Source organism: Cotesia glomerata, linkage group LG8 (genome assembly GCF_020080835.1).
Source record: "Cotesia glomerata isolate CgM1 linkage group LG8, MPM_Cglom_v2.3, whole genome shotgun sequence".
In the NCBI taxonomy this organism is placed as follows: domain Eukaryota; kingdom Metazoa; phylum Arthropoda; class Insecta; order Hymenoptera; family Braconidae; genus Cotesia; species Cotesia glomerata.
This window is the reverse complement of record NC_058165.1, coordinates 3,317,128-3,378,075: the sequence shown is the minus strand read 5'-3', so window position 1 is coordinate 3,378,075 and position 60,948 is coordinate 3,317,128. Positions and strand designations below refer to the sequence as shown.

Genomic DNA, 60,948 nt, shown 5'->3' with positions numbered 1-60,948 from the left:
CAAAAAAAAAAAAAATAAGTTACACAGAAAAAATTAATTTTTAAGAAGATAAAAAAATTTTTTTGATTTAAAAAAAAATTATAAAGACAATAATTACCTTGAAAGAAATAAAATTTAAATGAAAGAAAATTTTTTTGTTAAAAATAAATTATTTTGGTAAAAATAAATTTTTTTTTCTGTGTAGTTAATTGAAAAAAAAAAAACTTAAAATAAACATCAATCGAATCAATAAACATTTCTTACCCGTTCAATCATTTATTTTTAGACATAACATGCCCTACTTTTATTTGGACACTTAAAAAGATAAATATCTCGTTACATCTTGAATTTCTTCTTATGAAATAACTCCTTACTTAAATAGATAGTTATTTCAATAAATATTTACATATTATTTCTATCAACCATAATAAATTATATTAACTCATTTGTGGATCTATATTATTATTCAAAACATATATGTGCGGTTGTCGATGCAAATTACTGCTCCATAATTTATTATTATCCAACACATAAATAATTGATTTTCATATCCGCTATTCATGAACATTCATTCATAATTATTCTTCAATAGCCATTAAAGATATATTTAATGCATCTATTAATTGATAATTAAATTATATTCTTCATTTACTGTTTAGAATTTTTGTAAATTAAGATTTAATATTTAGATGTCTTGAATTTAAGTTTATCTAGCTCAAAATTGCAATAGTGAATTTTTATCCAGAATTGTTTTTCTTCTCAAATCTAGAAATTATTTTTGAACAAGAGAGTTACAAGGAGAAAATAAAATAATAATGTTTGATTAATTATAAATGAAATAATTATAAGGACCTTGCAGTCACTACGTGACTGCCGTGACTTGTGATCTATAAATAAATAAAATTTTACTGCATTAAATAATGTTTTTTTGTTAAATTGCACTGTAATTTCTTAATTATTGATTTTTTTAAAGATATAAGCTCATCCTGATGTTACACTCATCAAGAGCTTTCATTTGAGTACCCACATGCATTTTCAAATATTTTTCATATATACATATATATAGTATATAACAATATATAAAATATATGAAAAATTGATGTGGGTACTCAAATGAAAGATCTTGATGAGTATAACATCAGAATGAGCTTATATTTTTAAAAATATCAATAGTTCTCAAGATGAAAGGTCATTTCTTAATTATTGACATTTTCAAAGATATAAGCTCATCTTTATGTTACACTCATCAAGAGCTTTTATTTGAGTACCCACATGCATTTTGATATATTTTTCATATATACATATATATAGTATATAACAATATATAAAATATATGAAAAATTGATGTGGGTACTCAAATGAAAGATCTTGATGAGTATAACATCAGAATGAGCTTATATTTTTAAAAATATCAATAGTTCTCAAGATGAAAGGTCATTTCTTAATTATTGACATTTTTAAAGATATAAGCTCATTCCGATGTTACACTCATCAAGAGCTTTCATTTGAGTACCCACATGCATTTTTTATATATTTTTCATATATACATATATAGAATATATATAAATATATGAAAAATTGATGTGGGTACTCAAATGAAAGGTCTCGATGAGAGTAACATCGGAATGAGCTTATATCTTAAAAAATGTCAACAGTTCTCAAGATACAAGGTCATTTTTTAATTATTGACATTTTTCAAGATATAAGCTCATCCCGATGTTACACTCATTAAGAACTTTCATTAGAGTACCCACATGCATTTTTGATATATTCTTTATATATACCTATATATAATATATAAAAATATATGAAATACATAAAAAAATTGATGTGGGTACTCAAACGAAAGGTCTTGATGATTATAATGTCGAGGTGAGGTTACGCCTTCAAAAATATCATTAGTTGACAAGATACAATGTCATTTCTTAATTATTGACATTTATAAAGATATAAGCCCATTTCGATGTTACACTTATCAAGAGCTTTCATTAGAGTAGGGGAGAAGGGGGTCAATTGAACCAAAAAAAGTTTAGTAATTTTTTACCATTCGAATTAAAACTAAATAATAACTTTTTTTTTCTTGGAATGATAGTTTATTAAGTCTACTATCATTATCAATACATAAATTAGTTAATAAACAACATGAATTTTTAAAAATTATTAATTTATCCAAACGCGTCGAATGGTTCAATTGACCCCCGCTCGGGGGGCAATTGAACCACTGCTCGGGGTCAATTGAACCAATGACATTTATAACTCAAACCCGAACTTTTAATAAATAACATATTAATTGTTACTTTCTAATATTACTGTTGCACATTTTTAATACACATATATTATATTTAATAAATTAAAAATCGATTTAAAAATAATTTTAATTACAAATTGAGTTTATCAAATTGTTAGGTTATTTCCCTGAGTATTTTTCACGTCGAGTCTAGATGCGCGCGCATGTCCCATGCTTCTCCGTATGGTTCAATCGTCCCCGGGACTGCTGGTTCAATTGACCCCGTATAATTTTAAAACAATTAATAGTAAATAATAAATAAATAAACCATTCTATCACTATAAACAAAGTTGAGGATTATAAAATATAAGTATATACAACTACTATAATTCAAATTTTATCAATTAATTCAAAAATTTAAATATTATTAAACAATTTGTCACCAGCCGAAAAGAAAGTTTGCATGCCTAAAAATAAGAAAATCTCAATTTTTCAAAATTTATCGATCGCAATGATTTCAAATTTTGATCATATCCAAGTTTAACATATTAGAATCTAATTAGAATCTAATTAGAATCTAATTAGAATCTAACTAAGAGCATGAAGCGTTTTTTCAATTTTTTCGATTTTTTAAGTCGAGTGGTTCAATTGCCCCGTGGTTCATTTGACCCCCTTCTCCCCTACCCACATCAATTTTTCATATATTTTTTTATATATACATATATATAGTATATAAAAATATATAAAAAATTGATGTGGGTACTCAAATGAAAGGTCTCGATGAGTATAACATCAGAATGCACAAGATACAAAGTAATTTCTTAATTATAATTATAATACATAATTATGTATCTAGAGAATTAGCAATGTATTTTTATTATAAAAATTTTTAAAAATTGTTAGATATTTGATAAATTCAGTTTTACAAAAATTTATTTATTAAAAATTTTATTTCTTCGCTGAAGAAATAAAAATTTTTCAAATTTTTTAAAAACAATTTTTATCCAAAATTATTTTTTTTCCCAAGAACTTTTTTTTTTAACAAAAAAATTACTGAGAAAAAATAAATTAATAATGATTAATTAATTAAAAATTAAGAAACGATTGCTGACTGAACCGAAAATCAATAATAAAATTAATAATGTCCAAAAAATAAACAATAAAATGAGAAAACGTGATGTGTATGTGTCAGGAGGGTTGATCGTCGCCGGGTTGTAAAGCTTGAAGGCTACGAGGGTGTTTATTCGAAGCTCGACTGAGTAAGGGTGAGGCTGTTCAGTGAGTTCGAGGGGATGAAGAAGCTTCATAAAGCGCCTGCGTATTTTTCACCACGTCCAAGTCACGTTCAACCACCCTCCCATAAAATCACCCGTCAGGCTTTTACTTACCTACTATCCCGACGATGTGTACACGGATATTGCATTAGTATGAAACTTAACGTTCTTGGTGACGGACATACTGTTGAATAGCAGGTACAGTAAATATTATTACTCTTGTTAATGATATTAATCAAATAAAGTACACTCCCACGCAATAAAGTACACGCATAATAAAAAATCTGAAATTATAAAAAAAAATATTAGTGATAAATTTTATAAATTTATTTAAATATTTTTTTGTGAATTTTAAAAGTAATTACCAAGTGATGACGTCAAGTGAAAATAAGACCGGATTATTTTTGTTGAGCAAATGTTTTTAAATACTTAACTGGATTACGCGGGTACGGGTATTGATGTGTTGTTTTAATAATATGTCCTCGTTATTTTTATTTATATTATTAGAAGCTACTTGTAATGCGTTTTAGTTTCTCGAGATCATTAATCATTATAATTTATTATTACTTTGGTCATTTATTTTGATACAGTTTTATCGCCTGCTGGATAAAATTGTTATTGTTATAGTTATAAAAAAAAGAAGGTAACTTATATTTAGTTTTTTATTATTTTTACTTTATTATAATACCATATGGTACGACTTAATTTTTTTTTTTTTGTGATTAAAAATAGTTATGATGCTTATTTTCACCTTTTTTATTATGTAAAAAATTATAAAGTTAGATTAATAATTTTTTTAGATTAGAAAATATTTTTAATTTAAATTTTTTATCGCAAGAGATTTTATGAATTATTTTATAAAATTGTCTTTTTTAATTTATATACAAAATTTATTTTAAAGTAATAAAATTTACTAATAAAAATTATCTCAAAAATGATTATTTATATTATTGAGAGAGTAAGAAAAATTTTGTGTGAGACATATGATAAAATCGATTTTTTTAGTGAAATTTGGTGTCATTGTAAAGGTCTTGATTTTAAATTGTGCCTTTCAAGGTTTCATATCATTCTTATCGATAGTCAATTTATTATGATGTATTTAGGGTGTATTCGAAAATATTCTCTAGATACATAATTAAGAAATGATCTTGTATCTTGATAACTATTGACATTTTTAAAGATATAAGCTCATTCTGATGCTACACTCATCGAGACCTTTCATTTGAGTACCCACATTAATTTTTCATATATTTTATATATTTATGTATATGAATATATGAAAATATATCAAAATGCATGTGGGTACTCAAATGAAAGCTTTTGATGAGTATAACATCGGGATGAGCTCATATCTTTAAAAATGTCAATAATTAATAAATTACCTTGTATCTTGTAAAATATTGACATTTTTTAAGATATAATCTCATCCCGATGTTACACTCATCGAGACCTTTCATTTGAGTACCCACATCAATTTTTCATATATTTTATATATTTATATATATGAATATATGAAAAATATATCAAAATGCATGTAGGTACTCAAATGAAAGCTCTTGATGAGTGTAACATTAAAATGAGTTTATATCTTTGCAAATGACAATAATAAAGAAGACATTGTATCTTGTGAAATATTGACATTTTTAAAGATATAAGTTCATTCCGATGATACACTCATTAAAACCTTTCAATTGAGTACCCACATGATTTTTTATATATTTATGTATATGAATATATGAAAAATATATCAAAATGCATGTAGGTACTCAAATGAAAGCTCTTGATGAGTAGAACATCGGGATGAGCTTATATCTTTAAAAATGTCAATAATTAACAAATGACCTTTATCTTGTGAATTATTGACATTTTTAAAGATATAAAGATAAGCTCATCCCGATGTTACACTCATCGAGACCTTTCATTTGAATACCCATATCAATTTTTCATATATTTATATATATTATATATTAAAAATATATGAAAATGCATGTGGGTACTCAAATGAAAGCTCTTGATGAGTGTAACATCGGGATGAGCTTACATCTTTAAAAATATCAATAATTAAGAAAAAACATTGTATCTTGTGAAATATAGACATTTTTTAAGATATAAGCTCATTCTGATGTTACACTCATCAAGACCTTTCGTTTGAATACCCACATCAATTTTTCATATATTTATATATATTTTATATTTATAATATTCATGAAAAATTATAAAATATATAAAAAATTCGTGTGGGTATTTAAATGAAAGGTCTCGATGAGTACACCGTCAGGATGAGCTTATATCGTTAGAAATATCATCAGTGGACAAAATACAATATAATTTATTAATTATTGCCATTTTCAACAATATAAGCTCATCCTGACATTACACTCATCGAGACCTTCCATTTGAGTACCCACATCAGTTTTTCATATATTTTATATATTTATATATGTTATATATTTGTATAAATGAAAAATATATCAAAAATCCATGTGGGTACTCAAATAAAAGCTCTTGATGAGTGTAACGTCGGGATTAGCTTATATCTTTAAAAACCTTAATAATTAAGAAAATACAGTGCAATTTAACAAAATTCATAATTTATTAAAACAAAATTTTATTTATTGTGATTGCAGGGTTGCTAGTTAATACTTATCAAAAAAATAACTTTTAATCAAGTTACTTATTACAAAAATTTGATTTAAACATTAAATTTTTAAAAATGATAAATAATTTAAAAATAATTTAACTTAAAGAAAATTAAAAAAATATTACGATAAATTTAAATATTAAAAATTTCTTTCTTAAAAAAAGTCCGCATTATCAGATTAAAATAAAGAAATATTTAAATAACTTGCAAATATTACCTTCAGATCAACATTGATTCAATATTTAAAATTAAATACCTCTAGAAGTGTTTATTCGCTTTTAAACTTTCGTCCTAAATACCTTTGCCACCCTACAGAGAATTCTCAACATTTTCTCAACAGAAGATATTTTCATACCTATAAAACTAAAATCATTGAAATAAAAAAACTCATCACCATCACTCTATTCTTATTTATATTACTTCACCGCTCAAAGTAATAAAATAAAAGCGTATAAACGTCTAAGTGTAATTTTAATCTCAGCAGAGAATTTTCTCAGAGAAAATTTGCTTCTCATTTCAATAAAAATAACAATTTCATTATCTTCGCTCGCGAAAATATAAAAAAAAAAATTAATCAAGTAAAACTATTTAAAAATATAATACTGAATTTAACAGATATTTAAACATTTTTTTAATTTTTATAATTAAATTGTGATGCAAAAAAATTCCACATGTAGAAATTAAAATAAAAAAATTTATCAAAAGTTTGAATAATTTTTAGATAAGTACTAATTTTAGTATCATCTAAAATTTAATGCAATTGTTTCGAAAATTTATGATACCAAAATTAGCAAACATTAAAAAATCCAAAATATTTTTCAAATTGCACAGATATTTTTTTTAATTTTTTACAAGTGAAATTTTTTCAATAAAAAAAATTCTAAAAATTTTCAGATGTCTGGTAATTTAATTTTATAATTCTAAAGTTAGTTTTTTTTTTATTTATTAAATTAGATCTAAAAAAAATTGCACTTAGTATTTTTCTAACTTCTTTACAAATAAAATTAAAAAAAATTTTCTTATAACAATTTTTTCAATAAAAAAAAAATTCTCAACTTAATTTTTATTTTTAATTTCATATAAAATAAATAATATACTAAAGTTAGCCAACGTTTTTAATTTTTTGATTTTTCCATTAATTAAACATTAGAACAAAAAAATATTTTTTAAAAATTGCACTTACAGTTTTTAAAGTTTTTTACAAGTGAAAATTGTTTTTTTAATCATTTTTTCAATAAAAAAAAATTCTAAAAATTTGTAAATGTCGGCTTACTTAATTTTTATTTAATAAATTACTTATTACTTAACAAATATTTATTAACATTCAATAAATCATATTTAATAAATATTTTATTGTTAATAAATATTTATTAATTCGTACGTTTAAAAATCATTTATTAACAGTTAATATAAATCGTATTAAATATAAACAAATCCTTCTATCAGCCTAATTGACGTTTTTTATTTATTTATTTCATTTTTTAAATTAGGACTAAAAAATTGCACTTTATATTCTAACTTTTCTGTAAATTAAACTTTAAAAAATTTTCCTATAACAATTTTTTTAATAAAAAAAAATTTTTTAATTTAATTATAATTTTTAATTCCATAAAAAATAAAATTAAAAATCATAGAATACACGGAAAGAAGTAAACTGTAATATTCACTCGGATTCCGATTAATTTTTATAGTGTCAAACAGTAAAGCGGACATGGAGGTGGCAAAAATATCGCGTGCCTAAAGGTAAAGGGGCTTATAACAATTTATGCGCCCTTTTACCACTGCAAAGGTAAAAGGGCGTATATTTTTTTTTTGTTGATGAATACAGGTAGTAATTATAGATAGTAGTTTATTGAGTAATAAATAAAAAATAAAATAATGTTTAAATGTTTATGATACTGAAGTTAGCTGACAGCTGTCAATTTTAAAAATTCTTTTAGCAAATCAATTATATTAATAAAAATGTTTTAAAAAATTTCTGCTAATAATTTTTTTTTATTTAATTTTTTTCATTGCTATAAAATTATAAAAAAATTTCTAATGTCTTTGACAGACAACTTTAATATCATAAAAGTTTACAAAGAAGGTGAGATAAAAAAATTTTTCATTAATCATTAATCACTATACAACAAATTAGTATTAAAAAAAAAATAGTCAAAAAATTCTACATGTAGAAATTTAAAAAAAAAATTATAAGTGCGAATTTTTAAAAATATTTTTTAAATAATTGATTTGTTCTAAAAATTTTAAAAATTATCAGTCTGCTGATTTCATGTTACTCGTGTCATAAAAAAATTAATTATTTTAATTAAAATATTTTCTTTTAATTTTTCATTGTGAAGAAATGTTTCAATCAGTATTAAAGAGGAAATTTTTTTTTTTTAATATATCGTGTGCCTAAAGGTAAAAGGGCTTATGACAATTTATGCGCCCTTTTACCTCTGCAAAGGTAAAAGGGCGTATATTTTTTTTTTTATTGCAAATCGAGTAGTAGACACATTCTATGCTTAAAATTGAAAAAAAAAATTATAAAGGTAAAAGGGCGTATGTCTTTAATTATACGCCCTTTTACTTTTGAAAATTCAAAATTTTGGTGATCTAAAGGTCGGTGAAAGGGTGTATGATTTTTTTTTCGGCCAGTTTACAAAAGAACATATTCGTAGTTTAAAAATGTGAAAAAAAAAAACTTTCTGTGGTAGTAGCGGCGTAAAATTTCAACTATAAAATTTTTTAAAGTTAAAAAAGGAAATATATTCAAAAAACAATAAAGTACGCGTGATTTAATTATTTACGAAGTTTTTACTTTAAATTAATCACTTAATTTTTACGTAATTTGTTTTTGATTGATTTATTTTCTATTTGTTTATATCTTCACTTTGTATATGAGGCTGTTATTTTAGTATAACTTGTCTTGTTAAACTATTATTCAACATTTGGAATTAAAATTACAATTTTTTTTATGCGCCCTTTTACCTTTAAGTAGTACTTTTCTTAAAGCTGAAAGGGCGTATGTCTTGAGATATACGCCCTTTCAGCTTTAGGATACCAAATTTTTTTTTTCACTGATTTTTACGTTACAGACAATTTCAAACCGAATGGCAAAAAAAAATTTTTTTACACGCCCTTTCAGCACAAATCCCTATTAACCCTTAGCTATAAGCCCTTTTACCTTTAAGCACGCGATATAAATATTACAGAGCTTAATGTAGAAAGTATAAAAGCCACAATTTATAATTTAATATCCAAAATAAGTGATTAGTAGATGTCACTATAGTAAATAACGACTCTTTCATCGAAAAAAATTACAGTTTCAAACAGTAAAAATTGCCATTTCAATATATAGTCCATATTATGCGGAGAAGGGGAACTTAGATTAAAGAGAAGGGGGTTTCACTCTGGGAGAATTTAACATTTGAAACAGTAAAAATTATACTTTTAAAATATACATTTTACCAGTCCAAGCAAGTCAATAATTACAGTTTGATTTTTAGCGTCGCGTTTAAAATTTACCATTTTACTTTGTAAATATTAACGTTGCTTGTATGAGAAATTTTCTAACTTTATTTTATACTTTTTACATATCATAAGATCATTTTTCAGGTACAAAATGATAAATATCAGTCTGAATTCTTAATTATTATACTTTAACATTTTAGACATTTACATAGCGAATATTACTGTTTGAAATAGTATTTTCTTCCATGTAAAGAGTAAATTGTAACGTTTAAATGGTAAATATTATTAAGTGAATAGTAAAATCACGATTTTACTATTTGAAATGGTAATTTTTAGCAGTTGATCATTCTCTCTAAATATGAATTAGTGAAAATTCGCTGGAATAAGTGAATATTCACTTTTTCTAAGTGCCAATCGAACCACTTTGGTTTCAAAGTGGTTCGATTGGCACTTAGAATTAGTGAATATTCACTTATTCCAATGAATTTTCACTAATTCATGTTTAGAGAGTTACTTATTATAAATCGACTGTTATTTGTTACAGTTTACTTTTTTCCGTGTACTCTCTAAACATGAATTAGTGAAAATTCATTGGAATAAGTGAATATTCACTAATTCTAAGTGCCAATCGAACCACTTTGAAACCAAAGTGGTTCGATTGGCACTTAGAAAAAGTGAATATTCACTTATTCCAGCGAATTTTCACTAATTCATATTTAGAGAGTATCCTTCTTCTTTTTTCTTTTAGTAAACGTTTAAATTAAAGTAGTTTTAATTTCCAAGGGCGTGTTCCTTAGAAATTAAGTTCTGGTAAGTATCAGAGACATAAATTACACCCTTAGAAAATGATCTGTAACATTGTTATTATTCTTAATCGTGCATAGCATATCGCATAGTTCAAAGCGAAAACGGAGCAGACTAGTGCGACTTGAGGTTTTGTATTGGATAAAAGTTCAAGGGCGAGTTTGAGGGTGTCTGTATATATATATATATACACATATATACATATATACATACATATATACATATATACACATATATACATATATACACATATATATATATATATATATATATATATAATTATATATATATATATATATATATATATATATATATATATATATATATATATATATATATATATATATATATATATATATATATATATAGTTACATAGAATATAAGAAAAATAAAATAAAATAAAATAAAATACTTTATCTGTGTCTGTAGACATGATACAAATTCACAAGCCTCTACGTGGATTAACTGGTCCATGTACTTATTGTGTACACACTCCCACATAAAAATTTGTTGATAAAAGTCTTAAACATATTGATAGCAGACAGATAAGTAGATTCAGTTGTAGAGATGTTATGTTGATATAAATGTAGGCGATGCCAATTCCATGTATTGGAAGTTAACTTCATCTGTATACTACACAGGTACATCAAACATTTGATTGACGCCTGCGTACAACAGCTTCCAACTCGTAGACTTGACAAGTCGTACATACGTGCTGGAATAATGTAGAGTTTTCTTCCCGGTGAGTTTTACTTTTATTTTATTTTGATTAATTTAATTGTTATTTATTTTGGATTGTATTTTTTGACATAACCTAAAATTTTTAAGAGTAACCTAAAATAATTAATTTTTTGGTTTAATTAATAATTTTAAATGAAAATTAAATTAACTAACGTCTGCAAATTTTTTGTAATTAATTTTAAATATTTTTTTACTTGTAATTTAATTGAAAAAAAATTTTTTTTTTAATTGCACTTGTAATTTATTTTGATACTGAAATCAGCTGACAACTGTCAAAATTTATTTAACTTCTTTTAAGAAATCAATTGCAATAAAAAAATTTTTATAAAAATCTTCACAAATTATTTTTTTTTTTTTCATTTTAAAGACACTGAAGTTAACTGATATTAAAATTATTTTTATAATTTTGTAAAAATGAAATTATTAAAAAAATTATGAAAATTAAATTAGCCGACATTTGAAAATTTTGATAATTTATTTTATTGAAAAGTAATTTTTAAGAAATTAAAATAAAAATTTTCACCTGTAGAAAATTTTTAAAATTATACGTGGAATTTTTAAAAAATAGTTTTTTAATTTTTATTTTTAATTAATAAAAAAAATTAAAAATTTTTGAAAATGAGGTTAGCCGACATTTCAAAATTTTTAGAAATTTTTTATTGAAAAAATTTATAATACTAAAGTTAGCCGACGTTTTTAATTTTTTGTTGTTTTTTCCATTTATTAAATTATAACTGCAATATATTTTTAAGAAATTGCACGTGTAGTTTTTTTAATTTTTTACAAATGAATTTTTTTAAAAATATTTTTGTAATAATTTTTTCAATAAAAAAAAAATTCTAAAAATTTTTAAAAGTCGGCTAAGTTAATTTCCATGAATATTTCAATTAAACAATTAAAAAAAACATTTCACATGTAAAAAACTTGAAAAACTATAAGTGCAATTTTTTAGAAATATCTTTTTAGTTGTAATTTAATTAATAAAAAAAATCAAAAATTTTTAGACGTCTGCTAACTTCAGTGTAATAAATTATTAGCGGATATTTTTTATAGTATTTTTTTTACTGTAATTGATTTGTTATAAAAATTTTGACAGTTGTCAGCTGACTTCAGTTTAATTTTTTTCATTTATTAAATTGGAACAAAAAAATATTTTTAAAAAATTGCAAAGTTTTTTACAGATGAAATTTTTTTTTGAATAATTTTTTCAATAAAAAAAATTATTAAAATTCTTAATTGTCGACTAACTTAATTTTTTGACCTGTTATGTCTAAGCTGATTGATTTTTCGCGGTGATTATAGGTCTAACGATGTACGGCCACAGTTTCGGGTGGTTCGGATACTCGCTGGTCAGCATCGCAGCTGTGGTTGGAGCCTTCTCAGGGGCAATTGTCTTCGCAATGTGCTTGAAACGCCGGAATTTCCCTGGAAATAGGCCGCTCAATTGGTTCGAGAAGGATCTGTTGGACCGCGCTAAAGAGGCCACTACATCCAAACAGAACTTTATTGAGCTGGGCAATGTCGCAAGTGCTGCAGCTGGCAATTCCGCTGGTCTGCCGGACTTTGGGGACAGCCTTTGCGAGGAATTAGAGTGGACTAGACGCGATCCGCCGTATGATACTAGTATTTTGGACTCGCGCGAAGGTAATTTATTGTTTTTATTATAGGGGACGGACGGGCAAGACGGAGAGGGCGGGTAAAATGAATAATCGTTTTAAATCGCTGGTCGGTCGATAGAAACATTTTAGACAGCAATCTATCAATCTATTATGTAACTACACTTACCGTTATCGATAAAGCATTGGTTTTGCATACTTGTGGGAATTTTTTTTTATAAATATTGAAATTTAGGAAAAAAAATAAAATTTTAAATCGTAAGTATACAATACTTAGTTTAATGTTGTTAAGGACGATGCAGATTTGATTTTTTTTCTTCATATTCAGGACGCGGTTGATATTTTTGCGACGATTGTTTTGATTGAAATGTATTTTCCAATCAGTATTCGTTTTACGCGACCTGAGTATTCATTTTGCCCGCCCTGGTAGGACAAAACGGATAATGTTGACTTTTTTTTTTTTTTTTAATTTCGAAGAAGAATTTCTTTGTTATTATTTTTATTTTACTTTAATTATAAACTTCAATTACCCAAAAAATTATTAGCCAAAGTTAAGAATGGATATGATTGTAATATATATTTGTTATTTCATTTTCAAATTAACATATCCGTTTTGCCCGTCCTTCCCCTACTGATTTAAAAAGGTGCGCAGTAAAAAAATTTTCGTAAAATTTAACATTAAATTTTGTGTAGATGATTTTTTTACATAAAATTTATGTTAATTCTACACAAACTGTTTGTATTGATCAATCCATCAATTTTTTAACACACTCAAGTGTTAATTCAAAGTAAAACTACACTTTTTTAATGCTACTGGCCAACCAACACAAAATTTATGTTAAAGAATACTCCCATTCGGTTAGTAGTATAAATAACACTTTTTAAATGTCAATTCAACATAAAGGCTGTGTTGATGTCTTCTATAGTAACATAAATAATATGTTGAATTTACACAAAGATATCGTGTTACTAGAACCATAAGGGCGCATCTCAAAATATACGCCCTTATGGTTCTGCAGAACCATAAGGACGTATAAAAAATTTTTTTGCTCCAATCAATGTAAAAATATTGAAAACATTAACATCTATGGAAAAAAAGAAAAAAAAATTTTTTTGTGATACGCCCTTATGGTTTTAAGAAAACATTTTTCTAAAACCATAAGGGCGTATCCTGTTTTTTCAGTTTATTATCAATTATAGGTCGAAGTAAGAAAAAAAATTGCAAAGGTGATAGAAATTATCACTCCACAACTTAATTTGTATCAAAAAATATTTATTTGAGTGAAAAAACGAATGAAAAATTAAAAAATTAAGAAAAAATAAATTCATAACAACTTGAGAACAATCGGTATGTCTTCAAGTTAATAAAATTAGCCTGAAAATTTTTCAAAATTGATTTTTTTTTATTTCAGATTTATTTAAAATTAACAAAAGAGTTTTGTAAGCCATTTAGTACTGTAATTTTAAAAAAGTCATTCAAAAAGAACTTTGTTCTTGAGAATTGTTATGATTCTTCAATACCAATATCTTGAAGCAAGTTTGATGATCTAAATCATTTTTGTATATCAGGCACTGTCCCACAAAATATCATCGGTATTATCAAAGTTTAATTTTCAGCCATGGTCATAGTTTATAAATTTTTTTGTCAGTATCTAGTTAAAAAAAAAATTAAGAAATCTTTTTTTTTACTTTTATAATCTTAGACACAGATGATCCTGACGATGGAGATGGCATTGGAGTAATACTCTGATGAATTTATTTTTCCTTAATTTTTTATTAGTTTTCTCACTTAGATAAATATTTGTTGACATAAATCAAGTTGTGGAGTGATATTCTATTACCTTTGCAATTTTTTTTCTTACTCTGACCCATAATTGATAATAAACCGAAAAAACAGGATACGCCCTTATGGTTTTAGAAAAATGTTTTCTTAAAACCATAAGGGCGTATCACAAAAAAAAAATTTTTTTTCGTTTTTTCCATAGATGTTAATATTTTCAACATTTTTACATTGATTGGAGCAAAAGAAATTTTTTTCATACGCCCTTATAGTTCTGCAGAACCATAAGGGCGCATATTTTGAGATACGCCCTTATGGTTCTAGTAACGCGATATGTTAAATCCGAACAAAAACAGTTTCACTGTAAAAAAGTCGCGCCAAGTCCACGTTCATAAGACTATTAGGAAAAAAAAAATTTTTTTTTTCTTTACAAAAACATACAAAATAAAAAAATTAAAAAATCCAAGTAACCGATATGATTGTTTATGATTTTCAGAAATTAAAAAAAATTTTATTGTAAATTTAAAAATTAAAAAAAAAAATTTTAGAACGTATTTAGTGTGCGTGGTTGCAAAATATTTTACTTTTGATGAAATTCGTAAAATCTATTTACTAGGACTTTAAAAAAATTGAAATACACAATGACGCACACCAAGTACGTTCTAAAATTTTTTTTTTATTTTTAAATTTACAATAAAATTTTTTTTAATTTCCGAAAATCATAAACAATCATATCGGTTACTTGGATTTTTTAATTTTGTATGTTTTTGTAAAGAAAAAAAAAATTTTTTTTTTCCTAATAGTCTTATGAACGTGGACTTGGCGCGACTTTTTTACAGTGAAACTGTTTTTGTTCGGATTTTAGTATTTTTTGTAATTATAATGAAAATTTACAATTGATAACAACTTAAATCTCGTGTTGACTGCATTTTTTACTGCAAACTATCCCCTTGAAGCTACAGTTTATGTAGATGTAATTCCAGTGCACCCTGGCGGCCGTAAATGTAAGCTGTGAATTACTTTTTTTAACTGTAGTTGCTTATCTATAGGAGGATTACTACACATTTTTATTTTATCTAGTCTGTGGCGCTGACCTTTCTCCATCAAAAAAAAGTCAGGATCGAAATTTGTGAGCGAGCTATAGTATGTGCTGATAAAATTTAATAATTTCAAGTAAATAAATTGTTATAAGTGAATATAATTAATTAATACGGTGAAATAAATTATGAATTACTGTTATGGTAAACAAATTGGGTAAAAAAAGTACCGTAGAATTAAATAAAATTTCGCAGCCTCAAAAAACCGTTCTGCTTACAGTAAACATAGTCGGTAGTCTGGCGCTCCGTTTACAACGGATTTGAACGGAACTTGGCGCCAGACTCTATCGAGTCTGTTGATTATGACGCCGCTCCGCTTTATTTTGCGCGGGATCTCGGGAGTACGAGCGGGTTGCAGTCAACTAGTCAGACTAACAACATTCCGAATTAATAAATTACTAGAACTTAGAAAGTAAATATTAAATGTAATTTAAAATAATTAATTTTACAAATTTTAAAATTCCGAAAAATATAATCTTAAATAAAGAAAAATCTAAAGCTATATTAATAGAATCTTTCAAAGTTACAAAGTCTCAATAAATTAAAAAACATAACAACGAAAATTTATACGCCAAAATGAATGAACAGACGAACACTCATTTAGCCGAAAAATGTAAATAATTTTATAATTAGATTAGAAATTTTTTTAAATTAATTTTAAATTAATTAATTTTTGAAAATTAATTTTATTTTAATTTACAAGCATGTATGGAAAACACTCAAATTTCATGATTGTAAAGGTGGACCATCTAAGAAAAACTTCCAATTTTTTGGATGAGTAATTTTCGGCCGAATCATTATTCAGATAGATGAGTATTCGGATGAATATACGTCGGAACAACCCTTTTTCGAAATCAAATTAATTTTAACTCTTGAGGAATATAAGATTTATATTTACTTTTATTCGATAACCCGGTGTTTTATAATTTACAAAATTGTTTTTCGGCTGTTATTCTATTTAAGCTAATGTATTTTATAAACTTTGAATGTAGCGGAATTTTAAATTTTCTAGAGTTTTAATAATTTGGAATGTTGTCGATCTGACTAGTTGACCGCAACCCGAGCTCAGTCACGTATGCCACACAAGATATTTAGACATTTGAATGTGATTGCCTCAACGTCATTTTAATTTGGTGGATTTTGATTTGTGTCATTACGTGAAATACTTAAATGCAGCGTGAAAAAAAAATTATTTTCCATTAATATATAATTAACGAGTTTATTAATAATTAATAATTAGAAATTAATACATCATTAATCCTAATCATCTATTGCCACTGACTTGTAGTAAAGTAGCAACTATTGATTAAAATTAATTAATCACTATTTAAAAATTTGAATTCTTTATTAAGTTCTTTAACTTTGTATTTATGGAAAACAATTTATTTTTTATTCAGAAATTAAAATCTATTTAAATATATATTTAAATTATTAATATAACTCACATATTTGACAGCTGATCTGAGTAACACAAATAAAATGTTAAAATCAACACTGTATTTGTGTTACGGATAACATTTAAGTGTGTAGAAATCCGAGAATCAGCCGATGAAAGTTTTAACATGTTTTTGTGTTACTTTTAACACAGAATTATGTTGATTTTATCAATACAAACAGTATGTGTAGAATTAACATAAATTTTGTGTAAAAAAATCATCTACACAAAGTTTTATGTTAAATTTTACGAAAATTTTTTTAATGTGTGCAATTTTTATGAAAAAATTAAAAAAATTTTTTTAACAAAAAAATTTGTTCCAAACAATTATTTTTGAAAAATAGAATTTTTACTTTTTTTTTAATTTTTACATGTCAATTTTTTTTCCTAATTTTTTGTTGCAATAATTTATTCGTCGCAAATAAATTTTTTCTCAATTTTCTCTACAATAATTTATTTGTTAAAAGAACTCCAAAAATTGTCTTGATTGTATTAATTGAGTATTTTTTTTAGTAATTCAAAGACTGTCCGAAGGAGATGATGAACCCAGAAGTCCAGTGAGTCCAATAGCACCTCCATTACCAGGTGGTGCACTAGTAGCTAGTGATGAGCGGATGGTAATTGTCAGACCACAGCCAAGATCTTCCCATGGCTCGCGATTAAGTAGTGACAGTGATTCTGTTTTTCACAAAGTTAGTTACTAAAATAATCTACGTAATATATCGCGTTACTAATGCCAAAAGGGCGTATAAAAATAAATTTTTTTCACTCCAACTAAAATAAAAATGTTTGTAACATTTAGACCTGTAAGAAAAGTAAGTAAAAAAATTTTTTTTGTATACGCCCTTTTAACTCTAAGACAAAAAAATTCTAAAGTCCAAAGAGCGTATCATTTTTTTTTTAATCCTAACTAATTATTAGCCTTAAAAAAAAAATCATAACACTAGTAAAAATAATAACTCTTCTACTCATTTTATTTGAAGAGAATATGTATTTGATTAAAGAATCTTTTGCTTCTGAAAGTAAAAAATAATAAAAATATATTGCTTGTAAATTTAAACTTTTAAAAAATACTTTAATCTTAAAACAAATTCATCAGTTGTTACCATCATCAAAGCACAGATTTTCGTAATATCGATGGTATTTTTTTCCAACTGTGCCTGACGTACAAAAATGAATAAAAATGAAAATTTTGTAATTGAGTCAAATACATTTTTCCTCAAATAGAATGTTACTGTTATTTCGTTTTTTTCTTCATTCAAATTAATTTTCTTTTTAAATAAAATGAGTTGTAAAGTCATTATTATTACCGGTGTTGTAACTTTTTTTTTTTTTAAGACTAATAATTAATTATAATTAAAAAAAATGATACGCCCTTTTGGCTTAAAAATTTTTTTATCTTAGAGCCGAAAGTGCGTATACAAAAAAAAAATTTTTTTATTCACTTTTCTTACAGATCTGAATGTTATAAACATATTTTTAGGTTGGTTGGAGGAAAAAAATTTTTTTATACGCCCTTTTGGCTCTGCAGATGTTGAGATGCACCCTTTTGGCATTAGTAACGCGATATAATTAAGAGGATAAAAATATTTATGACAAAAATTTTCTCCAATAAATTTTTTAAAGAACCAAAATCAGGATATAGTAGACCAAATAATTTATGTTTTTCTTTTTATTTATTCCAATTTACAACGTTTCGTCAGGATAATTCTGACTTCATCAGGTAACCTATGTGTAAAATATAATAAAATTAATTAAAACAATTACAACCAACTTATTAATGAATTTCAAACATAATATTTGGTATCATGTGACTAGGTATTTTTGTTAAATATTTCAAGGTATTATTTATTTGAATTTTGATCATGTCTTCATAAGTTGGTTGTAATTGTTTTAATTAATTTTATTATATCGCGTTACAAATGCCATAAGGGCGTACCAAAAAATTTTTTTCGGAAATCGACGTAGTTATGCCTAAAACGGGCAGAAATGCAAAAAAAATTTTGATACGCCCTTATGGCACCCAGGGTACCTACCGGAAGCCATAAGGGCGTACCAAAAAATTTCAAATTTGAAAAAAATTTTTTTTCATCATTTCTACGCGTCTCAAGTAAAAATACGTTGTTTCCCGAAAAAAAATTTTTTGGTACGCCCTTATGGCTCCCGGTAGGTACCCTGGGTGCCATAAGGGCGTACCAAAAAATTTCAAATTTGAAAAAAAATTTTTTTTGTCATTTCTACGCGTTTCAAGTAAGTATACGTTGTTTCCCAAAAAAAAATTTTTTGGTACGCCCTTATGGCTCCCGATAGGTATCCTGGGTGCCATAAGGGCGTACCAAAAAATTTCGAATTTGAAAAAAATTTTTTTTTGTCATTTCTACGCATTTCAGGCATAACTACGTCGATTCCCGGAAAAAAAAATTTTTATACGCCCTTATGCCTTTTCAAGGGTATTTTTTTCGGGATACGCCCTTATGGCATCAGTAACGCGATATTTTACCCATAGGTTACCTGATGAAGTCAGAATTATGCTGACGAAACGTTGTAAATTGGAATAAATAAAAAAAAAAGCATAAATTATTTGGTCTACTATATCCTGATTTTGGTTCTTCTGAAATTTTGTAATACTTAGACCTGAAATAATGAATATAAATTTTTAAAAAATTCCTTTGCAGTTTGCTAGTATTTATTTTTCTTATAAAAAAAAATTATAATTTAAATTTAACTAAAAATATTACAGCAATCTTCCTGGTCATCATCATCTTCACTGGATGAAGTTGGAGGCGACCTACTATTAAGCTTGACGTTTGATTCAACAGCCGGTGTTTTAACAGTGAAACTTATTGAGGTAATAAACTTGGCAAACATAAATATAAACCAATAATATAAATATAAGCTACCTGTTCTGTAAATATAATTAAAATGTTCTATACATTGTAGGCACACGATCTACGAGCCAGGGAATTAAGCGGAAACGCAGATCCGTACGCAAAGATACGTTTGTTGCCAGACCGAAGCAATACGTGGCAGACAAAAGTTCACAGGTGTACCTTGAACCCTGGTAAATTATACTTCATATCACGTTCGTTTTACTCAACTAAAAAAAAAAACATAAAATCAATAAAAGCAATTAGGTAATTGCATTGGGTAGATTGTTAAGCTGTTGAATAAAATTACAGTGTTTGATGAAGAGTTCACCTTTGAAGTTTCTTCTTTAAATGGGACAACTCTTGAAGTACTTTTGTATGACTTTGACCCAGCATCCAAGCATCGCGCACTTGGTTACGTGCGTTTACCATTGCCACTTAATAATGGCGAGTTCCTGGGTTTAAAACCAGTTGAAGTAACTAGACCAATACACAGGTACGGCGCAGAAGGTAGTGTTTATCGATCTGATCCACTTGGCGAGCTTATGGTATCTCTCTGCTATGATGCTAATGCTAACAAATTAACGGTAATCGTCATACGGGCAATTAATCTCTCAATTACTGAGGATTCTGGTAATCAGAATTATGATACTTATGTAAAGGTAAATAGTTGTCATTGTTTATATAACTGTTTTTCTTTTTTTTTTTTAACTCTTTTTTTTATTTAACAAGCTTTTAATCTATATTATTAAGAGAATAAGCAAAATTTTTTCTCCAGAAAACTCATATGATAAAATTGGTTTTTAACTTCCCGCTAAGAAAATCAAAGATTTTCAAAAATCGGAAAGTTATTGTTGTCACCCCGTTTTGCCAAAATCGAGTTTTCATCAGATCTCGACTAAAGAGTTCCCTCAAACTTAGATTTCCTGAGAATTTGAACCGATTCGGACCGATAGATTTTGAGAAATTTTGAAAAATTTCAAAAAAAATAAGAAAAAAATCATTTTTGAAAATGGTTTTTTGGAATATCTTTTAAACGGCTCTATCGATCAACTTCAAAAACTAATCCGCCCTTAAGCTTGAAAAACCACGCCGATCGTCGCCAATCCGGTCAAAATCGGTTGATTCGTTCGAGAGGTATCGTGAACGAAAAAAAACCAAAAAAGGTGTTTTTTTGAAATAACTTCTTCATTTCTTCTCGGATCGTTTTTGATGATATAGAATAATTTCAGAGCTTAAAAAACCGCGTCGAGCGCCGCCAAAAACGTGGAAATCGGTTGATTGGTTCGAGAGATATCTTCGATAAAATATTTGGAAACAAGTGTTTTTTTAACATAACTCCGACATTTTTTGGAATAACTTTTAAACGGCTGCACTGATCGATTTCAAAAACTAATCAGCTATTAGCATGAAAAAATTACGTCGATCGTCGTCAAGCCGGTCAAAATTGGTCAATTCGTTCAAGAAATATCATGAACGAAAGAAAACCAAAAAAAGTGTTTTTTTGGAATTACTCCAAATTTCCTAGTTTTATCAATTCAAACTTGAAGATTCTTCATGAAACTAAAAAAATTGCGTCAAATACTGCCAACCGAGTGAAAATTGGTTGATTCATTTAAAAGTTAGTGCGGTTTGAAAATTAAAAAAATATTGTTCTATGATACTTCTATTAGCTCGAAGAGCTCAAAATAACACATAAATTGTATTTTTGAGCTCGAAGAGCTCAAAAACGTCATTAGTGCAGTTTTATGCACCTAGGTATGGAATTAGCGGGAAGTTGCACGGATGGCCTTCAGGGTCTACCGATTTTCTAATTTTTTTTTAGTAAAATGATCTTGTATCTTACGAACTATTGACATTTTTAAAGATATAAGTTCATTCTGATGTTACACTCATCAAGACCTTTCATTTGAGTACCCACATCAACTTTTCATATATTTTATATATTTATATATACGTAGATATAAAAAATATATTAAAATGCATATGAGTACTCAAATGAAAGCTCTTGATAAGTGTAACATCAGGATGAGCTTATATCTTTAAAAATATCAATAATTAAAAAATGACCTTGTATCTTGTAAACTATTGACATTTTCAAAGATATAAGCTCACTCTAATGTTACACTTGTCGAGACCTTTCATTTGAGTACCCACATCAATTTTTCATATATTTCATATATTTTTATATATTATATATATGTATACATGAAATATATTATTATATCAAAATGCATGTGGGTACTCATATGAAAGCTCTTGATGAGTGTAACATCAAGATGAGCTTATATCTTTAAAAATTTCAATAATTAAGAAATGACCTTGTATCTTGTGAAATATTGACATTTTTTAAGATATAAGCTCATTCTGATGTTACACTCATCGAGACCTTTCATTTGAGTTCTCACATCAATTTTTCATATATTTATATATATTACATATATGTATATATGAAAAATATACGAAAATGCATGTGGGTACTCAAATGAAAGCTCTTGATAAGTGTAACATCGGGATGAGCTTATATTTTTAAAAATATCAATAATTAAGAAATGACCTTATATTTTGTCAACTATTGACATTTTTAAAGATATAAGCTCACCGCGACATTACACTTATCGAGACCTTTCATTTGAGTACCCACATCAATTTTTCATATATTTATATATATTACATATATGTATATATGAAAAATATATGAAAATGCATGTGGGTACTCAAATGAAAGCTATTGATAAGTGTAACATCGGGATGAGCTTATATCTTTAAAAATTTCATTATTTAAGAAAGTACAATGCAATTTAACAAAACTCATTATTTAATAAAGCAAAATTTTATTTATCTATATTTCACAAGTTACGGCAGTCACGTAGTGACTGCCAAGGTTGTTAGTTTATATAATTTTCTCAGAAATTTTTTTCATAATAATTTCATCGTTCATTACAAAAAATTTTTCAACTTCAGTATCTAAAATTTATATTTTTCAATATAGTCAAATAACTAAAACGTCGAAAAATTTCATCCAATTTTTCAATTTTTATTGTCATACAAATTTTAATAAATCTACCGCTTTATAATTCATAAGAAAAATTTTAAGTTTCAACAATATTTTATAAAAAAAAAAAATAATATTTTACTATTTTTAAAAAAGTTAAAATTATCATAAATATTAATTAATTTCCAGGTAACAATATTCAAAGACGGAAAAAGCTTAAAGAAAAAACGTACAGTAATCTGCCGTGATCCAAGCCCAGTATGGAACGATGTCTTAAACTTCGATCTCGGTAGCGATATCCTATCAAGTTGTATTTTAGAATTCACAATTGTAAGAACAAGCGGCGAGCTACTAGCTCGATGTGAAGTATCTAAAAAATGTCAAAGAGAATTTTTCCACCGAGTTTTATCAGGTAAAGGTGCTTCTGTTCAAAAGGTCCCACTTACTGGTCCCGATAAACGTACAGATTCTTCATAAATTTAATTTAAAACTATAAATCCTAAGCAAAGAGATACCAAAACAATATATAATATATAATTAATAAAAAATAAAATAATAAATATATGTATATGGTATAAGTATAAATATGTGGATGGACTAATTATAATTTATATCAAGTAAATTAAGGTGTACAGTTGATGAGCACACTTCAGAGACCTGCTTTATACTTTTCTTCAAATAATTATCATTTTTATTATTATTATTTTATAAAATAGCTCCCGGCGGGCCAATGAGTAGAGTATTTTATTGTTAGCTATATAAATATATCTATATCAATATTTGTCTTTATCTTTAGACGTGTGAGTAAAAATATTTAAAAAAAAAAAAAAAATATAATAATTAGTCTTCACCGATAGAAGGATTTATTAACTATTAATAATTTAATTTATTTGAAGACAATTATTTAATTTATTAAATTTGAATAAATATTTTTTAACATTTATTAAATATTTATTTGGGAGAAAAGTACAATTATTAATAGTTAATAAGTATTTATTAATAGTTAACAAATATTTATTAACAGTTAATAAATATTTTCTTGAGTGAATTTGTTTGGCTCGCAATGTCATATGATATAAAGATTGCTTACAAACAAAAATCATCTTTATAAATTATTTGAATTAATTATATTACAATATAATAACGTTTATTGTAAAATACCAAATTCTATCACAGCTCATAATTATCTTTTATATTTTTAAATATTAAAAACGTTAATTAATTTAGTGAATTTAATTATTATCATGTATTCCAACTATAGAGTTATAAAAAGTGTCAAAGGAAAATTGGTATTTTTACTTTTTATTTTATATCATAAGTTTTATAGCTCTTCAGCTAAAACTGGAACTTTTAGAAATTTCTTGCTTACGTTTATTTCACTTTATATATTTCTTTTGATTGTAAAAAACTGATGATATTTCTTAAATCTTTTGATTCTTTTCACTATTTGTTAGCAAAATCTTAATATTGTTACAATATTTATTTAGAGACGTTTATACTCTTACATGTACTTTATATTCTTATATTTTTGTACTTTTAACATTCGGCCATTGCCTTGGCATTCAAATTAAATAAATAAAATAAATATTTATTAACAGTTAATAAATTGTACTTATTAACTGTTAATAAATATTTGTTAACTGTTAACAAATATTTATTAACATTTAATAAATAATTTATTAATTGTTAATAAATATTTATTAAATCATGATGTTAAAAAATCATTTATTATCAGCTAATAAAGCTTATTAAATATTAATAAATCCTTCTATCAGTGTATTAGCATAATTAATATATTATTTGAATTAAATCTTAAGCTTCATCCATTTTTTAAATTTTAATTGCAATTTTTTTTTTATGTAATTTAATAATTTACAATTTTATTTAAAAATTTTAATTAAAAGTACAAATAAAAAATTTTTAAATAATGTAATTTTTTAATTGAAATATTTTTTATAAATTAAATAAATAAAATTGTAGATTATTCAATTCCATTAATTCTTTAAAAATCATTTTAATTACGCACAATAATAAAGCAGTAAAATTTATTTTGAAAATTCATTACCTGATTTGCAAGTGACTATAAAATTTGAGACACAAATTTTATTACTTATTTTTAAATACTTAATATTAAAACCTCCTGGGACCAGGAATACGTAATTAAAAAAAAAGAAACTTTTAATTTAATTTAAAAAAAAAGATTTTATTTTTTTTTTTTGTTATTTAATTTCAATACACAGTACTGATAATTGTAGTTCTTGGTATTTGAAATTAGTCAAAGAGACCTGTAACAAAAAAAATAATAATTATTAACACAAAAATTCTTATTAATTTATTAGACTACTGAAAGTCCTTTGATATCATTATAAAATTCTCTACATTAATTATTCAGTAGCTAATACATGTTTAGATAATCATTTAGTTGTTTAATTAAATAAAAATTGGAGTAAAATAAATGTATTTATTGTTTAAAAAATTTAATTATTTTCTTACCGAAACCCATGTCATCATCAGACTCTTCTTCGGGTTCCTCCTTCTTTTTCTCGGCTTCCTTGGCCGCGGGGGCAGCGTCTGCAGCAGCAGCGGCAGCTACTGGAGCTAAAATAATAAAATTTATACAATTAAATTATCAGAAAAAATATGATAATAAAATTAGCAGATATATGAAAAATTTTTGGAATTTTTATAAGTTAATTATTTAAAGAGAAAAAAAAATATTTAATAAATTTTTTATGGAGTAAAATTTTAAAATTATTTTTTTAGATGCTATTTTATGAAATTTGGACTTTTTTTTTTCATTTCCACATGTGGAATTTTCTTTTTTAAGTATCTTCAATTATAACTAGCAACCTTGTAGTCACTATGTGAACTATAAATAAATAAAATTTTGTATTATTTAATAATGAATTTTGTTTAATTGCACTATACTTTCTTAAATATTGACGTTTTTAAAGATATAAGCTCATCTTGATGTTACACTCATCAAGAGCTTTCGTTTGAGTATCCACATGCATTTTTGATATATTTTTCATACATACATACATACATACATACATACATATATATATATATATATATATATATATATATATATATATATATATATAAATATATAATATATATATATATATATAAATATATGAAAAATTGATGTGGGTACTCAAATGAAAGATCTCGATGAGTGTACCATCGGGATGAGCTTATATCTTTAAAAATGTCAATAGTTCACGATATACTAGATCATTTCTTAATTATTAATATTTTTTAAGATATAAGCTAATCTTGATGTTACTATCATCATGAGCTTTCATTTGAGTACCCTCATACATTTTTTATATATTTTTCATATATACATATATATAATATATATAATTATACAAGATATATGAAAAATTGATGTGGGTACTCAAATCAAAGGTCTCGATGAGTGTAATGTCAGGATGAGCTTATATCTAAAAAAATATCAGTAGTTCACAAGATACAAGGCTATTTCTTAATTATTGACATTTTTAAAGATATAAGCTCACTCCGATGATATACTCATCAAGACCTTTCATTTGAGTACCCACATGGCATTTGTTATATATTTTATATATATGGTATTTGTGAAGTATATAAATATATAAAATATATGAAAAATTGATGTGGGTACTCAAATGAAAGATCTCAATGAGTGAACCATCGGGATGAGCTTATATCTTTAAAAATGTCAATAGTTTACGAGATACTAGGTCTTTTGTTAATTATTCACATTTTTAAAGATATAAGCCCATCCCGATGTTACACTCATTGAAACCTTTCATTTGAGTACCCACATGCATTTTTGATATATTTTTCATGTATACAAATATATAACATATATAAATATATGAAAAATTAATGTGGGTACTCAAATGAAAGGTCTTAATGAATGTAATCTCGGGGTGAGCTTATATCTTGAAAAATGTCAATAGTTCACGAGATACAAGGTTATTTCTCAATTATTATAAAAAATTCACATTTATAATTTTTAAAAATTTCTACTTGTATAATTTTTTAAATTACAATTTACTTGTGAAAAAATTGTCACAAGTTTGCTCAATTCATAATGATAAAAAAAATCAAATAAAATTTTAAAAAATGTCGCTTGAAAGCAGCTAGGTATAAATTTAAAATAATTTAGACCCTACAACTCCTAACTTTCTTTGCTCTCCTCATTAATGCTGACTGAATTAGCTGATTCACTAATCCAGTGGATGATTTGAGGTAATTGATGTAAAAATTATAAATAAAAAAAACAAAATGTACCTCCGCCAGCTGGTGCGGCTCCAACACCGGATCCAACATTGGTGATGAGGTCCTTGATGTTGACACCTTCCAGAGCCTTGGCGAAAAGTCCTGGCCAGTAAGGTTCAACTTCAACGTTGGCGGCTTTCAGAATAGTCTGAATTTTCTCACCCTGAAAATTTAAGCGCGTTATTAAATAAGCTGATTAATTAATTAATTAATTAATTAAGAAAGAAAGAAAAATGAGATATAAAAATAGTGAAAAAAAAGTACACGTGGTTTTGAAGATATAGGTTACTTACAGTTACAGCAACATCATCATCAGCGAGGATTAATGCGGAGTAAACGCAAGCAAGTTCAGCCTTTGTCGACATCTTGAGATTTTATTTATTTAATTAAAAACTTTGGATGGTTTTATTTAAAAGTGCAAGTTGCCGATATTATTGCGGCCTTAGCTGACTAGCAGAACAAGCACACGGTCGTCTGATCAACGAAAGAAAAAGACAGTATGGAGGATGTTATTTCAGAGCTTACCCGTCAGAGGAACTCACTAGCGCTGTCTTTCGGTGTTTGTGTGAACTTTTTTTTTGGCGCGACAATTTTAAATTTAATTTATAGATATTTTTAATAATAATAATAACTAGCAACTTTGCAGTCACTACGTGACTGCCGTAATGAACTATGAATAAATAGAATTTTGCTTTGTTAAATAATGATTTTTGTTAAATTGCACTGTACTTTCTTAAATATTGATTTTTTTAAAGATATAAGCTCATCCCGACATTACACTCATCGAGACCTTTCATTTGAGTACCCACATGCATTTTTGATATATTTTTCATATATACATATATATAATATATATAAATATATAAAATATATGAAAAATTGAAGTGGGTACTCAAATGAAAAGTCTCGATAAGTGTAACATCGGAATGAGCTTATATCTTTAAAAATGTCAATAGTTCACGAGATACAAGGTCATTTTTTAGTTATTGACATTTTTTAAGATATAAGCTCATCCCGATGTTACACTCATCAAGACCTTTCATTTGAGTACCCACATGCATTTTTGATATATTTTTCATATATACATATATATAATATATATAAATATATAAAATATATGAAAAATTGATGTGGGTACTCAAATGAAAGGTCTCGATGAGTGTAATGTCGGGATGTGCTTACATTTTTAAAAATATTATTAGTTGACAAGATACAAGGTCATTTCTTAATTATTGATATTCTTAAAGATCTAAGCTCATCCTGATAATACACTCATCAAGAGCTTTCATTTGAGTACCCACTTGCATTTTTTATATATTTTATATATATGGTATTTGTGAAATACATAAATATATCAAATATATGAAAAATTGATGTGGGTACTCAAATGAAAGGTTTCAATGAATGTAACATCGGAATGAGCTTATATCTTAAAAAATGTAAATAGGTCACGAGATACAAGGTCATTTCTTAATTATTGATATTTTTAAAAATGTAAGCTCATCCTGATGTTACACTCATCAAGAGCTTTCATTTGAGTACCTACACGGCATTTTTTATATATTTTGTATATATGGTATTTGTGAAATATATAAATATATCAAATATACGAAAAATTGATGTGGGTACTCGAATAAAAGATCTCGATAAGTGTAACATCGTATTGAGCTTATATCTTTAAAAATGTCAACCCTGAATAAAAAAAAGTATTGAGACAAAGAAAAAAGTATTGAAAAGTATTGGATTGACTAGAAAACCAATACTTTTCAATACTTTTTTCTTTGTCTCAATACTTTTTTTAAATCAGGGAATAGTTCACGAGATACAAGGTCATTTCTTAGTTATTGACATTTTTTAAGATATAAGCTCATCCCGATGTTACACTCATCAAGAGCTTTCATTTGAGTACCCACATGCATTTTGATATATTTTTCATATATATATATATATATATATATATATATATATATATATATATATTTCAGCAGCAGCAGTTAGCAGCATATATGTTAAGCAGTATATATATATATATATATACATATATATAATATATAAAATATATGAAAAATTGATGTGGGTACTCAAATGAAAGGTCTCGATGAGTGTAATGTCAGGGTGAGCTTATATCTTTACAAATGTCAATAGTTCACAAGATACAAGGTCATTTCTTAATTATGTATCTTTTCGAATGTAGCCTAAATATTTATCATATAAATTGACTATCGGTGAGAATAAAATGAAATCTTGAAAAGGCACAAATTCAACTCAAGACCTTTGCAATGACACTAAATTTCACTAAAAAAAACTGATTTTATCATACGATTATCCAGGAGACAAAATTTTTTTTATTCTCTTAATAATATAGATAATAATAATAATTTTTATAAAATTCCTGCTTATGTACTATTAAAATTTTCTTAAATTTAATAATTTCTTAGGATACAATGATATTATAAAATAAATCGTCCGTCTAATTATATATCAATCTCCAGTTTGAGTAATTTTAGACAGTGATATGATATTAAAGTTAACAGTCACTTGACTATTTTTTAATTTTATTTAACAAAAAAATTTGTTCTAAAAATTATTTTTGGAAAATTGCATATTTAATTTTTCTCAACTTCTTAATGTAAATTATTATTATCATGATTTATTTGTTACAAAAATTCGTAGAATTATTAAATACCTGCCAAGTTAATTTTCATGCCCATCTTATGATAACTCCGGTCCATCTTTCGTCATCAAATAAATTATTTTTCAGAAAGTATGATTTCTAAAGAACATGAAAATACTTCATAAATAAGTTTACAAGCATGTATGAATAACATTTCAATGTTTAATTTCATTAAATTTTTACTAATTACCTTTATTTAAAATCATTTTTTAAAATCTTTCCAAAAATTACAATAATAATAATTTTTAATTTTTTCTCTTTTCAAACTATAACTCAGCTGTCACTTAAATTTTTATTAAAAAAACTATAAATTACCTAAAAATTCTCGCAAAAAATATTTTTAAAGCCATTACAAAATAATTTTTTTATTATGACAACAAAGTTAGCCGAGATCTAAAAATTTTTAGAATTTTTTTTATTGAAAAAATTATTTAAACAAACTTAATTGAAACAATTTCACATGTAGAAAATTTAAAAAATTATTCGTGCAATTTTGTAAAAATATTTTTTTTGTTTTAATTTAATTGAAAAAAAATAATCTACAATTGTTGAATGTTGGCTAATTTTAATGTCATTTTTTTATTAAATAAATAAATTTAAATTAAATAAATAAATTTAAATTAAATTAGCCGACATCTCAAAAATTTTTATAATTTGTTTCATTGAAAAATTATTTAAAAAAAAATTAAAAGAAAAAATTTCACATACAGAAAGTTTAGAAAATTACACGTGCAATTTTTTAAAAATATTATTTCAGTCTTAATTTAATTAATAAAAAAAAATCAAAAGTTATTTAATGTCGGCTAACTTTAATATCATAATAAATAAATGAAAATATAAATAATAATAAAGTTAGCCGACATTTTTAATTTTTTTTGTTTTGCTTAATTTATTAAATTGTAACTAAAAACTATTTTTAAAAAATTACACTTATAGTTTTTAAAGTTTTTAACAAATGAAAAAATTTTCTTTTAATTTTTTTGTAATAATTTTTTAATAAAAAAAAATTATAAAAATTTTTCGATGTCGGTTAACTTTATTTTCATAAATTAAATTAGCCGACATCTCAAAAATTTTTATAATTTGTTTCATTGAAAAATTATTTTAAAAAAAATTAAAAGAAAAAATTTCACATACAGAAAGTTTAGAAAATTACACGTGCAATTTTTTAAAAATATTATTTTAATCTTAAAAATCAAAAATTATTTAATGTTGGCTAATTTTAATATCATAATAAATAAAACTCCCAATAATAAATGACATTAAAATTAGCCGACGCTCAACAATTTTAGATTTTTTTTTATCAATTAAATAAGAACAAAAAAAAACATTTTTACAAAATTGCACATATAATTTTTCAAATTTTCTACATGTGAAATTTCTTCAATTAATTTTTTTAAAATAATTTTTTCAATAAAAATTAACTTGGCAGATATTTAATAATTTTAAAAATTTTTGTAACAAATAAATTAGGGCAAAAAAAAAAATAAAAAAAAAATTGACATTTAGAAATTAAAAAAAATTACAAAAATGCAATTTTTTAAACATAATTTTTCAGAAAAAATTTTTTTGTTAAATAAAATTAAAATATAGTCAAGTGACTGCTAACTTTAATGTCGTATTTTTTCAATAAAAAAAATTCTAAACATTTTTAGATGTCGGCTAACTTTATTGTCATCAATAATAAACTTTTCAATTTTCGGATGTTGCTACATTCACGTTTATCTTCCCGCGCATGCGCAGTAAACTGCGCAGTAGACTGCGCAGACGCCAAAATAAAGAAAAACCAAAATAACGCAAATGGCGGCAAATATTACGCAATCACCCGCAACAATATCGAACAATCCCCTCTAAAATTCCCAAATCTCCTTAAAAAACCAATCAGCTGTTCCTAAAAACCCAATTAAACAAAACTATTATTTAAAAATAAAAATAATTAGAATAAAAAAAATACCAGTGTTCAAATATTCAAAAGTGAATAATCTCGATCGCGATAAGTCGATTCTCGAGAGTGTTTTTAGTGGCGCGGCATGTATCCACATGATCGATTACCGTTCACAAAACGTTTTCCAGAGTCAGTGTTTGTGTGCCATTGTAAGTGACACGGTGTGGTTAGTGACGATGGAATAACTTTTTTTGTTTAAATTTTCTTTATTTAACTACAGTAGTTTTAATTAATTAATATAGTGAATAATATTAATTAAAAGTGTTCCAATAAAATGTTTATTAAAACAATCATTAATAATATGTAAATTAACAAATAATTGTTGATATTAAACTCGAGTTTGTACTCACGCGTTTATGTTGTTATGTAGTTGTGATATATAAGATTGTGTCGTGTAAATGAAGAGGCGGCGAATCCGCGCGGCGGTCGCGTGCTAGTGCTTATATATATATATATATATTAATATATACACCTATATACTTTTATACACACCTATATATTACTTCACATACATATATACTTACTGTATATTTTATATATAAAAAAATACACCGACCTATCAATAAATATATGTACTTGTTGTTACAAAACAAACATTAAATTTCAGTACATGGAATGGCGCGTAAATGCTGTGTAAAAAATTGTGAAATTAATGGCAATGATGTACATGCTGTCGGTATTCCTATTCATAGATTTCCTAAGGATTTACATTTGAGAAGCAAATGGTTAGTAAATGCTGGATTTGATGAATTTTACAAACCTTTTCCCGGTCAATTTGTTTGCTACAGACATTTCTTGAAAAATGATTATGAAATTAATAAAAACATGCCGGGGCATAAATTTCTGCTGAAGAAAGGATCTGTGCCGACGGTCTTTGACAACTATCATAATCATCCAGGTATTTTTATAATTAATATTTATTTTTTTGGTTTATGAGATTTTAATGACAGTTTTTTTTTTTTTTTTTTTTTTTTTTTTAGGTACTTGTTTTGTTGAAATTTAATGCTTTTTCGCGCAAGTAGATTTGTCGATCGGCATGCTTTTACAACTACGTTATCGTCACGACGTAGTTTGTAGATTACGGTGATCTCATCACGAATCATTTATGAAAATAAAGTTAGCCGACAATTTGGATTTTTTTATTTTGCTTAATTTATTAAATTATAAAAAATATTTTTAAAAAATTGCACATAGTTATTGAAGTTTTTAACACATGAAAAAATTTTTTTTTATTACTTTTTTTGTAATAATTCTTTAAGGAAGTTCGAGCGAATCTAATGTAAAAAATAATTTCCAACTTTGACTTTTGAAATTCAAGTATACGTATAAATAAATGCGTAATTTATCTAATCCCAAAATTTAAAAAAGATTCACCGTTTAGTTACTTAGATATTAAATTTTAAAAATCACATATTTTATCTCCTTATACACGGGCTCTTATGGCGGACAAACGTTTTGTCGAGACTTTAATTATTTATTTCAATATTAACCTCCCAACTTTAACGGATAAAAAACTATACACAAGAAACTTGGATTATTGCAAAATATAAAAACAATTTAATAATAATACATTACCGATATAATTTTTGAAATATTTAAAGTCAAATTTTATGTTTGTAACTGGTTTATCGTCAGCCATTTATTCGAATAAAGATTTGACAACATCGCGTCAACAGCTGAGAAAAAACAAAAGGATAGAAGTATAGTTAAAGAGAGAGAAATGTTTAACTCACACACTCATCCACGTCTCTGTTATGGGTATATAATAATCAAGTGCGCTATTACCAAATCTGTTTATTTATTCCGGCAAGTAATAAATACCAAAGTCAATTTATTACTTTACTTAATTAAATAAGTAAAAATCATCAATTATTAAATTGTTTAAATTATTTTAAATTAAGGAGGTCCTTTCGCCGCCAATGTAAAATAAAAAATATTAGATCATGAGTAAATTTAATTTTTTTCTAATAGTTAAGGTCCTTATAGTGAGGTTTAAATTATACTTTACCGGACAAATTTTTTAAAAAATAAAATTTTTAAATGTTAGTATTTGTTCAGAGTCTTACGAGAAAATCAGACGTTTGCAGTATTTCTCGAATTATACACAGTAAAAAATTTTGCGTCATTGCGTCAAAAAATTTGGTGTTAAAAATTTTTATGTTAAATATTTTACACTTTTTTGTGTTAATTTAACATTTTTCTGTGTTAATTTAACACAATTAATGTTAAATTTACACATAAAAGTGTTAAATATTTAACACAAAATTTTTTGACGCAATGACGCAAAATTTTTTACTGTGTACTATCAATCATGGATTAGATGAAGTAAAAAAAAAAACTAAAAATTAGATTTTCGAAATATTCAGGTTTCTTTTTTGCAATAAAATATATCAGTTGCCGAGATATTTATTGAGAAATTAATATTTAAAAATCACAAAAAATTCTCAAGTTACCTACAATAAAATGGAGTCAAAAGATTTGGCAACGTTGCGTAGCGCGCGAGCTTCAGACCATTCAATAAATTCAAACTAAACTTTAACGCGCTTATGTTTTTCATGCATACTTATTAGTTAATTTATTGTTAACAAATTTTCATAATTGATAATTGAAAAATAAAACAATAATTAAAAAATACTAGCATTTCTGCCATGAGACATTAGAGTGTATGGTTTTGTGACTAAACATGTTTAATTAATTCATTTATTTACACTGACTGCAAAAAGTTAAACATGGTTAATTTATTTATTTATTTATTTCTTTATTAACAAAACCTGACAGCCTGTATGGCCAGTTATGAGGTTACAAAAAGATACATTAATATTAATATATGTTGTAAAGTGATTTACACATGTTGCAATAAGTAAATAAAATAAAAGAAAAATATTAACAAAATATAAGTTATAGATGACAGGTGTTTGACTCTGACGTACATAATACTATTCGTAATTCTATATTTATTATTAAATTACTATAGATTAGATAAACTCAATATAATATGTATGATTATTTAGGAGCTGGAGTATGATGTTAAGGCTATATTGTGCAAATAAAAATGTAAACAACCGAAATAAAGCGTTGCCAAATCACGGACAGGTTACTAACAGCTGATTTACAACAGTCAAATTAATTTTTGTATTTAACTATTTTTTTTTTTAATTTTTAAAATTTCAACGATTAATGCCTCATATACTATTTATTTTTTAATTTTAGGAATTTTTATGGGTTTTGTATTTTAATTTATTGAAAATTTACTACTACAGTTGTTATGACTCAACTGGAGCGAAAGGACTTCCTTTTAAAATAAAGAATTTTGACAAATATTGGGGAGACTAAAATTTAAAAAAATTTTTAACATTATTTTGACTCATTAGTTACGCTCGAACTTCCTTAATAAAAAAAATCATAAAATTTTTTAGATGTCGGCTAACTTATTTTCATAATCATTTACGTGCCTCCGGGTTTTTAATTTTGTTATGAGTTTGCTATCATGCTAACTTGTAGTTTTAGGATCAAAATTAATGACACTGAAGTTAGCAGTCTAAAAATTTTTTATTAATTAAATTACAACTAAAAAGATATTTTTTAAAAATTGCACTTATAGTTTCTCAAGTTTTTTACATGTCATACTTTTTTTTTTTTTAATTGTTTAATTGAAATTTTTTCGATAAAAAATTTCTAAAAATTTTGAAATGTCGGCTAACTTCATTTTCATGAAGATTAAGTTAAAAATTTTTAGAATTTTTTTTTTTTTTCTTAAATTAATGACGTTAAAGTATAATAGTAAAGTTAGCCGACATTGTTAATTTTTGTAGTTATTTTTTAATTATTAAATTAAAATTAAATATTATTTTTAAAAAATTGCACTTATAGTTTTTACAGTATTTTAAAATTGAATTTTTTTTTTTAATTTTTTTGTAATAATTTTGTTAATAAAAAAAATTCTAAAAAATTTTAAATGTCGGCTAACTTAATTTTCATCGTTAAAGTTAGCAATCACTTGATCATTTTTTAATTTTATTTAAAAAAAAAAAATTATTTTAAAAAATTGTGTTTTTTATTTTTCTAAATTTCTATCATGTGAATTTAAAAAAAAAATTTTTTTTGCTATAATTTATTTTTTACAAAAATTATTAATATTTGCTAAATTAATTTTTATAAAAATTATTGCAAAATAATAAAAAATTTTTTAAAAAACTTGAAAAACTTTAATTTAATATTTCTTATTAAAAATTTATAACAAAAAATTTTTAAGAAATTTCACGTGTAGAAAATTTGAAAAAAAAAATTTTTTTTTTTAGGTTTAATTGAATTGAAAAAAATAAAAAAAATAAATGTTAACTGTCTGCTAATTTTACTATCATTTACTTATCCTAATGGGTGATTGTACTTATGTAAATATTTTAGATAATTCATGTTTCATTGATATCAGTCAGAAGTTTTCCCGCTATTTATATTCAGTTAAAAATAAATTTATTCGATTTAAAAATTGAATAATAGATGATTGAAAAAAAATTTTTTTTTTGGTAAGAAAATTAAAAATTGCAGATGAAATTTTTCCCGCAAATTTATTTTTATTTTATTTCAGTTCAGAATGGAAAAAAATTTTTTTTTAATTAACAAATTTTAAAACAGAAATAATTATTTATATTGATTTTATGGTAAATATTTACAAGTAGGGTCAATCATTTTAATTTTAATTTTTTTGAACGATATTTATATTTGATTTTGTTGATAAATATTTTTTTTAAATACACAAAAAATGAACCATTTAAAAAAAAAAGTTGTCACAATTTAAACAAATTTATAAATTTGTTAGAAAATTGTGATATTTAACTTTTTTTTTTTTAAATTGTTCGTTTTTTTATGTACTTTTCAAAAAAAAATTGTATCAAAAACATCAAAGAAAGATCAAATAGAAATTTTATCCAAAAACATGAAAGCCAAAATTTTTTACAACTTTTGGAGGCAAAAAAGCTATCGAAATATTTTTTTTTTTCTTTCACGACATTTTCAATCATAAATCCGTCGTAAAAACAAGCAAAATTGTAAATAAACTTGTAAATAATTACTTTGATTTTCTTTATCTACGTTTAAAATTTAATTTAATCAAAAACAATGAAGCTATTCATTTTATTTTTTTTAGTGTCGATTTTATGTTGAAATTTTATTTCTATAAATATTTATGATACTAAATTTAACAGACAATTAATTATTTTAAAAATTTTTATAATAATTAAATTATAATGAAAAAAATTTAACAAAAAAATTCTACATATAGAAATTAAAAAAAAGTTAAAGTATGAATTTAAAAAAAAATTTTTTTTCCGAACTGATAATAATTTTTACATTCTTATTTTCTTTACACTGTATTTACTTATTTTATTACGGGTTTTCGGTATTTAATTTTGTAAATACTACAATCCATTCCGGCATATTTTAATTTTGTCTGTAGCTAAAAACATATTCAAATTTATTATTTATATATTTACTTTTATACTAAGCGTATATAGGTAATATAAATTAGAAAAAAACAATTTGTTTAATATGTAAAAATTAATATAATTATTTTATTTGCTTTTTAGATCCTGTGGTGCCATTAACAGTAACAAAGTCACCCGCAAAAAGTGATAATAATTTACCGGAAAATTTAATTCCGACAAATTCAGAAATGACACAATTGGAGTCAGAAAATTTACCTGAAGCTCAAGGATCTAATTCAAAACCCGAAGAACTTAAAAAAGAAGTTCCTAAAGATTTACTCGTAAATTCGAGCAACAAATCTGAAAGTATAAAAAAATCAGCTGGTTCTGATAATTTGAGCTTACAAATTCAAAATGTGATTGATACTACGGTTGAAAAAAAGGGATTCACCGAAGACCCTCCTGCGGAACCACCACCTGTTTTAGATGATCCAGTGGACAATGTAAAACTTAATGAAGATTCCTGTAAATCTAATGGAGATATAGAAAATAATATCCAAGAGCCAAATGGTGAAAATGGAAAATTTTCCAAGTCCAGGAATGGTAACTCAGGATTGACATTTTTTGTTGGTTCGAAATTGGAATGTAAGACTTTTAGCGAAAAATGGCAAGTACATTTTTTTTTGCTTTATTAAATGATGACTTTTGTTAAATTACACTGTACTTTCTTACATATGGATATTTTTAAAGATATAAGCTCATCCTGATGTTACTCTCATCAAGACCTTTCATTTGAGTACCCACATGCATTTTTGATATATTTTTCATATATACAAATATATAACATATATAAATATATGAAATATATGAAAAATTGATGTGGGTAATCAAATGAAAGCTCTTGATGACTGTAACATCGGGATGAGCTTATATCATTAAAAATGTCAGTAGTTGACAAGATATAAGATCATTTCTTAATTAATGATATTTTCAAAAATATAAGCTCATCCCGATGCTATACTCATCAAAACCTTTCATTTAAGTACTCACATTAATTTTTCATATACTTTTCATATATACATATATATAATATATATAAATATATAAAATATATGAAAAATTGATGTGGGTACTCAAATGAAAGGTCTCAATGAGTGTAATGTCAGGGTGAGCTTATATCTTTAAAAATGTCCGTAGTTGACAAAATACAAGGTCATTTCTTAATTATTGACATTTTTAAAGATATAAGCTCATCTCGATGTTACATTCATCAAGACCTTTCATTTGAGTACCCACATGCATTTTTTATATATTTTTCATATATACAAATATATAACATATATAAATATGTAAAATATATGAAAAATTGATGTGGGTATTCAAATGAAAGGTCTCAATGAGTGTAATGTCAGGGTGAGCTTATATCTTTAAAAATGTCCCTAATTCACAAGATACAAGGTTATTTCTTAATTATGTATCTAGCGATAGAGCATTTTGATTTGATAAGAGTAAATGACACTAAAAGTTCATTAAAAAAAAACCGATTTTATTATATGATTATCCTGGAGACCAAATTTTTCTTATTCTTTTAATAATATAGATTTTAAAATTATAATCAAGAATTAATTTATTAACATTAGATTGTTGCTTACAGGTGTGTAGCTGTAGTTGTGGAAACTGATTGGAGAGAACGAGAAATTCTGATAAATTTTGATAAACGACGCCCGACAACTAACGAGTGGATATCAATGGACAGTCCTAGATTGAGAAGCATCCGACCTAGGTATGATTTTTATTTCTAAATTTTTATAAAAAAAATTTCATTCATTTATTCATTGGATGTACAGCTTTTTAGAGTTATTAATGGACATCAAACTTTTGAATGAAAATGATTAATGAAAAATTTTTATTTAATTTTATAATTTATATTTTTATGAATATTCATTTAATTTTTTTAGAAATGTTCCAATTAATATAACCGGTCATTACAATTTACATAATTTATAAATGAAATTTTTTAATTAAAGATAAATTTATTCATATAATAACTTTAGAAAAGGAATTTTATTTATCATTTCATTCACTAGTTTGATGAATTATTACAAAGAATAAAATCATTGTCATTTTTTTTTTTTTCTAAAGTGAGGAAGTATGGGTACAACCAACCGAGTAAGTTGATAATAACAAAGAAAATTTTTTTTTTTACTTCTATGGGTATTTGAAGGCCTGCATATGATTTTTAAATGTAGAACTGATTGATAAATTTAATAATTTAAAATTTTGCATGAGTTTTTAAGTTAAGCTTGTGTAATGATTTGGTAATCGGGCTCAAAAATATGAGAGTTTACTTGTAATTAAGGAACATATTTAAAAATTTTTATAGTAATAATAATTAAGAATTTATGTTAAAAAATTCAAAGAGATAAAATATCAAAAATATAATTTTAAATTAATAACATATTAAATCAATTATATCGTAATTTATTAATCAAAATTTTATTTTCTTGTATGAAAATAAATTAATTAAAATCAGCAGACGTTTAGCAACGTTTTTTGATTTTTTTCATTTAATAAATAACCAAAAACAATATTTTAAAAAATTGCACTTGTAATTTTTTTAATTTCTCACATGTGAAAAAAATTTTTTTTTTCTTTATTTGTAATAATTTGTTGGATAAAAAAATTCTAAAAATTTTTAAATGTCGGCTAAATTAATTTTCGGAGTCTTTATCACAGATCAATTATAAAAAAAAATTTTTTCTAATTCACACTTACAATTTTATAAATTTTCTACTTGTAGAATTTTTTTGCTAAATTTTTTTCGTAATAATTTGTTATAAAAATTTCAAAAATTTTTAGACATCTGCTAAATTATGACATTGAAGTTAATGAAAATTAAGTTCGCCGACATCTAAAAATTTTTAGAATTTTTTTTTTATTGAAAAAAAAATAAAAAAAAAATTTCATTTGTAAAAAACTCGAAAAACTATAAGTGCAATTAAAAAAAAATTTTTTTTAGTTCTAATTCAATAAATGAAAAAAAAATTAAGTTTTATCTGAAGTTACCAGACATTTAAAAATTTTTTTTAAATAAACTAAGTTAAGAAAATTATTTTTAAAAAATTGCATTTAAAATTTTTAGAGCTTATAAAAATGAAATTTTGAAATAAATTTTTCTTGCTTTAATTTATTCATCAAAAAAATTATAAATTCAATTTCAGTATCTAATTAAAATAATTTTTTTTTAAAATTATAAAATTTGTAAAAATATTTATAAAAAACAATAGAAAAATTTTATAAGTAAAATTTCAAATAAACCCGCTCGATAGACAGGATTTCCTTGTAAACTCCGTTTCATAGGGTAAAAGTAAAAATCGCTAGCGTTAGATATAATCCGGGGGCATAGCAAATGTGTGTGAGTCATCGTAAATTGACAGTCTGTTTTTCTTTATCACTGTGTAAACTCACGTCATAAAAACAATCTATATACATACATACACGCTTTCACACATACACGAAAACAAATAACAATATTTATATTTAAAAAGTCAAATAAATAATTAATAATAAATAATAATATTTAGGAGCTCAAAAATGCGTGAATTTATTGTTGGAGAAAGAGTTTTAGCAACGTGGGCAGATGGAAGAAAATATCCAGCTAAGATAAATGGAGTATTGGAAGCAGGTTAGTAAATCTAGTTGCTTAGCTTTGCGCATTTCATTATTTACATATATATATATATATATATATATATATATATATATATATATATATATATATATATATATATATATATATATATATATATATATGAACTACAGGTTATACACTTATGTATACATAACATACTTGCCAAGTCTTGACGTTTAACTGCTGAGATATAAATAAATATTTTTTTATATAAATTATATATATTAAATTAAATTAATAATGAATATAAATATATATTTTTTTTATTAATTAATACAGATAAATATGACGTGCTGTTTGATGACGGTTATCAAAAAATAGTCCGTGGATCGAAAATAACTAAAATAGCCTCTGCCAGTTCTAAGGTGAGTTTTTATTTTATTAGTAAGGTTATGTTATTGTAGTTGTTTAATTATTTTTTATTATTATTATTATTTTTATTATTAATTATGTCTACTTATCTTGATCATACTTAGTAAAGTATTAATTACTCCGATTGAATTTATTTTATGTTAAGTGTGTGCTTAGTTATTTTTTAGTTACTTATTTTAATTGTTTTTATTTTTTGTGATACTGAAAAATCTGACAAGAAAATTTTACGGGCAAGTTAAATATCAGGAAAATAATTTTTCTGTCTCTTAATTATATAGATCAATTTTTGATATATGGGTGATTCTCTGTAAGGATGTTTTTTGCTGTTCCAGGCATTTTTTTATTAGAAAAATTGTTATTTTATTACTAAAAAAAATTTATTACGAAAGTAAAAAAACATTTTTATTTGGAGCATTGAAAATTAAAATGAAACAAATTTTGGTTTTTTTGCTATAAATTCGTAAACCACCGAAATAACAGTCCCCTGGGCTGTCCCATTCCCAAAATTAAAACTTTAACATTAAATTTTAAGTTATTCGTTCATAATATATAATTTGGTCCATAATGTTTATAAACTTAATTAGTTAACTAACAATCTTCTTCAATAAAAAGTACCGAAAATTAATTTGTTTCATTAAATTCATTAAACCAAAGTTTGTCCTAGGCATTTTAAGAACAGTCCCCTGCCAGAAGTTCAAAGCCAAAAAAAAAATCCAGCGTGTTATTTTACCTTTTGTAAGGTTTATAAGGATCTAACTAGCCTTGAGTTAATAACCATAGGGCTGTTAGCGCTTTATCGGCATTTTATTTAGTGTCAAAGCACCGTTTGTGCTGGAAATATGTGTCTGGGCCACTTGAAAACTCAGTCCCCTGGCAGCTATTTTTATTTATAATTTATTTATAAAATTGGATCCATAAGTCTTAATATTATTCTAATTAATGTAAACATTCATTGAGAACTTGAAAAGTTGAATGCATTGAAATAGTTTGCTTGATTTTTCTCAATTTGATAAAAAAAAAAAACAGTCCCCTGGTAAACAGTCCCCTGTGATGTTATATGCCAAAAAATATACAAATATCGAAAAAGCAAAAATTAATTCGGCTGTTTATTTATTATGATTAAGCTGATAGTTTTGTAGCCCTTGTTAATTTTTTTTTCTAATAAAATCAAAAATAATTTGGTCGGACAATTTTGTACAGATTTAAGACGTTCTTACAGAGAATCACCCAGATAAATTTTTGACATATACTAAACACAATAAATAAATAAATAAACAAATTTTGTTTATCTCGAAATTCTAATCTATTTATGACTACTTGAAAAAATTATTATAAATATTATTAAGAGAATGAGAAAAATTTTGTGTCCATAATAAAATCGGTTTTTTTTTTAGTAAAATTTAGTGTCATTGCAAAAGTCTTGATTTGAATTTGTGCCTTTTCAAGGTGTCATATCATTCTAATAAATACTTTATTTTATCATATGAATACTCCAAAGACAAAATTTTACTTATTCTTGTAATTAGATAAACTAGCAATCTTGCAGTCACTATGTGACTGCCGTGACTTGTGAACTATAAATTAATAAAATTTTGCTTTATTAAATAATGACTTTTGTTAAATTGTACTGTACTTTCTTAAATATTGACGTTTTTAAAGATTTAAGCTCATCCCGATGTTGAATTTATCAATAGCTTCCATTTAAGTACCCACATGCATTTTTGATATATTTTTCTTATATACCTATATATAATATATATTTTAAAGATATAAGCTCATCCCGATGTTACAATCATCAAGAGCTTTCATTTGAGTACCCACATGCATTTTTGATATATTTTTCATATATACATATATATGATATTTGTGAAATATATAAAATATATGAAAAATTGATGTGGGTACTCAAATGAAAGGTCTCGATGAGCGTAACATCAAGATGAGCTTATATTGTTAAAAATGTTATCAATGGACAAAATACAATGTCATTTCTTAATTATTTACATTTTTAAAGATATAAGCTCATCCTGATGTTTTGCTCATCAAGAGCTTTCATTTGAGTACCCACATGCATTTTTGATATATTTTTCATATATACATACATATAATATATATAAATATATGAAAAAATTGATGTGTGTACTCTAATAAAAAGTTTCGATGAGTGTAGCTTCGGGATGAGCTTATATCTTTAAAAATATAATTAGTTTAGAAAATACAAAGTCATTTCTTAATTATTGATATTTTTCGAAATATAAGCTCATCCTGATGTTACACTCATCAAGAGCTTTCATTTGAGTACCCACACGGAATTTTTTATATATTTTATATATATGGTATTTGTGAAATATATAAATATATAAAATATATGAAAAATTAATGTGGGTACTCAAATGAAAGGTCTTGATGAGTGTAATGTCGAGGTGAGCTTATATCTTTAAAAATGTTAAGAATTCACTAGAGACAAGGTAATTTCTTAATTATGTATTTAGAGATCTAGAATTTTCAAATGCAGCCTAAATAAATTGACTATCAGTAAGAATGATATTAAACCGTAAAAAGACACAAATTCAAATCTTGACCATTGCAATGACTAAATTTCACTAAAAAAATTGATTTTATCCTATGACTATTCTGGACATAAAATTTTTCTGATTCTCTTAATAGTATAGATAATAAATAAATAAATAATAATTTTTTAAAATTTTCTCTATAATTATTCTTAATAATAATTAATAAAATTATAAACCTAACAGAATCCATCCAAGGGAATGGAAACAGATGCATACATTGGCAGCAAGCAAGAGCGAAGAGATAAGAGCCGAAAACACACCGTGAAAGATTTGTTTTCACACAAAAAAAGGACTAAATTGGACGGAGTTGACCAATCACTGACCAAAAAAGATGACACTTCTCTGACTGATGCAGAACAATTGAATAATTCTGAAAGCATGAACGGGAGTACTGATGCAGGCGGAGAGCTTGAAGAATCTATCACGGAGCAAGTTCCAATTGAGACTCCAAAACCCAAGGCCAGGAATGGAGCCAAGAGAAAACGCGAAGTTGTGGTTGATTATGATGATGATGGTGGACCAGAGTGGATCGACGGTGAACCTCAGGGTATTGAATCATTTGTCGTAGATGGTAATGAAGGTTCACGTCGATCTATATTAATTCCCGACAAAAAATTGCCACCTGGATGGCAGAAACATTTCATCCAAAGAAAAACTGGTAACTCAGCTGGTAAATGGGACGCTGTATTTCTTCACGAAGCTTCTAGTAAAAAATTCAGGTCCAGAAGCGACTTGAGATCTTTCTTTGAGACCCAGCGGCTCTGTAATTTTGATCCAAATAAATTTGATTTTTGTGTGCATCGCAGAAAAAGACCAGCTGTTGCTAAAGAAAAATTAGATTCTAGTACCAGTGCTGGTTCTTCCTCGGCTACCAATGAACCGGCTAGGAAAATAAAAACACTTTTGCCTAAAAGTAAAACTGCTGCGACGAATGATTTGTTATTGACATCGGTAACTCCTAGTTATCTTACTCCAGTTCCTGCTACGCCTGTTGAAGATACTGGTGGTAAGTTTTAATATCATTTATAAATTTTTAACTCAAGTGTCAAAAGGTAAAAAGGTACACAAAAAAAAAAAAATTTTAGATTTAATATTATCGCTCTTTATTTAATTATAAGGAGCAAAATTAAAATAATTATTTAGTTTCGCAAGTACGAAGTTTCTTAATATAAAATTCAGATGACTGAATTTTTTTTTATTTGTGACACATTTTTTTTTCAAAATTCATTAATATTAAACTAAAAACCTGGCAGTCACTACGTGACTGCTTTGATTTGTGAAATATAAATGAAGAACATTTTGCTTTATTAAATAATGACTTTTGTAAAATTGCACTGTACTTTCTTAAATATTGACTTTTTTAAAGATATAAGCTCATCCCGTTGTCACATTCATCAAGAGCTTTCATTTGAATACCCACATCGATTATTCATATATTTTCCATATATACATATATATGATATTTGTGAAATATATAAAATATATGAAAAATTGATGTGGGTACTCAAATGAAAGGTCTCGATGAGCGTAACATCAGGATGAGCTTATATTGTTAAAAATGTTATCAGTGGACAAAATACAATGTCATTGTTTAATTATTGACATTTTTTAAGATATAAGCTCATCTCGATGTTACACTCATCAAGAGCTTTTATTTGAGTACCCACATGCATTTTTATATATTTTTCATATATACATATATTTAATATATATAAATATATAAAATATATGAAAAATTTATGTGGGTACTCAAATGAAAGGTCTCGATGAGTGTAACATCGGGATGAGTTTATGTGTTTAAAATAGTCAATAGTTCATAAGATACAAGGTCATTTCTTAATTATTGATATTTTTAAAGATGTAACCTCATCTTCAGGTTACACTAATTGAGACCTTTCATTTGAGTACCCACATAGCATTTTTTATATATTTTACATATATGGTATTTGTGAAATATATAGATATATAAAATATATGAAAAATTGATGTGGGTACTCAAATGAAAGGTCTTAATAAGCGTTACATCAGGATGAGCTTATATCATTAAAAATGTCAATAGTTTACAAGATACAAGGTGATTTCTTAATTGTGTATTTAGATACAGAATGTTTTTTAATGCCGTCTAAATATTTATCATAATAAATTGAATATCGGTGAGAATGATATGAAACCTTAAAAAGGTACAAATTCAAGTCGACCTTTGCAATGACACTAAATTTTACTAAAAAAACCGATTTTATTAAATGAGTATGCCTGACACAAAATTTTTCTTATGCTCTTAATAATATAGATAATAAAAAAATGAAAATATCAATTTGTCATTGAAAAAAATTTTTTATTATTGTCTCTAATTATGGGTAATCCATAAATCATAATAATTTTTATCAAAATTAAAAAATATTAATTTTTTGATTTTTTAAATATTTCTAATTTTAATTTCAAAAGAGCGTACAGTTTAAATCCGCCGTTCTCCATATTATTTGTATAATTTTTAAGCTTTAAATAAGCATTTTATTAAATAGCTCAAAAAAAAAATTTCTAGGTCCTTTTAGCTTTAAGTCGTAAAATAAAAAAATTCCTAAAATTAAAAGGGCGCATAATTATTTATTTCTGTGTAATTCTCGAGCCCTAATTTCAGAATTTCAGAATTAAAAAATTCATAATTTTATTTTATAATTTAAGAAACATACTAATTGTTGTATAATGCCGATTGGCGTTTAAATAAATAAATAAATTAATTAATTAAAGATATACGTCCTTTTAGCTTCAGGACCTCATTGTTAAATTTTTATGCGTAAAATATCTCTACCACCCCAGCGATAAAAATAAAAATAATGCTTCCTTTTACCTTTTTGGCACTTGTAAAAATATTCTTGTTCTTGAGAATTTTTTTTTTTTATTCATTGCTAACTTTAGGAATGATTTATTGTAAGTACTATTAATATAAAATTGATCGTACTATTAAAAAAAAATCCAAAAATTTTTTTTTTTAATTAATATTTTATTTATTTTTTTTTGTTTATAATTAACAGCAGTTTTTATCGGAGGACTAAGAGTAGAAATGGAAGACAGTGCCTACAAATGTCCCAAGGAAGGATGTTTCAAAACTTTTCGCAAAGAAAATCTCCTTCAAATGCACATAAAACATTATCACCCCGAGTTTTCAAAGTATCTCGGATCAACACCAAATGTCGCGGACTTAGCGTACGCACGAACAATAGGCGAGCCAATTATCGACGGAACTCCCAAAAAATCAACCAGCAATTACGTCGACAAGCCAACAATAAGCCGAGGTGACAAAAGGAAGAGCCACTCTGATAAATTTTCAACACCTTTAGCCCATCAATCTTTTGCTGCGTCTTCTCCGCTGTCCGTAGCGTCGCCTGACATGTCTCAGATTGACCATCCGATGAACGGACTCAAAGATGACACAAAGTCCGACTTGATGTCACCTTGCTCGAACGCTTCTCTAGATATTGATGATGAAATGGCGAAAAAATCAGACGGCAGCTGTGCAATGTCGCCCGGCACGCTTTTTGATTTAAAATCTAGGGAAGAAAAAACTCAGGCTGGGATTAAAACTTTGCTGCCTTTAAGGTCGGCTAATTCTGCAGATACAACTCGGCTGGATCGCTCCAAGTCGCTTGATGACACTTTTAATGCTGATAGAGGACAACGCAAGAGGCAATTGTCAGAGTACAGTTCTGATAATTCGACTAAAAGTAAAAAACGGCATGGTAAATATTTTTTTTTTTTTATTCTTTAGTTTGTTGCATGGAAAAAAAAATTTTTAATGATATTGAAGTTCAGAGACAATTTTTTTAATAAATTAATTAAAAAAAAAAAATTTAGAAAATATTTGAGGCATTATGTTGAAAATAAAAATAATATTCAGGATTTATTAAATGGGTGATTCTCTGTAAGGATGTTTTTTGCTGTCCCAGGTATTTTTTTATTGGAAAATTGTTATTTTTGTTACTAAAAAATTTATTACGAAAGTAAAAAACATTTTATTTGGAGCATTGAAAATTAAAATGAAAAAAAGTTTGGTTTTTTTGCTATAAATTCGTAAACCACCGAAATAACAGTCCCCTGGGCTGTCCCATTCCCAAAATTAAAACTTTAACATTAAATTTTAAGTTATTCGTTCATAATATATAATTTGGCCCATAATGTTTATAAACTTAATTAGTTAACTAACAATCTTCTTCAATAAAAAGTACCGAAAATTAATTTGTTTCATTAAATTGATTAAACCAAAGTTTGTCCCAGGCATTTTAAGAACAGTCCCCTGCCAGAAGTTCAAAGCCAAAAAAAAAATCCAGCGTGTTATTTTACCTTTTGTAAGGTTTATAAGGATCTAACTAGCCTTGAGTTAATAACCATAAGGCTGTTAGCGCTTTATCGGCATTTTATTTAGTGTCAAAGCGCCTTGTGCTGGAAATATGTGTCTGGGCCACTTGAAAACTCAGTCCTCTGGCAACTATTTTTATTTATAATTTATTTATAAAATTAGATCCATAAGTCTTAACATTATTCTAATTAATGTAAACATTCATTGAGAACTTGAAAAGTTGAATGCATTGAAATAGTTTGCTTGATTTTTCTCAATTTGATAAAAAAAAAATAGTCCCCTGGCAAACAGTCCCCTGTGATGTTATATAGAAAAAGATACACAAATATCAAAAAAGCAAAAATTAAATAGGCTGTTTATTTATTATGATTAAGCTGATAGTTTTGTAGCCCTTGTTAATTTTTTTTCTAATAAAATCAAAAATAATTTGGCCGGACAATTTTATACAGATTTAAGACGTCCTTACCGAGAATCACCCTAATAAATGATTTTTTAACGTCGGATTTAATAAGTATTTAATACAGTTAATAAATTATTATGAGCTGTAATAGAATTTGGTATTTTACAATAAACGTTATTATAATGTAATATAATTAATGCAAATAATTTATAAAGATGATTTTTGTTTATAAGCAATCTTGATATTATATGACATTGCAAGCCAAACAAATTCACTCAACAAAATATTTACTAACTGTTCATAAATATTTGTTAACTATTGATAAATATTTTTTTAAAAGTTACACACCAGAATCATCTCTTGATGTAATTTTTTTTACAAAAATTTTCTAAACTTAGTTTATTTTTCAGGAAAAATAAAAAATTGTCATCTCTTAATTTCACTATCACAATTTTTTTTTCTATCTGATATTTTTTACTGATCAAAATAATTGTTTGCAATTATAAAAAAAATACAAATGAGTAAAAATTAAAATGTTACAATTTTTTAAATTAAATAAATAAAATTTTGATCAGTAAAAAAAATCATTTCTCGCTTATTCGTATCACTAGCTGTCATTAAAATCACAGTCATTAATTATAGTGGATAGTCTATTTGTATTTGCGTGTTTGTCGTTAAGAATTATAAAAAAATTTACACCCTAAAAATTTGAATCCAGTCGTTTAGACGTTTCGATCATGTGTCTTTGTCTTTGTCTCTATGTTAGAAAAAAAAAAAGTAGTATAAGCACCATGGGCAGTAAAGAAAGTCTCAGATCACATGTTTATTGACCTAATGATTACACAGAAAGAAAAATTTCTTGACTAGAGAACAAAATTCTTGGCTCCAGAAAATTTACGGGTGCCTGAAGGAAGACCGAAATTATGTTGGCTGAAGTAAAAATTTTTCGAGAAATTCTATTCTTAGTGGAAGACATTTTTTCTTAATTCAAATTATCATAAATAGTTGATACAATAAATTTTTATATTTGATCAAGATTTTTAGATACTTTAGGGAAGCAGCGCCACCTACTTCAGCTGAGAAAAAATTTTCTCACCTTGAGAAAATTTTTCTCGAGAATATTTGATACCCATTTTATATTATTTTAGCGTACAATTATACATATTGAATGAAAAAAAATGATGAAATATTATTTGATCTTCCCATTCGACATGTTAATCATTAAAAATATTAATGAAAATTTACTTCTATCTTTATATTTAATTTTTTGGAGCAAGAGAGAAGTTTTCTCAAGACAAGAAAATTAACGTTTATCAAGAACTAAATTTTTTTGAGCTCGAGGCTGAATTTTCTCAAAACAACAAGATTTTCTTGACAAATAAATTTTCTTGGATCAAGATACGTATTTCTTAAAGCAAGAAAATTAATTTTGCTGGAATAAGTGAAATTTCTTGTCAAAAAAAAATTTTTTTTTGTTCAAGAAAATAATTAGGAAGAAAAATATTTTCTTGGCTCAATTGAACCTTTTTTTCTGTGTAAATATTTATTTGGTGCAAATTACTTAGTAATTACTACTAAATTTTATTAAATAGAACTAAATCCTTTTATCGATGCACAGTAACTTTCTTGGTGAAAAAAAATTAGTTAAAAAATGAATTTTTTATATACTAATAAACGATTTATTGAGTAGCAATAAATAATTTGTTAAATACTACTACACAGAAAGAAAAATTTCTTGACTGGAGAACAAAATTCTTGGCTCAAAAAAATTTTCGGGTGCCTGAAGGAAGACCGAAGTTATGTTGACCGAAGTAAAAATTTTTCTTTAAATTCTATTCTTGATGGGAGTAATTTTTTCTTAATTCAAATTATCATAAATACTTGATACAATAAATTTTTATATTTGATCAAGATTTTTAGATACTTTAGGGAAGCAGCGCCACCTACTTCAGCTGAGAAAAAATTTTCTCACAAGATTTTCTTGACTTAAATAAATTTTCTTGGATCAAGATACGTATTTCTTAAAGCAAGAGAATTAATTTTGTTGGAATAAGTGAAATTTCTTGTCAAAAAAAAATTTATTTTTCGCTCAAGAAAATAATTAGGAAGAAAAATATTTTCTTGGCTCAAGTGAACCTTTTTTTCTGTGTACCTGTGATCTGAGACATTCCTCACTTTACTCCTCTAGGTGTATAATGTACTATTGTGTCCGTATGGTAAAAAGTAGGCAAAATCATGCTTTAATTCTTGCTATCAGGCATACAGGAGCTTACGGATGATTATGGGGATTTAGATGACAGCGCAATGGATATCGACGGACCTTCACCACTAGTGTATAGATTCAGTCGTAGAAAATCTGATTCTAAGAGCGACGATAACAGTCAGAGTAAGTTCTAAATAATTTAACATATCCCCTACCTCAAAAAAGTATCTATTATTTTTATTTAATATTTCAAAAAAGCGTATGATTTTTTTCTGCCCTGGTGGTGGTTCGTTAGTGACTTTTCTACTGGTTATTCTTTGTTGTAGGACAACAATTATATATTTATTTAAATATATCGCGTGCCTTTAAATTATATGCGCCCTTTATATTTAGCATAAATCCCTACTAACGTCCTTTCCTTTTTTACACGTGATATATTAAAATAAATTTTAATTGTAAATATTTTGTATATTTTTTTTTCGTTCATTATTCATCATATGGATTCATTGGTATCATAATCAAAAGTAGGAATACATTAATCATTATTATTATTTAATTTTTATTTAGTATAATTGATTAAAATTAATTAATATTTATATTTATATTTATATTTATAGCATTACTATTAATTATTATATTTTGTTTGGCAGATGGAGAATGCATGATGATGATGATAAATGGCGAGATGGTTAAAGTCGAACAATTAAAGCGCGAAGAAATAATTAATTGTACTTGCGGAATCGTCGAAGAAGATGGACTGATGATACAATGTGATTTGTGTCTTTGCTGGCAGCACGGCCATTGTAATTCTATTGAACGTGAAAAGGATGTTCCGGAAAAATATATTTGTTTTATTTGCCAGAATTCTTATCGCCAGAGGCCCTCGAAAAAATACGCACATGATCAGGATTGGATTAAAGAAGGAAAATTGCCGAGGTAATTTTATATCAAATTTATTTTATTAATTTTATTGTAATAAAAAATTTTCTTGCCAATTTTCAGTGTAATAATAAATTTTATTGTAATAATATGTTAGTTATTAATTGTAATTTTTTTCAGCTTAACTAACAGACATAAAAATCAAGAGACACTTAATAAACGATTTGCGATGTTAAAACGATCTAATGATTTAGTAGGAGCGTTGCTGAAAGTTCAACAAGTTCTTTATAGTTTGAAAGTTAAAATCGGCGTTGCTCAGTAAGTTACTTTTTATTATTATTATTATTATTATTATTATTATTGAAAAAAAATTTGGCACATTATTTTACATTCCTATAATATATTATTGTAATTTAACTTCACCCGGAAGCTGAAATAATTAAGATTTTTAAAAATAGGTGTAATTTTTTTTGACGAATATTCTACAATTATTTTTCATCCTAACTGACGGGTGCTATTTTTGTCCCAAATTAATTATTAAATTTTCAACTAATCAATTAATCATTGGTTTTGATGTTATTTTAAGAAAAATTTATCTCGGATGTATTTTAGTGAGAAAATTTTTTTTTTTAAATTAATTAAATTTAGTATCATTAAAAAGGACTGACTTGAATTTGTGTCTTTTCAAGGTTTTTTATTTTTTTTTTCAGCAATAGTTAATTTATTATGGTTAGTTTTTGGAGTAGTTATAAATATATTTCAATTTCGCTATAGATAAAATTTGTTTAGTTATTTAGTTACTTATTTTAATTGTTTTTATTTTTTGTGATACTGAAAAAATCTGACATGAAAAGATCTGACATCATTGCAAAGGTCTTAATTTGAATTTGTGCCTTTTCAAGGTTTCATATCATTCTTACCGATAGTCAATTTTTTACGATAAGTAATTAGGCTGCATTCAAAAATGCTCTATCTCTAGATACATGATTAAGAAATTTCCTAGTATCTTGTGAACTATTGACATTTTTAAAGATATAAACTCATCCCGACATTACAATCATCGAGACCTTTCATTTGGGTACCCATATCAATTTTTCATATATTTATATATATATATATATATATATATATATATATATATATATATATATATATATATATATATATATGTATATGTATATATGAAAAATATATCAAAAATACATGTGGGTACTCAAATGAAAGCTCTTGATGAGCGTAACATCAAGGTGAGCTTACATCTTTAAAAATATCAATAATTAAAAAATGACTTTGTATCTTGTGAAATATTAACATTTTTAAAGATATAAGCTCATTCTCATGTTACACTTATCAAGACCTTTCATTTGAGTACCCACATCAATTTTTCATATATTTTTATATATTACATACATGTATATATGAAAAATATACTAAAATGCATGTGGGTACTCAAATGAAAGCTCTTGATGAGTGTAACATCAGGGTGAGCTTATATCTTTAAAAACGTCAATATTTAAGAAAGTACAGTGCAATTTAACAAAAGTCATTTTTAATAAAGCAAAATTCCATTTATTTATAGATTACCAGTTACGGCAGTCACGTAGTGACTGCAAAGTTGCTAGTAATAAATTAATTATTTTAAAAAAGCATATGAATTATTTAAAAGAAACAAATTTAGGTCTCGACCTTTCCAATAATACTAAATTTAATTCAAAAAACTCATCTTATATAATCATATAAATTATTCATTTTATTATTTTACTAATAATTAAAATTTATTAATTTATTAACAGAGTAAAAGACCATCCAAAATTATATCTATGGGCCAAAAACTGGGAAACAACAGAGCTACCAAAGCCTCATCTCGAGCCTGTACCAATATTGGAAATAATAAAACCCGAACCAACTACCCTCGACATGGACATCACTCAATCAGACATAAAACCAGAAGGAACATGTCCGATTAACAAAGACGACATTAATGGCGACAAATCAATACACTCTGATTCAGAGTTGATGAAAATTCTTGAAGAGGACAACAGCTGTGTGGTTGATGATTTAAAAGTCAAAAAAGAAATTTCGGATTCAAAAAATATCGAGGAAAGTCCGGTAGTAAAAAATGAGACCGAGACTCCTCAGACAGATAAAATAGAAGACATTAAAATAGAAGATAGTAAAGAAAATATTAAAGAACAGCCTAATGTGTCGGGGACGGATAGTCAAGTACAATTTAATGCGAGTAATAATAATGAGTCGCTGAATGATAGCAAGAGCGAGCAAGCCAAGTCAAAGCCTTTTGAGTCATTACCAGAACAACCACCGGCGCCTCAGCAGCCTTTCATCCCTGAACCAGAAGCTCCGATTGATCCTGATGAATGTAGACTACGTTTGTTGAATCACATAGAACACTTTCAGAATCACATGGAAGTACATCTGACCAGTGTTGAGAGCCAAGTGTCATTTTTAGAAGCTATGGATCCTGATGATGACCTAGCTGCGGATAAAGTTGATATTCGGTGTAAAGAAACTATTCAAATGGTGATTCGTGATCTTCATACTGTGAGAAAACTCGCAGCTTTATGCTGATATATCTCTTTAAAAATTATTTTTATTTGCTTTTATTTCAATCGTGAAAATTGGGATAAAAAAAAAAAATTTTTTTCAAAAAAAATTTTTTTTATTGTTTAAAAACATAATTTTTTTTTATTAAAATTTAACTCAAAGTTCTTGAAAAATTATTTTTATTTGCTTTTATGTTGAATGTAAAAATTAGAAAAAAAAAACTGTTTTAATGTCTAAAAAAATTTTTTTTTTTATAAAAATTAAAAAAAAAAATTCTATTGTAAGTAGATTGTTATTTTTATTTTTTGATTATTCGAAAATTGAAAAAAAAATTTTTCTATAATTTTTTTATTTAAACAAAAAAAAATATTTTTTTTAAAGACAATTTGATTAAAAAAATTTCATTCAAAATAATTTTCATTGAAAAAAAAATTGGTAATTATTTACAAGTGAGGTCAAATCTATTTTTGGCCATAACTACACGGAAAGAACAAGATGACATTGGATATCATCCCAGATTATACTCAGTAGAATCTTGGATTATACCCAGTGATATCTTCGTTATTTTTTTTTTCTAGCGCCTGCGCACTTAGCATTATCATATCTATTATGTATTTTACATATTAGGATAGTCAAATATTGTTTTAAATACTATCTGAATTTTTTTTTCACCACAGATATCACTGAGTATAATCTGGGATGATAACCAATATCATCTTGGTTTTTCCGTGTAAAAAAATAATTTTTTTTATTAAAATTTAACTCAAAGTTTAGAAAAAAATTCTACTATAAGTATACTCATAAGTATATCTATAGATTGTTATTTTTATTTTTTGATTATTCAAAAAATTGAAAAAAAAATTTTCTATAAATTTTTTTATTTACAAAAAAAAAATTTTTTTTTAAGACAATTTGATCAAAAAAATTTCATTCAAAATAATTTTCATTAACAAAAAAATTTGGTAGTGGGGTAAACTCTATTTTGAGCCATAATTAGGTGAAAAATTAACATTTTCAAATTTTTTTTTATTCTGTTTGTTTTTACGGCATATTTATGATGAAAGATGTGAAAGAAAAAATAAATTTCGATATTTTTGCCTTCAAAAGTTGGAAAAAATTTTGGCTCCAAATGTTTTTGGATAAAATTTTTATTTTATCTTTTTTTGATATTTTTGATATATATTTTTTTTTTTTAAAAGTACATAAAAAAACGAACAATTAAAAAAAAAAAAATTGAATAATTTTCTAAAAAATTTATAAATTTTTTTAAAAATTTGTTAAAATTTTGATAATCATTTTTTATTTATTTTTCAAAAAAAAAAATATCGATAAAATCAAATAGAAATTTTGTTAAAAAAAAAAGAAAATTAAAATGGTTGACCCTGTAGATTGTTATTTTTATTTTTTGATTATTTGAAAAATTAAAAAAATTTTTCATAATTTTTTTATTTACAAAAAAAATTATTATTTTTTTTTAAGACAATTTGATTCAAAATAATTTTCATTAAAAAAAAAATTGATTTCATATTTTTTGATATATAATTTATATTTTATCTTTTTGTGATATTTTTTTTTTTTTTTTAAAAGTACATAAAAAAACAAACAATTAAAAAAAAAATTAAACATCACAATTTTCTAAAAAATTTATAAATTTTTTTTAAAATTTGTAAAATTTATTAAAATTGTGATAATCAATTTTTTTTCAAATTATTCATTTTTTTATTTATTTTTCAAAAAAAATATATCAATAAAATCAAATTGAAATTTCGTTAAAAAAAATGACCCCACTTGTAAATATTTACCAATCATTTTTTTTTAATAAAAAATTTTTTTTAATTAACAAAAAAATTCAATAATTACACAAATGATTTTAAAACAAAAGAAAGACTCAAAAAAAAAAAAATTAAAAGCAACAAAAAATAATTTTTTAAGTTTAAAAAAAATTATTGACAAAAAAGCTGGACTTGAATCGTAAAAAAATTTTTTTTTTATAAATTGGTAATATAATTGTAATTGATTTACCAAAAATTAGTATGTCAAATATTGTAAATAATAATTATATAGTTTTACTTGGAAATTAAGATTACGTTATAGACGATATTAATAAAAAAAGAAATTAAATTAACAAGTAATACCGAGCAATTGACTTGTTGAACATCGTCATTACGATAATAACCATCTCACATAGATAACGATCAATTTCGATAGCTAATACACTGAGGAGTGATTATCTTTGATCGTCCACTGGTAGTTAGCTGCGCTGGAACAATTTAATTTTTTGTTCCGCTTTTAAATAGATTGATAATCTTAAGTAACTTTTTTTTTTATTTTATCTCAGTAAGCTGTAAATAATATAGCCTACGCTACCAACTGACTGGATAATAATAACAAGTCTTGTATTTACGCTTGAGTTTATGCTTCAGCAATAGTTTTAGTGACCCTGACTCTAATTGACCGAACCGATCGCCGATTTCTCGGTGATTTATTTAACCAAGTTACCTAATATGTTTTTTTTTTTTTTTTTTTTTTTTTATTTTGTAATTTTATTTACAACCTATTGTTAATTTTATTTCTTAGCAATTTTTATTTTATGTAATTTTTTTAATTGTGAGATTTAATTGAATGTTTTTATGTTGGAATTTATTTTTTGTAAATTCGACACTGTTAAAAATTTAGTTACAAAGATATTTTATAATTAAATATCGAGTTTAGGAAAAAAATTAATAATTTATTAATAGTAATATTATGATATAAAGTAAGTTTGAAATCTACTAGTAACATGCAGTCACTACGTGACTGCTGAGAATTGCAAGATACGAATAAATAGAATTTTGCTTTATTAAATAATGATTTTTGTTAAATTGCACTGTACTTCCTTAACTATTGATATTTTTAAAGATATAAGCTCATTCCGATGTTACACTCATCAAGACCTTTCATTTGAGTACCCACATGCATTTTTGATATATTTTTCATATATATTTATATATATAATATATATAAATATATAAAATATACGAAAAATTGATGTGGGTATTCAAATGAAAGGTCTCGATGAATGTAACAACAAGATGAGTTTATATTGTTAAAAATGTTATCAGTGGACAAAATACAATGTCGATTCTTAATTATTGACATTTTTAAAGATATAAGCTCATCCTGATGTTAGGTTGATCAAGAGCTTTCATTTGAGTACCCACATGCATTTTTGATATATTTTTCATATATACATATATATAATATATATAAATATATAAAATATATTAAAAATTGATGTGGGTACTCAAATTAAAGGTCTTGATGAGTGTAATGTCGGGATGAGCTTATATCTTTAAGAATGTCAGTAGTTGACAAAATACAAGGTCATTTCCTAATTATTGACATTTTTAAAGATATAAGCTCATCCTGATGTTAGGTTGATCAAGAGCTTTCATTTGAGTACTCACATGCATTTTTGATATATTTTTCATATAGACGTATATATAATATATATATAAATATATAAAATATATGAAAAATTAATGTGGGTACTCAAATAAAAGGTCTCGATGAGCCTAACAACAGGATGAGCTTATATTGTTAAAAATGTTATCAGTGGACAAAATACAATGTCATTTTTTAATTATTGAAATTTTTAAAAATATAAGCTCATCTTGATGTTAGGCTCATTAAGAGCTTTCATTTGTTTAATTACACGTCCATTTATAATTTATAAAAGAAAAATTTTTTCATTAAATTTTTTAGTATTAAAAAAGCAATATTATCATGACAAAAATTTGCTTCTAAAAATTTTTGGGAAATAACTGTTAATTTTTTTTAACAGTGTAGAATTTGGAATATTTTTTTATGTTAAATAGAAGTAAGAGAGAAAGTAACGTGTACATATTTGTAATGTGTATTTATATGTATATATATGAAACGGGAAGAATCTTGTTATATTCAAATCCCATATTGTTTAAAGTTTCCGTTCTCGCGACCTCATTTCATATGTTAAATTTAAAAAGAACTGGGCACTTTTATTCAGGTCAATTTGTTCAGATTATTATATACCAGTAACATTATATTATCTGTGAATATATGTACACATATATATGCGTAGACAAGTCACTAGACTGTTCAGAAGAGATTAATAGTTTTAGAAGTGAGACGATTGCTATGACGTTGAAATATTATACGCTCGACAATGAGTACACACACAATGAACAATAGAAAATATTAATGATGATGAATATTCAGAAATTGAGCTAAGCTCAAAAACGGGTTTTAGGTTTATAAATTGCAAAAGATCTATCATTTATTTATTTATTTATTACACTAGTTATATATTTCGGGAACTCTGTTTAATAATGCTAGTGATATGATCTATTGCGCAGATTAAATAATTGCACGTCTCATAACGCAAATCATTCTATGTTATCTTCTTATTTCTTCTTATTTATCTTTCAATTTCTTAAATATTTAATGGCATATACAAAGATGTAACTCATGTACAAAATAGATCAACTGTCAGGTACTCGTTTTTTCTTGATGTAGCAAACGAAGATCGTAAAAAAACAGTAAATCGCGGGTGAAGTTTATACTGACCACTGCGTGAGAACAATTCTGCTCGTAAAATTATTTTTAACCTTCGAAAGTATATGAGGTATATATAATAATAGTGGATATTCATAATAGAATTTCCTTGGGTAATATGCAATGATTTTCAAGGTTTACTGGCTTCTAAGACAGAATTTCATATCTTTAAAATTATCATTAGGTGACAAAATACAATGTCATTTTTTATTTATTTACATTTTTAAAAATATAAGCTCGTCTCGATGTTACACTCATCGAGACCTTTCATTTAAGTACCCACATGGTATTTTTTATATATTTTATATATATGGTATTTGTGAAATCTATAAATATATAAAATATATGAAAAATTGATATGGGTACTCAAATGAAAGGTCTCGATGAGTGTATCATCGGGATGAGCTTATATCTTTAAAAATGTCAATAATTAAGAAATGATATTGTATCTTGTCAAGTAATGATATTTTTGAATATATAAGCTTGTTTTGATATTATACTTATCGAGACCTTTCATTTGAGTGCCCGGATGCATTTTTTATATATTTTGTATATTTTACAAATATCACAAATATGATATATATAAAATATATAAAAAAATTCATGTGCGTACTCAAATGAAAGGTCTCGATGAGCGGATCATCGGAATGAGCTTATATCATTAAAAATATTAATTATTAAAAAATGACATTGTATTTTGTCAAGTGATGATATTTTCGGAGATATAAGTTTGTTTTGATATTACACTTATCGAGACTTTTCATTTGAATACCCACATGCATTTTTTATATATTTCATATTTTTGATGTATATGATATTTGTGAAATATATAAAATATATAAAAAAATCATGTGGGTACTCAAATGAAAGGTCTCGATGAGTATTACATCGAGATGAGCTTATATCTTTGAAAGTATTATTAGTTGACAAGATACGTCATTCCTTAATTATTAACATTTTCAAGGATATAAGCTCATTACGATGTTACGCTCGTCGAACCCTTTCATTTGAATACCTACATGCATTTTTTATATATTTCATATATTTGATATATGTGAAGTATATAAAATATATGAAAAATTGATGTGGGTACTCAAATGAAAGGTCTCGATGAGTGTAATATAGGGATGAGCTTATATCTTTAAAAATGTCAATCGTGCACAAGATACGTCATTATTTAATTATTGACATTTTTAAAGATACAAGCTCATTCCGATGATACAATCATTGAGACCTTCCGTTTGAGTACCCATATCAATTTTTTTATATATTTCATATATTTGATATATATAATATTCTTGAAATATATAAAATATATGAAAAATTAATGTAGGTATTCAAATGAAAGGTTTCGATGAATGTAACATCGGAATGAGCTTATATCTTAAAAAATATCATTATTTGACAAAATTCAATGTCATTTTTTAATTATTGACATTTTTAAAGATACAAGCTCAGTACGATGATACACTCATTGAGACCTTTCGTTTGAGTACCCACATCAATTTTTTATATATTTCATATATTTGATATATATATTTGTGAAATATATAAAATATACAAAAAATCATGTGGGTACTCAAATGAAAGGTCTCGATGAGTATTACATCGAGATGAACTTATATCTTTGAAAGTATTATTAGTTGACAAGATACGTCATTCCTTAACTATTAACATTTTCAAGGATATAAGCTCATTACGATGTTACGCTCGTCGAGCCCTTTCATTTGAATACCTACATGCATTTTTTATATATTTCATATATTTGATATATGTAAAATATATAAAATATATGAAAAATTGATGTGGGTACTCAAATGAAAGGTCTCGATGAGTGTAATATCGAGATGAGCTTATATCTTTAAAATTATCATTACTTGACAAGATACAATGTCATTTTTTAATTATTGACATTTTTAAAGATACAAGCTCATTCCGATGATACACTCACTGAGACCTTTCGTTTGAGCCCCCATATCAATTTTTTTATATATTTCATATATTTGATATATATAATATTCTTGAAATATCTAAAATATATGAAAAATTGATGTGGGTATTCAAATGAAAGGTTTCGATGAATGTAACATCGGAATGAGCTTATATCTTAAAAAA

At 25.3% G+C, this 60,948-nt stretch overlaps 3 protein-coding genes and 1 long non-coding RNA gene across 7 annotated transcripts; 2 read left to right on the top strand and 2 right to left on the bottom strand.

Moving 5' to 3' along the window:
• The first annotated feature begins 3,551 nt into the window (after window positions 1–3,551).
• On the top strand, window positions 3,552–23,728 carry LOC123270311 (synaptotagmin-1). Its single transcript, XM_044736314.1, has 8 exons — window positions 3,552–3,678; window positions 11,024–11,124; window positions 12,426–12,767; window positions 17,565–17,743; window positions 19,792–19,899; window positions 19,992–20,112; window positions 20,231–20,580; window positions 23,103–23,728. The coding sequence occupies exons 3-8, from the start codon at window positions 12,434–12,436 to the stop codon at window positions 23,388–23,390; spliced, it is 1,380 nt and encodes a 459-aa protein (XP_044592249.1). The 5' UTR covers window positions 3,552–3,678; window positions 11,024–11,124; window positions 12,426–12,433; the 3' UTR covers window positions 23,391–23,728.
• LOC123270320 lies at window positions 3,678–11,025 on the bottom strand. The gene is made up of 3 exons (XR_006510564.1): window positions 10,795–11,025; window positions 3,846–4,082; window positions 3,678–3,764 (listed from the first exon to the last, which is right to left on the bottom strand). It is a non-coding gene; the product is annotated as an uncharacterized LOC123270320 (long non-coding RNA).
• A 1,370-nt stretch (window positions 23,729–25,098) lies between the features above and the next one.
• LOC123270319 (60S acidic ribosomal protein P1) lies at window positions 25,099–27,690 on the bottom strand. Its single transcript, XM_044736322.1, has 4 exons — window positions 27,482–27,690; window positions 27,201–27,351; window positions 25,407–25,511; window positions 25,099–25,198 (listed from the first exon to the last, which is right to left on the bottom strand). The coding sequence occupies exons 1-4, from the start codon at window positions 27,551–27,553 to the stop codon at window positions 25,185–25,187; spliced, it is 342 nt and encodes a 113-aa protein (XP_044592257.1). The 5' UTR covers window positions 27,554–27,690; the 3' UTR covers window positions 25,099–25,184.
• Window positions 27,691–31,829: 4,139 nt separating this feature from the next.
• LOC123270310 (PHD finger protein 20-like protein 1) lies at window positions 31,830–54,361 on the top strand. Of its 4 annotated transcripts, XM_044736309.1 has the most exons (13): window positions 31,830–32,705; window positions 37,390–37,894; window positions 38,882–39,010; window positions 39,370–39,396; window positions 40,812–40,912; window positions 41,198–41,283; window positions 44,047–44,869; window positions 46,780–46,791; window positions 46,896–47,600; window positions 50,875–51,003; window positions 51,471–51,756; window positions 51,880–52,017; window positions 53,493–54,361. In XM_044736309.1, the coding sequence occupies exons 1-13, from the start codon at window positions 32,423–32,425 to the stop codon at window positions 54,283–54,285; spliced, it is 4,017 nt and encodes a 1,338-aa protein (XP_044592244.1). In that variant the 5' UTR covers window positions 31,830–32,422; the 3' UTR covers window positions 54,286–54,361. The 4 variants fall into 4 exon arrangements, with proteins under 4 accessions (XP_044592244.1, XP_044592246.1, XP_044592245.1 ...); XM_044736311.1 differs by lacking the exon at window positions 39,370–39,396 and having other exon boundaries at window positions 31,832–32,705; XM_044736310.1 differs by lacking the exon at window positions 46,780–46,791 and having other exon boundaries at window positions 31,832–32,705.
• The last annotated feature ends 6,587 nt before the right edge of the window (window positions 54,362–60,948 follow it).

What these genes read in the sequence shown, in the direction of transcription:
- LOC123270311 (XM_044736314.1), top strand. Translation starts at nt 12,434, where the DNA reads ATGTACGGCCACAGTTTCGGGTGGTTCGGATACTCGCTGGTCAGCATC. An exon ending in GTGATTCTGTTTTTCACAAA is followed by an intron (nt 17,744 to 19,791) that starts GTTAGTTACTAA and finishes AAAATATTACAG; the next exon opens with CAATCTTCCTGGTCATCATC. An exon ending in CAGGTGTACCTTGAACCCTG is followed by an intron (nt 20,113 to 20,230) that starts GTAAATTATACT and finishes ATAAAATTACAG; the next exon opens with TGTTTGATGAAGAGTTCACC.
- LOC123270319 (XM_044736322.1), bottom strand. Translation starts at nt 27,553, where the DNA reads ATGTCGACAAAGGCTGAACTTGCTTGCGTTTACTCCGCATTAATCCTC. An exon ending in ATGATGATGTTGCTGTAACT is followed by an intron (nt 27,352 to 27,481) that starts GTAAGTAACCTA and finishes TTAAATTTTCAG; the next exon opens with GGTGAGAAAATTCAGACTAT. An exon ending in AGCCGCACCAGCTGGCGGAG is followed by an intron (nt 25,512 to 27,200) that starts GTACATTTTGTT and finishes TTATTATTTTAG; the next exon opens with CTCCAGTAGCTGCCGCTGCT.
- LOC123270310 (XM_044736309.1), top strand. Translation starts at nt 32,423, where the DNA reads ATGGCGCGTAAATGCTGTGTAAAAAATTGTGAAATTAATGGCAATGAT. An exon ending in AAGACTTTTAGCGAAAAATG is followed by an intron (nt 37,895 to 38,881) that starts GCAAGTACATTT and finishes TGTTGCTTACAG; the next exon opens with GTGTGTAGCTGTAGTTGTGG. An exon ending in TAGCCTCTGCCAGTTCTAAG is followed by an intron (nt 41,284 to 44,046) that starts GTGAGTTTTTAT and finishes TAAACCTAACAG; the next exon opens with AATCCATCCAAGGGAATGGA.